The following is a 67,437-nucleotide window of genomic DNA, read 5'->3' as shown; positions in this document are numbered from 1 at the left end:
TTTCTTCAGGCAGGTAGAGTCAGAACTGAGTTACTTTGGTGGGACACCTGGCCAGTACAATAAAGGTTTCTTGGATAAACGAAAAACCCCTGGGTATCTATTAAACTCCTCACCAACATTTAGTAGCTGTGTAAGGTTGCATCAAGTAGATGTACCATTACTTAAGTATTAATTCATTATTGGGCATTTAAGTTAGTTTCTTAACAACTGTGGGCCTTTAAGACATTCCCGTATGTATATTCAATTTCTAGGCAATGAGGTAAAGGAAACCTGACTAACACGCGGTGGAGACCAACAGGAGGAGCTCTCACACGCACCCCTCACTCCCCCCACCCCCACCCCGTCACTCCCCGCAGCCCTTTGCATTCCCAATGGGGGAAAAAACCTGGGCTTCACAGCCCCGGGTGAGGAAGGAGGGTTTTCTCCCCTCCCTCTCCCCCAACAACCCAGCCAATGAGGGACCATCACAGCCCAGCCAATGAGAGGCCAGCCCAGCCCAGCCAATGAGAAGCGCTACACTCCAGCTCCCAGTTTATTTCGGAGGACTTTTTGCTTGTAACAGACTTCCCAAGCCCCATCCCCCTTCCTCTGTAAAACACCATTTCTCTCCTCTGTGCCTAGGACTTGCCTATGGTTTTGCCATAGCTTTCTAGTCTACATTTGGAGTTCTCTGCTATTCCTGAATAAATCCATTTTGCTGGCAATAACTAACATTTTATTTTTAAGGTTAACAGCAAAGATCCCAAAATGTACAATTACTGCATGGGGAACAATAAAAATGTATATATCTTTAGACCCAGGATTTCCACTACTAGGAGTTTATCCAAAAAGTGAGTACAAACAATGAACCTCGGCATTATTCCTAATAACTAAAGATTACAAACCGCTTAAATAAGAAAATTATTAAATACATTATGAAGCATCAATAGAATGGAATTCTACAGATCCCACCCCCAACCTAGGGCAGGGCGGTGCATCCTCAGTTTCCCCAGCAGGGACAGGCAGTGGGAGGAATCTGGTCACCAAGAAGCGGAGGCCAGATCTTGACCTCCCTCTGTGGGCACAGGAGCAACAGTTCCCTCCTCCTTGACCCTAAGCCCTTTCTTGTAAGGCGCGACAGGGCCTGGGGAGCTCTTCGTTGGGGCAGATCTGGTGGTTCCAATAAAAAGTCATACAAAAAAAAGAAACAAAAACAAATAAAAAAAAAAAAAAAAAGGAATTCTACAGATCAGTATAAAAGACTGAGAAAGCGTTTATTTTTGAGATGAAAGTAACTCCCAAGACATATTGCTAAATATAAAAGGCAAGGTACAAAGTGTCAACTATGAACACACAAGTGTTGCTTATACACATCAAAACTACGCAGGAGAAGGGGCGCCTGGGTGGCTTAGTTGGTTAAGCATCTGACTTTGGCTCAGGCCACGGTCTTGCCATTGGTGAGTTCGAGCCCGGCATCAGGCTCTGTGCTGACAGCTCCGAGCCTGGCGCCTGCTTGGGATTCTGTGTCTCTATCTCTGCCCCTCCCCTAATCGCACGCGCTCGCGCGCGCGCTCTCTCTCTCTCTCTCTCTCTCTCTCTCAAAAATAAATAAACATTAAAAAAGAATTTTTTTAATCCCGTGAGAAGAAACAAGAAACATGCCACGGCGGCCTCTGGAATATCCACTGAGCTGCGTGAACAGGAACTTGACATTTCAGGTTCTGCAGTGCCCCGCCGCGCACGCACAGAAAGCACGACGCCCGCGCTCGCCGGGCACTGAACCGCAGCCACTCGCCTGCGCGGAGGAGCTCGTCCCCACCCTGGGCCCCGCCCGCCGCGCCCTACCCCAGAGGCTGCCGGCCCGCGCCCACCGACCGAGGCCCACTCACCTGCCGGGCCCCAGAGCCTGAGGGCGCAAAGAGCAGGCCGAACCCACCGTGCCATGTCCCAGCTGCTCCGCCGCCCGCTCGCGACCTTGTCCCCGAGGGCCACGTGTCCGCCTCCGCCGCGCGCCCCTCCCCGCGAGCCCAGGTTGGGATGGACGCCAGGTGGGGGCGGCTTCCTAGCCTGCTGAGCTCCCGCCTCTGGCCCTGGACACCAAACCAGGAGCCTGCATTTCTCTAACCTGCTGTCCCGCCGTTTTCAATCAGGAGGGTGATGGTGACACTTGGCGAGCGCTTACTACCGCCAGGAGTTACATTTACACTTAGTCCAGGAAGTTACTGTTATTATGGTCCCCGTTTGAGACGAGAAACTGCTGGTCACAAAGGCCGAGGCCACAAAGCCTGTCGATGGCCCTCCATCACAGGGCCACCAGGCCCTCGTACTCAAGGGCACAGCCAGCTGCGCGGGAAATCCGGTACAAACCCTGCAGAGAATTTCTTCCAAAGCAAGGGCGCGGTTACCCTGACAACCAGCGGGCGCCGCAGGCCGCGGGGACGCTCCCGGCCTGCCTCGCGCGACGCGGCGCGCCGGAAGTGAGTGAGCATTTCCGGTGGCCATCCCCGCGGCGCTGACACCTCCGAAGTGCGGCTGTCCCAGGGTCTTCCTGCCGTCATGAAGGACGTACCTGGCTTTCTGCAGCAGAGCCAGAGCTCCGGGCCCGGCCAGGCCGCCGTGTGGCACCGTCTGGAGGAGCTCTACACGAAGAAGTGAGCGCCCAGCCGAGGGGCCCCGGGCCCCAGTGCTGGGAGAGCGAGGGGGCTGCCGGGGAGGGACGGGACCTTGTGGACTGAGGGTGCCCAGACCCGTGTGGGGAGAGTGGGGGCAGGCTAGGCCGGGGAGGTGCGCCGAGGAGCCCGGGGCGGCAAGGCTGTGGAGGAAGACGGGGTGACAGCCCCCGAGGACTGAGGAGCAGAGCCATAGGCACAGTGTTGGGGCCTAGGGTTCCCTGCCTTCCTGACTCAGGGGCTGGGACTTGGGTTTCTGAACTCCCTTCCCCTGCTCTTATGAAAAGGGTTCAGGGTTTTGAAGGCTTTCCGCTCTTGATTCCAGTCAAACAAGCAAACACCGTTTCAGGGTCAGGCTGCCATCCGTTCCGAGTAACAGATCCTGGTGTCTTGCACTTGCCCCGTATAGTCGACGGCGTCCGTGCCGTTTCTCAGCGGTCTGCAGCGGATAAACCAGGAACAAGTGCAGTTTTAGTGTTTTCCCCTTTTGATTCTGCAAGTGGTTGCACTCTGCTTTCAGCCGCTTCTCCCCACTCCCGGTTCCTACTTGCCATTGCACTTCATCTTGGGCTTTGTGCCCCTAAGAAGAGCTCTGAGTTTGAGTTTTATAACGAGATGAGTTTTATGACAAATTCTCCGTTGCTCAGCACTAACCTCTTAAGTGACTGGAATAATTTGCTAGCATTGTTCCACAGGAGAGCACACTTGCTGTGATAACTTCCCTGTTAAGAACCCTAGCGTTGAGCATAATGCCTTTTACGTAGAAAATGAATACATGTTTGCATGATGTTCGGTGGCCTTCTGCTATTAGCGTTTTTGAGAGAAAATTCTTAGTGTTTGGCAAATAATTGCACTTTGTATTTTTCAAAGCTTTTTTTTTTCTTTTTTTCTTTTTTTTTTGTGCATTCTTAAAAATTAGAGTTTGGTTTCGAATGTACTGTCGTGTTTCCAGAGGGTTTATTGATTTGCCCATTTGCTTTTTTAATTTTTTTAAGTTTATTTATTTTGAGAGAGAGAGAGAGAGAGAACACAAGCGGGGGAGGAACAGAGGGAGAAGGAAAGAGAGAGAATCCCAAGCAGGCTCTGCATTGTCAGCACAGAGCCCAATGTGATGCTTGAACTCACGAACCCTGAGATCATGACCTGAGCCGAAATCCAGAGTCGGATGCTGAATCAGCTGAGCCACCCAGGTGTCCTTCAGTTGCCCATTTAATCTTTCATTCATCCCATTTACAGGGGAGGAAACAATTTCACCTAAACTCCTTCCCTGAGATGCTCAACTACTAAGTAGAAGAGCCAGGATTTCAGCTTATATATGTGTGATCCCAAATTCTTGTTTTCAGTCAAAGCTCACAATAACTCTTTGAGGTAATCTAAGATATTCTCCAGGGTGACATCACCTTTGAACAGCAGAACCAAGAGAGGAACTCAGGGTTAGTAGCATCTGTGTTAGCTGTCTTCCTGTTACAAATAGAAACCAGTTAATATGTGTTATGTGATAGGACCATCAAGGCTGAAGGTGTCTGTGACTGGATATTGGTTCGTAGGTCTTAAGAGCCTTATGTTTTTCAGGTTGTGGCATCAGCTGACACTTCAGGTGCTTGATTTTGTGCAGGACCCGTGCTTTGCCCAAGGAGATGGCCTCATTAAGGTAAATGATCTGCCATGCTAGGTCAGACTATATAAACTTGCTCAAGGACTTTTAAAAATAATAGGTGGGCTTTGTGGTAGTAACACACTATAACTATTCAGCAGTCACTGTACGTCGGGTAGTCTCGTAAGGACTTTGTACGTTTACTCGTTTATTCCTCGTGACAGCTTGGGAGATAATCCTACTTACTTGATGTAGAAGCTAACACTAAGGGATTGAGTAATTTGCCAGATATCACAGCTAACAAGTGGTAGAAGAGACTTCAAACACAGTCTCGCTTCTTCTGAAATCCCAGCTTAAAATGCCGTCTTATAGCATAGCACGCCCTGTATCTTACTGGGCCTTTGGAAACTTATTCAGAAATAGAAAGTTCAGAATCATTTGGGGGGTAGGGTAGTCCGTAGTGGAAGATAACCGCAGGAATCTCACGGGTAACGGTTGATCGCACCTCTTCCTCCACTCCCACTGATTCTGCTTGCTTGCCCAGAGGCTTTCTCTTGGGTCGTGTGGAAGATCAAGCCCCTTTCCTGCTTCACTTGGAGGTGGGGAGGTTTGGGGGGATCCTCTGTAGTGTAGCACTTTTAGCATTTGACAACAGAAAAAGGAAAGAAAAATATTCTCTGCCCCAGCCTTCCCCACACTCCCTGACAAACCCCCACCAGTTGTTCACTGGTAGTTTCTTCCTCTTGGAAATCTTTCGCTGACATCTTTCTCTTTGATGCCTTTCTCTTGGATTCTGAAAGAATCCGAGATTTATGCCTGCATGGAAACCAAAAGGTAGTTCATGATAACTTGAGTTATTTGCCCTGGATACATTACTTTATATGTGTTTACAGTGAAGCTTACCACCTTCTGACTCCACGACTGGGGATCTAAAGATTTTCCTGTGTTTTATATCTGCCAATTGGACATTTTACTACTCAAAGGAACTTATATTCATCTGTAAACCTAAAGATTTTGCTGGGCATTCTGTCTTCTGGATTATGTGGAAAAAATGATAAATTAGAGCTATCTTACAATTTGTTTCCTAAGGTTCTATATCATAGCAATGGACATTCATGATTATTCCTCTCCAACCTTTGCTTTCTTGTCTTTAAATCACTTTCTACCCGGAGCAAAATATTTCCTCAACCCCATGGTAACGTAACACTTAGGTCAGCAGATTTGAGTTTACTATTTCAGTGGGCAAGTAAACCTTTAAAAATTGTTGGGACCCAGCCCAGCTAACTTTCAGAGAGATAGTATTCATGAATTTGCAGTCACCAGTAGTAATTTTGAGTTTCTTTTTTCTTTGGAGGGGTTTGTGGTTTAGGTAATTCCATAAATTAAAATGGGTATCAGAAAAGTAGAAAATACTCTCTTACTGGAGAAGATATCTTTAAAATAGTCCTCTGTAATGAAAAAGCCATTTTATTTAGATGGCTCTTTGCTGGGTGCCAGATTTAAATAACTCACTGGCTGCTTCAGGGACATTTCCCACCCACACACACATACCCCCCGCACCAGGTTTTATTGAGAAATAATTGGCATATTGCTCTTTATTATTAAGGTATACGACGTAATGATTTGGTATATGTTTATATGGAAAATAACCACAGTAAGTCTACTAAACATCCATCTCACACTTTTTTTCTTGTGATGACATTTTTTAAGTTTACTTTGAGAGTGAGAGAGCACAAGCAAGGAAGGGGCAGAAAGAGGGAGAGAACCCCACGCAGGCTGCACGCTATCAGCACACAGCCTGACACGGGGTCAATTCCACAAACTGTGAGATCAAGACCTAAGCCAAAATCGAGAGTTAGATGCTCAACCTGCTGAGCCACCCAGGCACCCCATGTGATGGCTACTGTTATGATCTGCTTTTCTTAGTAACTTTCAAACGTACAACACAGTGTTGTTAACTATAGTTACAATACTATAAGTTATATCCCCAGGAATTCTCTTATAACTGGAAGTTTGTACCTTTTGACCACCTTCACACCCATTTCTTGCACCCCCCAACCCCCTGCCTCTGTCAACCACCAATCTGTTCTCTGTATCTATGAGGTCAGTTTTTTAATATTCCACTTAGAAGTGGGTCATACAGTATTTGTCTCTGTCTAATTTATTTCACTAAGCAAAACACCCTCCAGTTTCATTCATGTTGTCACAAATGGCAGGGTTTCCTTCTTTTTATGGCTGAATAATATTCCACAGTGTGTGGGCATATACCCACATTTTCTTTCACGGGGACATTTCCATCTTTCTGTCTTCATAACCCAGAGGAACTGTGGACTCTACTTATCCAAGTTGACCTCATCTTGAGGCTCCCTCTTCCCACTTTGCCCACATGGGGTGCTCCGTTTGCCCAGTTACCCAGCCATAGCACAGAAGTCATTTAGCTCCCCTTCCCTGTGACCAGCAAACCTCTCAGACCCTCTGTCCACCCTAACTGCCGTTGCCCCCTCACTCTGTTCCCCCCTCCCCCCGCCTTCTCCCAGTCTTGTTATAAAGCAGAAGTGTGATCATGTGTTTCCACTGGTTCAGGTTTGACCTCAGGGCAAGGACAAGCCCCAGTGCCTTCCATTCTGTGTCCATCAGAGTGCTGCTAACACATGCGCAGTGTTTTCTTCAGTGCTTCTACACGTTTGTCCCTGCTGGAATGTTCTCCCAACTGCCTCCTCCCCCATACCAAATCTGTTCACCTCTCTAACTGCTCTTCCTTCCCTAAAACTCAGTTATCACCATTTCTGGAATAACTTTTGGAACCTCTCCTTTGGGTTGGTCCACCTGTGTGCTGTTTTTTTCCTCGCTTGTAAACTCACAATATTGCCAGTTCTTTGTTTACAAGTCTGCTCTCCTCAGCCAGAAATCCTTGAAAGCCTGTCTTTTATTTTACATATTCTGTGTCTGCAGTACCTGGCAAAAGGTCTGAGTAAGTGATCAAGTGTTTGCTGAATGGCTTGTAAATTTGGCAATATAGCCTAAAATCCTCTAAAATCTGAAAGTTAGTGAATCTTTTAAACAGATAGTTTGTTTTGCTTAGAGTACTTTGGAGAAAGAATATAGGAATTGGTCTTTATGAGATCCTTATAGGTCAGGTATCTAATTCCCAAAAAAAAAAAGCACAGCTGTCTTCAGTAATCCATTCGTGATTAATAAGCCCAAATATGGGTCTCCTATCAACTCGCAAACATTTCTGCGATGCCTGCTATATGGTGGGCATTTTGGTTGTTTGATTTTGCAGAATGAAAGACATCCTGTAATTACTCTGCATGTTTTGGTTCCACAGCTTTATGAAAACTTCATCAGTGAATTTGAACACAGGTAAAATACTTTTGTCAGTTTTTGACTTTGAACATGGAAACATTGATACTACTGACACTCAAAAACTGGTGGTTTTTATTTCAGGGTGAATCCTTTGTCCCTGGTAGAAATCATTCTTCATGTAGTTAGACAGATGACTGGTGAGTCTGACTTTATTTCATAAAGGAGCAGATCCAAGTGGTAATTCAAATTATTTTGAAATGTAAGTTAATTGAACTTTTACATTTCGATAGAAAATACCAGATTCTAAGTTAGGTTTTTATTATATTTGTGGTCTAACCCTAAAGGTTATCCTACCTAAGTGTCCTCACTGGTAGGAACCAGTCTCTAAAGATACTATGTTGGTGGTTCTTCTGACATTGTTCTGCCTTTTCTAGATCCCAATGTGGCTCTTACTTTTCTGGAAAAGACTCGTGAAAAGGTAAATGTGAAGCCTGGGCCAAGACTTTTAGAATACGTGTGACTTACAGCTTGTGTCTGTGGTCGCTGTGCACACCTTTTAGAGACTACTGTGTCTCTAATCATGTCAGTTAAGCCAGTGCGCAGATGGCCGTGCTTTGTTAGTCCCCTGCCCACACTTCTCAGGTTCTTTTGTTTCTGACGTCTTTAGGTGAAAAGTAGCGATGAGGCAGTGATCCTGTGTAAAACTGCAATCGGAGCTCTAAAATTAAACATCGGGGACCTACAGGTTACAAAGGTAAGGTTGCCATAAGACATTCTCTTTGGTTTAAAGAGTTGTTTAAAGGGCACCAGGGTGGCTCAGTCGGTTGAGCGTCCGACTTGGGCTCAGGTCTCATGGTTCGTGAGTCTGAGCCCCGCATCGGGCTGTCTGCTAAAAGCATGGAGCCTGCTTTGGATCCTCTGTCTCCCTCTCTTTCTGTCCCTGCTGTGCTCACCTTCTCTCAAAAATTAATAAACATTTAAAATAAATAAATAAAAAGTTGTTTGGGGCTATAGGAGAAAAGCCCCTTTTTTCCGTTTTAACTTTTAAAGTAACTTTAAATTCTAGAAAAGTTGCAAAAATAGCACAAAGAACTTTCCTATACCCCTCCCTCACACTCCCATTGTGGACATTTCACTTCTTTGCCCTATTACTCTGTGTGTGTAGTTTTTGGTTTTCACAACTATTGAGGGTAACTTGCTGGTACGAGGCCTGTTCCCCTTGAAAGAGCACTGTCCTGGGTGAGCACAGCCGTCAGCAGGACGCATCCAGACAGCCTCAGACTGTCCACGGCACCCAGGTTCTCACTCTCCGGGTGTCGGCCCACTTACCATGACGGGTCATATCGTATGCTGCTCCTCCACCCTCTCTGCCTCCTCATCGTTGTTAAGTTTCCCGTCTCTTTTTTTTTTTTTTTTTTTTTAATTTTTTTTAACGTTTATTTATTTTTGAGACAGAGAGAGACAGAGCATGAACGGGGGAGGGTCAGAGAGAGGGAGACACAGAATCTGAAACAGGCTCCAGGCTCTGAGCTGTCAGCACAGAGCCCAACGCGGGGCTCGAACTCACGGACCGCGAGATCATGACCTGAGCCGAAGTCGGCCGCCCAACCAACTGAGCCACCCAGGCACCCCACCCGTCTCTTTTTTATTTTAATTTTAGTGCAATTTGGGAGACAGATGTGATAGGAGTGGCAGTAAGACCAACTTATGTGGTCAGTCCTCTTTGTTGAACCAGAGACTACATGTGTTTATTTTGGTCTTGGTTTGGGGTTTTTTGGTAACCATAATATTAAAGAAAATATCAGGGTAAGTGTTAATGTTCTCATTGCCCTAAAATAATACTACTTATTGTTTCTTTTTTTTTTTTTTTAATTTTTTTTTCAATGTTTATTTATTATTGAGAGACAGAGAGTGAGCAGGGGAGGGGCAGAGAGAGAGGGAGACACAGAATCTGAAGCAGGTTCCAGGCTCTGAGCTGTCAGCACAGAGCCTGATGTGGGGCTCGAACCCACGAGCCGCAAGATCGTGACCTGAGCCGAAGTCAGAGGCTTAACTGACTGAGCCACCCAGGTGTCCCTGTACTTACTGTTTCTTATTCCTGCCCAGTCCTAGCCTGCATTCATACTTACTACATTTTGCTTTGAAATATTTAAGGCGTGTTGAAATCCATAAAGTACTATAAAGAATGCTGTCGTGGGCATCCACGTGCCCTGCCCAGCCAGGGAGTGAAGCAACCTGGGAATGGAGCTGCTGGGCCCCCGTGCACGCTCCTGCACCAGCAGTGCTCCCGCACACATGCTTGGTGTTACTCGTACTTGTGTGTTTCCTGATGCTCACTAGATGGGCACGTGCAGGTCTAAGTGATGTGTAGTATTGTTTTCAGTTGGTGGCTCAGTGTGAGGTTTGAGTCATCGTGTCGGTGCCTGGGACCAATTCGTTTTTACTGTTTGGTATCTCACTGTGTAACTGTCTCATAGCCTGCATATCCAGTCTCCTTCCTATGGAAGGGATTCAAGGTTCTCTTTTCTACTGCGAATAGTGATGTTAATTATCAGCATTTCTATGCCTGGTTCCTTGTGTACATGGGCAGAATCTCACCGGGACATATGCCTGGAGGTGAGGCTACAGGTGTAAGGTGTATACCCTCCACTTTTACTAGATGTTGCCAAACTTTTCTCCAAGATAGCTCGCACTCCCCTAGCACCGTACGAGCACTTGCAGAGCTCCGTATCTTCGACACTTGGTATTTTCAGACCACTTAATTCTTGGCGATCTGATGGAGGTGAAATGCCATCTCATTGGGGGTTTAATTTGCATTTCTTGATTGCTGGTAGTTTGTTGACCACTCCATTCATGTCTCCACTTCTGTAAATTGCCATTAACATCTTTTCTTTTGCTCATTTTTTCTGTGTTGCTTGCCACTTGTTTTGTAAGAGTTCTTTATATAGCTGTGGTCCTGTGCCCTCGTGGGTTTCGTGTGCAGTAAATATCTTTTCCCAGTCTATAGCTTGTCTTTGTTCTTTTTTCTGTGTTTTAGGTGAACTGAAGTTTTCCATTTTAATGTACTCAAATCTATCGATCTTTGTGGCTTATGCTTTTCATCTCGTCATACATTTCTTTAAAAATGTCTTAAGTTACAAAGAAAGGTGATCTTGTTTCCTGCACGTAGGAGACAATTGAAGACGTTGAAGAGATGCTCAACAACCTCCCTGGCGTGACATCAGTTCACAGTCGTTTCTACGATCTCTCTAGTAAATACTATCAAACAATCGGAAACCACGCATCCTACTACAAAGATGCTCTGCGGTTTCTAGGCTGTGTCGACATCAAGGATCTTCCAGGTAACATGGGGCCGTTAGAGTCCGTGTCGTGGGAGCTCACTCTCGGGGCGTGGTAGCAGGCCTCAGAAATTCCTCCAGTGTATCTGTCCCTTGTTGAGGAAAGCCCACGTGGTGATAGGCTGGAAAGAGCCATGAGAGCGTTAGTTTTTACAGGTGTCTGCCTTCAGCGTTGAGTTGAGATGAGCCTGCACCCTATAGCCCTTCACCGTCCCTTCCCCAGTCTTCCCAGCTCTCTGAGTCAGAGGCCTTGGTGAGAAGCGCAGCAATGCAAGTCCCTCGACCCCTACAGCACGAAGGGTGTGCCGCCACCCTGTACCTGAGAGTCGTGTTCCAAAAACCGCACAAGACCCAGGGGAATAACTTACTTACGAAAATCACTTGCAAAGCAAAATGAACAATGAGTTTTGGGGAAAGTGCGAGGAGTATGTGTTTAAAGAAGAAATTTGAGCCTCTTGGGTGTTTCTCACAGTACACCATTGAAGCTGTGGAGACCAGCGACGCCTAAAGATGTTAGTGCAGTTTTTAGATGCAGTTCCTGCAGCTCAAGAAAAATATATTGGAAAGCACAGCTAATGTGGTCAAGAGAATAGGGAGTTGTTGTATGGGAAAGGAAGATTGTAGTCTGAAAAGAGGCTGAATGAGGGGACTTTAAGATAAATGAGAGGTATCACTTCCATAGGAAACAAGAGGTATAAGGAACCTGCTACTCCAGGAAGTAGATGAGCTGAAAATGTAAATCGATTCACTTATTTAGGTAGAAATAAGTGAATGAATGTCTTTCCCACAAAACCTGTGTATGTGGTTCCAGGTATAACTTGAGTTGATATGGTACTTTAAAAGAGACGACTAACGTTAAGGCTTTGTGATATAACCATTACAGGGAATGGTTTCTTTACTTTTTTATGAGAGTTTTAAAGCCAAACAGGACTGATTCTTGTAACTGGGGTGTCACTGGAGATGTGTTGTTGCCGTAGTGTCTGAGCAGCAGGAGAGAGCTTTCACGCTGGGACTAGCAGGACTTCTTGGCGAGGGAGTTTTTAACTTTGGAGAACTCGTAAGTGGACCCTGGTCACAGATTTCTTAACAAGGGGGAGACTGATTTCTTTGCCAGCTAACTGTCTCGTTCTCACAGCTCATGCACCCCGTGCTGGAATCACTGAGGAACACCGACCGCCAGTGGCTGATTGACACCCTTTATGCCTTTAACAGTGGCAACGTAGAGAGATTCCAGACCCTGAAGACCTCCTGGGGCCAGCAGGTCAGCCATGGGAAGGACGGCTGAGCACTCCTACATGCTCCTGGCTCTCCTTCCTTGTGTCTGTTTATCTAACAGATGTTGACTTGCACCTTCTACACGCCAGCCGCTGGGGAGACAGGAGACTAAGACGAGCCAGTCTTGCTCTCATAGAGCAGATGGTTAAGTGGCTAATTAGAGTAGTAACTCAGCTACTCTGATAGAATAGCGGAGTGTCATCTGGGTGAAAGGGCTATCACAGAGGACTGCCCCAAAGAAGCCACGCTCTGTGTCTGACCTTAGGTGTGAGTGGAATTTAGCCAAGGGAAGAATATGAGAAGAGTATATTCAGCAGAGGAAAAGGAAGCTTTTAGCATGTTGCTGAATTGCAGTAGGGTATGTGAGGCTCAAGTGAGTGAATGATGAGAGTCGGGGAGAACCCAGGGTGAGGGAAGGCAGGACGGTCTGTGCAGGGCAGAAGCAGTTGATGGGAGGAAGGGGTCAGTGCAGGGGATGGCGGGGCAGTCAATGCAGAGGGAAAGAGGTAGCAGGGGAGAGGGCGCCGGGCAAGGAGTGGAGCCTCTGGGAGGTGTGAATTAGGGAGGAGAGGTGTTTAACAAGGACCTGAGCTTTAATAGTAAGTTTGTTCTTTTTCAAGTGAAACTGTGAGAAGCAAAATTACTAAAATGTTCATAGTGATAGGGATCATGGTTGTATTACTGTTTCGTACTTTTCTAAAGCTTCAGTTTTCTCAAAGTTCAAAATAAACTTGTAGAATTCACATAACAGAGCCGAGTAGATACAAACGGACTGTGAAGAGGCAGAAAGCAAGTCCAGTCGATCCTAACTGTAGTAGTCTGTATTTTGATCTCTGAAAGAAATTGGAAAGAAAGATGGCTAGCCGTAGAAAGTTAAGAAAACTAGAGCCGTGTGCCTGCGGCACCTGTCTAGGCAGCAAGAGCCCATCTGGGGTGAGTGGGCTCTTTCTGAAGAGCCTGACCTGTCCAGTTCCCTGCTGGCTCTGCCTGTGTTGGGGTGTGAGTTCCTAAATGTTTGAATCCGGTAACCCCTTCTCCTTTCTTGTCTCTGTGCTCAGCAGTGACCTGTGACCTACCTGTAGGGTGACTACAGGTCACGCAGAGGGCATGGTTCTCGTGATAAGGCCGGTTTTCATTATAAATTAATAACCTGCTCTTTCAGTTCAGAACAAGCCCCTGGAGCGTAAGGAGTGTGTTCCTCAGAGGCTCCCCTTACACAGAGCTGACGCAGCAGGCAGTACACTTGGACCTGCTCAGGCACAGGATGGGTCCTTCCCTGCCTTTCTTTGTGCCAAGTCACCTGGTGTCTGTAAACCAGGTGCCCCCTGGTGTCTGTAAACCTCGTAAATGCCTTGTGTGGGAGCATGACATTTCCGGGGTGCACCTTCTAATGGTTTCCTAAGAAAAGTGAGCCTCCGTGATCTTCAGCGTAAGGTGTTTGGACCTGCAAAGATTCCTTTTGTTCGCTCTGTTGTAGAATTTCAAAGCCCAGGTTGGGTAACTGATGCTTTCTGCTTTACAGCCTGACTTGGCTGCCAATGAAGCCCAGCTTCTGAGGAAAATTCAGCTGTTGTGCCTCATGGAGGTAAGCAGGCACCCAGGAACCGCTCGCTGTGTGAACGACTGCCGTAAGCTAAGTGTGGAAAGCGTGTTCTTAATGAGATACACGACTAACATAAAGGAAGAGTTTAGTGTTCACTAATAAGATCTAGGTTTTCAGAGCAAGTATTGACAAAAACGTTCCTATCAGTCAGTTCTCTGACAATTTCTATTTGGAAAAGTAGTTAACAAGCAAAAATTTTTTTTCAGATGACTTTCACACGACCTGCCAATCACAGACAACTCACTTTTGAAGAAATTGCCAAAAGTGCTAAAATCACCGTGAACGAGGTACAGGTTGTTGGACTCAGGATGGTCCAGTGGTACAGCTGCTACCTGGGCGGGTCAGGGCTCCTGTGAGCACGGCTCCCTAGACTCCAGACCACAAAAGACAGTGTCTTGTTCCCCCATATTTCAGGGCCGGCTGGTGTGTACTTGCAGGCCTCGGGGTGTCTTACACGAGCCCCTCTCTGCACAGGTGGAGTTGCTGGTGATGAAGGCGCTCTCAGTGGGGCTGGTGAAAGGCAGTATTGATGAAGTGGATAAGCGGGTTCACATGACCTGGGTGCAGCCCCGCGTGTTGGATTTGCAACAGGTAATGTGATTGGAATACCTAGTTCACCTTTGTGGGTGTTTTGGATTGTGTCTGTGCTGTCTTAGTTTCGCTTGGATGGCAGCCATTTAGGAAGAAAGCGGTATTGACAAAGGGATTTCAGAGAATATCTTACTGCTGTAGGGACTGAGGGTTTTTCAAAGAACCCAATTTAGTGCAAGCCTGGGGTTTGAACCCTGCACTTAAAAGCTTATCATAATAACAGGGCTGGTTGTGCTGATGCTGCCTTTTAATCTTCACATTGGTGCTCTGATCAAATGCGTTCCTAGTTCTGTGGTTTGAGCTCAGATCCATCTTGTTCGTATTTGCTTTAAATTTAATCCTGTGGATTTCCTCTATTCTTGCCTGTTTTCTTTCATGCAAGTTTTTTTTAATGTCCTGGTGATAAGAATTGACTGGGATAATCCCGTCTCACGTAGCCCACTCCCCCAGCTCCGATGCCCTGTTTATTAGTGCCGCCCTAAAGAATTGGCTGGAAACGTACAGCTGCCCCGTCAGGTGCTGTGACTCCCAAGTGTCCTAACACCGTGTGGTCCTGGTTTGCCTCAGATCGCGGGCATGAAGGACCGCCTGGAGTTCTGGTGCACCGACGTCAGGAGCATGGAGATGCTGGTAGAGCACCAGGCCCACGACATCCTCACCTAGCGCCCCCACCTGGCCCGTGGGTGGCAGCTGAGGCCATCTGCATTTAAAGGGGGTGGGGGTGGGGTTGTGTTTGTGGAATGGGAACTGTTCTTCCTGCTGTGAGAACAGGACTGTCACCGATGGGGTGCGTGGCCACAGATAGAAGCCTCCTTTGTGGAGGTCTCCTGTAGCCCGCAGTGGGGAGGGGTCACCAGTCTCTGGTGACCAGGCAGGCGCGAGCGTGCACGTGCCCCGAGGAGCGAGAAGGCGCCACCCTGAGTGCGTGGGGACACCACTCAGAAGTTCGTCTCCATCCCATCCACCTGTGTGAATATCTCTGGTGTCGTTTGAGAATGTTCCTGTAATAAACGCACTTGTTTTGTCCTTTTTGTGGTTCTCGTTTCCTCGGTCTTAGCTTTGATGTCAAGCCTGGGCCTGGAGAGATTAAAACACGGGAGATGGGAGATAGGGCTCGGTGGGGAGTGGGCCTCGGCCCCCCACTCCTGCCCCGGGCAAGGGGCGTCTCTGCACACACAGGGCACAGGGCAGAGCCAGGCGCAGAGGGTCGTGGGCCCCGTGGCCAAGAGAGCAAGTCCTGTCTGCTGTGGCTCAGACATGGTGTTCACCCGATGCCCACCCAGCCAGCCCTCAGCCCCGTGCTGAGTGTGCGGGGGGCGGGGGTGCTCGTACACAAAGAAGAATCACCAGTGACCACCAGGTGAAGGGAAGGGTTTAATGCGATCTTTCATCCTGTGCCTGGAGCTGGAACCACAGAGCCTTCATGCTGCCGAGCTTCTCTTGTAGCTCTCCAGGTGGTGTAAGACCCAGCCTGCAGGAATCAGGAAGCTGAGGAACATCACCGAGAGCCCAATGGCTTGCTCCTGGGTGAGGGAAGCACGGGTGAGTGCACTGGGTCGTTCCCAGGTCGTAGAGGAAGGCTGTTACCTGCCCCTCTGTGCCCGGGTCCTAACCAGAGCAGCAGGTCCAGAGTTACAGGCATCCTGCCCCGCCCCCTCTGCTCTGGTGGGACCCTTGGCCCAGCCCCAGACTTCCTGTGCGTCAGATGGAAAAAGCCTGCGGGGTGCCAGCAGTGACCACTGTAGTCATCAGTTTGGACAGCTGCTGTGGAGACCAGGCTAGCAGCCCTGGGCTCCAGTCTCTGTGGAGCAGGACCTCTCATCTTAGCCCCCTTCCCCCCCACCAAGAGCCTGCCTGGCCAGGCCATGTGTCCCTCGACCTTGAACTTCTGACCTTGCGTGACAAGCACCCTCACGTCTAGTTACCAGGAGACAAGAGCATGTCCGGTGCTGTGCAGGATGGAAGAGGTTCGGGTTGTGTAAACACGGCAGGGCCCTTTTCCCTAAATGGTGGTCCTGCTCAGAAGCCTGGATGGAGGAGAGGGGACCCCTTGCGCTCTGTGTGCAGGTGTGTGCACGCACACCTGGAGCCAGGTTCTGGAGAACCAGCCACGTGTCCCCTTCACTTGGTTTCCTCCGGAAGGAGAGCCTGGGCCCAGTCATCGCTCCCTGTTCCTAAAACAGAGTCAGATGCCAGGCTGGACTCTTCCTCTTGGCTTCACCTCCCAGCAGCCTCAGCGACGCTAGCCCAGAGCTGGGCCCTTAGGCTACACCCACAGTCTGACCTTGGGCAGATGACCTTCTAGACCTTGGTTTATTGACGCTGAAAACAGGTCTTTGTCTGCTCTCCTGCAGCCCCAGGGTGACTGGGGTGCATGTTTCCCCTGTGTGCTTCCTGACCCTCCAGGCAGCCCACTCTTCCCCTTCAGTAGTGGTGAAGCCAGAGTAGACACTGAGCGCCCTTCAAGCTCAGCGGTTAGCACCCCTCGTTTGACAGGAGGCGAGTCGGGGCCTGAGAACAAACCCTCCCCTAACTAACTCCGCTGACTGCTTTGGGAGCCTGGCCTTCAGGTAGTGACCACAAGGACCCTTCCTGGAGTGAGGACACTGTCCCGGACACAGACTGAGTTCTAGCATCAGGATCACCTCCAGAAGCTGCACCCCTGAGAGGACATTCCCCCTCTCCTCTACCAGCCTGGCCTTCTGTGCCCTGCCCCCAAACCTATCTCATCTTCACAACAGCGCAGGACTGCCCACTCCACCTGCTCGGGTCAGCCCCCCGGCTGCCCTGGAGGTTCTTACCATGGGAGAAGTGGGTGTTCTGGCTGGCTTGGCGGAGACGTGTGCCTTGGGAAGCACCCAGCCGCTCCGGGGGGCTGGCAGCAGCCTGCTGGCGGAGGCCAACCTCAGCATGGCCGTTGAGCCGAGCTCCTCGTGTCCAGCAAAGTTCTGCACGTCTGCTCGGCGTGTCCTCTGCTCACTTGGGTGTTGGGGCTTTTTATAGCTCCGGGGGAGGGGGCAGGGAGCACTGCAGCTGTCCCCTCCCGTCGTGGTGCTTTGGCAGAAAGCACGCCCGCTCAGAAGTGGGGAGAGCCAGCGCGCAGACCGGCAGCTGCCGGCACTGCCCCCGCCGTGGCCCCCGAGGTCTTCGGGCCCTGTGTAGCGCAGGCAGACATCACCTGGAGAAGGCCTTCATTCCTCTGAGAAAGGCGCTCGGAGAAGCAGGGCCAGGGAAGTCAGGGAATTTGGGAGCGCAAGAATGGAAAAGTGACATCATTTCAGAGTGAGCCTTAAATATCTGGGGTGTCAGCTGGCAGGACGGTGCATAGAGCTATTTTTAAGTTCTCTTAACTTGGGAGTTCCCGGCGGAGCTGCCCAGCCTCCTCGTCCGTGACCGATGCAGCCCCACTCCACCTGCGCGCGGCACTGGTGGGTCAGAGCAGCCTGGCTGCTGATTTCAGTGGCGTTGTCACTAATGCTGACAGCTTTGTTCCGAGACTAGACAGTCACCATTGCACCATCATTGCACTAGTCATGGCACACGGTAGATCAGCAGATACTTTGTGCACGCCAGTTCGGGGACGGGGAGGTGGCGTGGGGGCGGGGGGTGGGCAACACTCAGGCCCTTGCCTCCTGGCCCACATGCAGGTAAAGGCTCCCAGGGCCAAATGTCCTGGGTCCGCGCTGCCCACCAACCCTGGGGTAGTGGGCCTGTAACCCACCCACAAGCCCTGTGTGAGCTCAGAGCCTCCCTGCCTCTCTTCCCTTCTACAGAGAATGGGTCACTTGTTTCTTCCCACAGCAAACATCTCCTGGCAAATCTGTTCTACTGAGAGATTGTTTCACACCTTCTCTCTGTACAAACCCCCCCCCCCTCACTGGAGACCCTGCTGCTGATTCCGAGAGAACAGAAGTGACCAGATACGACCCGCTGCTCAACCCCACTTCCCATCGCCCAGGAGTGCCGTGGCCCTGAGCCCCAGGGGGTCACATGCCAAGGTCAAGTCCCCAGCGGCCTCTCCAGCCCTTCTCTCCTAGGTTGCTGGATGCTGAGCCTCTGCTCTTCCTTCCACCTTGTCCGGATCTTGCGTGACCCCTGACAGCCCCAGGACTTTCGCTGTCTCTCCACCCACCTTCACGCCTCATCTGGCCTTGTACCCTGGCGGCTTATCAGTCACCATATTTAGGATGTACCGACGCCAACCCTTACCCCCTCTTTGGTGGGGTTCCTGAGGCTCTGCAGTGAGTCCCCCACCCTGTCCCTTCCCAGCTGCTCAGCCCAAATGTCTGAGACCACCCTTGTTTCCCTCGGGTGCTCACGCTCCACACCAGGTCACCAACATCACCACACCCCACCCTCCCCCTGTACAACCTTGAATGTGTCCTCTGAGACTGTCCCACACAGTGGCCAGGACAGCCCTTCAGGAACAACCAGGGCCTGCCACTGCCACTGCTCAGCGCCCCCGCCCCCCAGAGACTCCACCTACTTCCTTCTCATGGCCTCCAAGGCCTAAAGGGTCTGACCACTGCCTGCCTGGTCCCAGCCACACCTCACTCCCACCCACACTGGTGCCTCAGCCTCACGTTTCCAAATTAGTCAGGCCCTGTTCAAACGACCTCTCCTCAGACACATCTTATTGGTTGGTGGTCTGCTTATGTAGCTGGAATACAAGCCCGATAAGGGCAAGGACTTTGTTGGGCTCATCACAGAACTGTTGGGGCCTGGCAGATTTTCAGTCAATGTTGGAAGGATAGGTTGGGGTGTGGAAAGGAGGGATGGGAGCGGGGCCTGGATGGATGGGGTCGGGAGGACAGGTGTAGTTCTCACGTCACAGCCGGCATCGGCTTGGATTGAGAGGGGAAACTGCAGGGCTTTACTCTACTGTCAGCAGGACCTTGATTACTGTGGACGGCAGCAAAGGTCACAGCCCAGACCTGATCAGTGTGGGCACAGGCCAGTCGCCGACAAGCAGCAGGCCATCTGACCACATCGGTCCCTCAGCCCCCAGACTCGGCTGCGGTCACCGTCCTCACCAGGTATGATCACACCCCAATCCGTTTGTCTACACACGGTGGGTTGATGATCTGAATACATCGCATGAGGATCCTAGTTTCGCTTTTGTCCTTCCCTGGAAACCACCCTCGTTCCAACTGTGGGGCTCTTTTCTGGGCGCCCCACCCCGCCTCCCACTGTCTCCCTGTGCCTTGGTTTCCAGTGAGGAGCCAAGTCCCTGGAGGCTGGAGGCGGGCGTGTGTCCTGAATGTTATCTCCAGCAGCTGGGTCCCGATGTCAGCCTTAGGCCGTGGGGGGCTCTGCCCCTCCTCTAGAGTAATCCCTTCCACCTAAACCTTTAATTATAGGTCCAGTCAGGAAAAAGGCTGCGGGTCAGATGATCAATCATCCAGCCTACGGGGTTTCTTTTTTCACAGAAAAGACCTGCTGTCCCCAACCATCCAGGCGTGGTTGTAAGGAAGGCCTTCTCCGTCCTTCCCAGTTCAGGAGGCAGGGGTGTAACGGCGGTGGCGGGGGGGGGGGGGGGGGGGGGGCGTGTGCTACTATGCTGCAGGACGGCAGCCCAGCACCAGATGAGAAAGGCCCTGGTGAGGGCTGGGACAGGGGAGCTGGGGCTGCCCTCCAAGGGAGAGAGATGTCCTCAAACTTTCATGCTACACCAGCTTTCGCCTTCAGCTCCTTTCCATCCATACCCTCCATGCCTAACCTTCCCAGCCTTTCCGAGCACAAACCTGTCTCCCTCGCTTCTGTGTTCACGCAGCTTCCGGGGATTCCACCACCTGTAGCGGTGGGCTTCAGGCCTCAACCTTACTGGGTTTTTAGTCCCAAGAACCACCTGTTCAAAACAAACCCTGCACAGATCCCTGCCGCCCCGACCCCACACAGATGCTACCAGAGGTGGGGAGCCTGGCATGGCCTCTGCCTTCATTGCTCTGGGGCCACAGTGCTTCTGCAGAGCACTGCCCTGTGTCCTGGGCTGCCTTCTTCCACCTGGAAGGAAATGAGACAACCCATGGAGAAGGGCGTGGTGGCCAAGTGGGGGGTCGTACTGAACAACAAAGTAAAAGGCTCTGAGGGCTGGAGGGTTGGATGAATCCCCTGTAACAGCAGGAGAAACCATGGCTTGAAGAGGGAGCGGGCCCAGGGTTCAGGACAAGCCAGGCCTGTCCCTGGCCTGTCCTGGACAGAAGTAGCATCAGGAAGAGCTCCCGAAGGCAACACAGAAGTACCTCTGTCTCCCGAATCCTCAGCCTCGTGTCCTTCATCCAGCCACATCCAGCATGTACTTATCTCTGCCCTCCACCTGTCCCTGCTGCCCCGGGGACACCCATGCACACCCTCCCTCTCAAAGCTGCCAGGCCACCTGCAAGGTCTGGGGTAGACACTGTGGGCACATGGCACCACCCTGTGTCCGTACTCGGAACCACAGCAGCTGCTGGAGAAACCAGAGAGGCACTGACAGCGAGACAAAGGTTCTTAGCCTCAGGGACCCAGAAAAAAATGCACATGCACGCAAACATTTGCATATTGTTTTTCTTGCATTGGAAATCTATTTCATCACATAAAACAGTGGTTCTCAAAGTAAGGTCCCTGGACCAGCAGCATCAGCATCACCTGGGAACTTGTTAGAAATTCTAGGGGCACCTGGGTGGCTCAGTTGGTTGAGCGTCCGACTTCGGCTCAGGTCATGATCTCACGATTCATGGGTTCAGGCCCCCTGTCAGACTCTGTGCTGACAGCTCAGAGCCTGGAGCCTTCTTCCGATTCGGTGTCCCCCTCTCTCTCTCTGCCTCTTCCCCACTTGCTCTCTCTCTCTCTCTCTCTCTGTGTCTCTTTCAAAAATAAACATAAAAAAAAAAATTCTGTGATGGTCCCAGTGGCCTGTTACAATAATCTTCCCAGGAAATTCTGATGCACAGACAAGTTTGAGAACCATTTTATGTTATATAAACACTGGACGCTTCATGCTATTCATTCGAAACTAAATGTACACCCCGCTGCCTGAGAGGGCTCAGTGGGGTAAGCATTCGACTTCAGCTCAGGTCATGATCTCACAGTCCGTGAGTTCCAGCCCCGCGTCGGGCTCTGTGCTGACAGCTCCGGGCCTGGAGCCTGCTTCAGATTCTGTGTCTCCCTCTCTCTCTGCCCCTCCCCTGCTCGTGCTCTGTCTCTCAAAAATAAATAAACATTAAAGATTTTTTTAAATAAATCTCACCCAGGCTGCAAAACTCAGCCCTTTCCTTTTATCTACAAAAACACACTTCCACTAAGTAAGTAGAACAGGATTTGCTGAAAACTTGTAGTTCAGGGGTAGAGAATCTTGCGGGGGGGGGGGGGGCAGCTGCCTCTTCCTACATCCCACTCTTGCACTCACTCCCCGGAAGCTCAGCTCTCAGGCCCACCCAATGCGGGATACACCCACAGAGACACTGGTGCTCAGCAGTGAGCAGCTCACACCCCCACAGTCCTTGGTGTGATCGCTCATTTTATGTGTCAGCTCAAGTGGGCCATGACACCCAGATACCTGGTCCAACATTATTCTGGATGTCCCTGTGAAGGTGATTTTTGGGCGAGATTAACATTTAAATGGGTGGACTTTACGTAAAGCAGTGAGCAGCTCACACCCCCACAGTCCTTGGTGTGATCGCTCATTTTATGTGTCAGCTCAAGTGGGCCATGACACCCAGATACCTGGTCCAACATTATTCTGGATGTCCCTGTGAAGGTGATTTTTGGGCGAGATTAACATTTAAATGGGTGGACTTTACGTAAAGCAGATTACTCTCGGTGGTGTGGGTGGGCCTCATCCAATCAATTTAAGGCCATAACAACAAAAACTGACCTTCCCAAGCAAGAAGGAACTGCCAGCAGATGGCCTTTGGACTCAAACTGCCAGCCCACCCTGCACCGTTTGGACTTACCAAGTCTCCACAATCACAGGAGCCAATTTCTTAAAGTAAATCCTCCCCACCCCATCTCTCCTCCCACACACACACAAACCCTGTTGGTCCTGATTCTCAGGTAGAACCCTGACTAACACAGTCAGCAAAACTGTGCCAGAAGAGAAGCCCTTTAGGTGTTTTGTCCTTTCACCTTTGGCAGTGAAAATAAAATTTTATTACACTTTCTTTTCTCTAATGCGCACCATATTAAGTGATGCCTAATGCAGCCCAGACACGTCATTGATGATAACAGCAGGAACATTTCATTCCATCGTTACCTGACATGTAAGTTTCTCTTGCCGTGTAACGAATCGTCGCCAACCTGGCAGCTCAGGACAGGGCGCTCACTGTCTCCGTGTGTGCGGGGCCAGCTGTCCAGGTGTGGGTTGCTGGTCCTTCGCGCAGGTCTCACCAGCTGACATCAAGGGGTCACAGGGCCACGATTCCCGTCTGAGGCTCAGGGTCCTCCGCCGGGGTCACTGCTTGTTGGCAGGATCCGGATCCTTGCGGGGGTAGGGCTGAGGTCCTGACTGCTGGAGACTGTCCTCACCACCTAGAGGCCTCCCTCAGATCCTTGCCACATGACTCCCTCTGTAAGTACTTCACAACATCCTGTTTGCTACTTCAAGGTCAGCAAGAGAATCTCTCATTTCAAAATTTTCTGGCATTTTATTTATTTTTTAAAAATATTTATTTACTTTTGAGAAAGAGAGAACAAGTGGATGAGAGGCAGAGAGAGAGAGAGAGAGAGAGAGAGAGAGAGATTGAGTCCCAAGCAGGCTCCACACTGTCAGCACAGAGCGCAAGCGGGGCTCAAACTCAAGAACCGCGAGATCATGACCTGGGCCGAAATCAAGAGTCAGATGCTTACCTGGCTGAGCCACCCAGGAACCCCTCAAATTGTTCTGGTATTTTAAAAGTAATTTTTTAAGAACAGTTTTAGATTTACAGAAAAATTCTGAAGATAGTACAGAGTCCCCATATAACCCACATCCAAGTCCCCCTATTATTAACATCTTACATGATGGTTACTTTTATGTCTCAACTTGAATGAGCAGTACAGTGACCAGACATTCAATCAAAGGTTTTTCCAAATGTGTCTCTGAGGGTGTTTCTAGATGAGATTGACATGTGAATCAGTGGACTGAATGAAGCTAACTCTTCCCAGTGTGGGTGGGCCTCATTCAATCAGTTGAAGCCTTGTTTTGCTGTTTGTTTTATTTTTTGAGAGACAGAGAGAGAGAGCTCGAGCAGGTGAGCAGCGGAAGAAGCCGAGAGAAAGGGAGACACAGAATCCAAAGCAGGCTCCAGGCTCTGAGCTGTCAGCACAGAGCCCAGAACGCTTCACCGACTGAGCCACCCAGGACCCCCTGTGGGTTTCTTATTAATGCTGTCCCTTCCCTCCTCCTGCCTGACTGTTTGATCTGGGACATGGGTCTTTTCTTGCCTTCAGATACAAACCGAAACATCAGCTCTCTTAGGGTTACAAGCCTGCCGCTTTCAGAATGGAACTTCACCACCAGGTCTCCTGGGTCTTCCACTTGTCGGCTACAGATCTTGGGGATTCTGTTTCCACAATCATGTGAGCCGGTTCTTTATAATAAATCTATATCTATAACCATCTATATCCTGTTAATTCTGTTTCCCTGGAGAACCCTGACACGATTGGTGCATCATCAGAAACTAAGTAAAGTCCACACTTTATTCAGATTTACTCAGTTTCCCTCTAATGTCCTTTTCCTATTCCAGGACTTCACCCTGGACCCTACCCAGGACCCCCATGACATTCAGTCGTCATGTCTCCTGTGGCCCCTCGGGGCTGTGACATCTTCTCAGACTTTCTTTGTTTTTGATGACCTTGACAGATTGGAGGACGACTGCTCAGGCATATTGTAGGACGCCTGTTTTCCTCGTGGTTAGGCTGTTTTCCTGTTTTCCTCGTGGTTAGGCTGGGGCTACGGGGTCTGGGAGGATGACCACAGAGGCAAAGTTCCATTTTCATCACATCATGTCAGAGGTACACAAGATCCACCTGACTTGCCACCGTGATGCTGCCCCGGATTGCTGGGCTGCAGTGTGCTGGTCGGTTTCTGTACCGCGGTTTGCTCAGTGTCCCCCTCCCATCCTGTGCTTCCTTTGGAAGGAGGTCCCTCAGCACAGCCTGCGCGTGAAGAGCGCCACCTCCTGAGGGTGGAGTATCTGCAGGAGTTATTTTTAATTCTTTTGCCTGGGATATTGTCTCCCACTTATTATTACTTTTTATTTTTATTCACGTGTTATTGTTTATTCGGTTATTTATATCAGTATGAACTCATGGGCTTTGTTTTATGTGTTGGATTATAATCAATACTACTTTATTATGTTGCTCAAATTTTTCCAGGTTTGGCATTGAGAGTTCCTTCTTCTGGCTCCTGTGTCCTGTTAGCATACATAGCCTTATCAGTATGGAGCTTGCTCGTTTTTTTTTTTAATTTGTTTGTTCTGGATACTTCCTTACTTGCTCGCATGATAAAATGCTCCAGGCTCATCTCGCATATTTTCTGCCCCAGTCCTGAAATAAGCCAAGAGCCCTGATCCCTTTTATTGGTTGACTAGCACTAGAAACCAAGACCTGGGCAGTCGTGGACACATGACATGTACTTGTCAAAATTCATAGAACTTCACAGTACAGAGTGAACATTAATGTATGTAAATTTTATTTTTTTAAGCTTCTTTATTTATTTATTTTCAGGGAGAGAGCATGAGTAGGGTAGAGGCAGAGAGAGAGGGAGAGAGAATTCTACGCAGGTCTGTGCAGAGCCTGACGCAGGGCTCAAACTCACGAACCATGAGATCATGACCTGAGCCGAGATTAAGGGTCGGATGCTTAACTAACTGAGCCACCCAGGTGCCCCTAACGTATGCAAATTTTAAAGTATCATTAGGATGTCAGGGACTCCCAGGACGGAATGCAGTATGTGACAGAAGAATCTAATCATATTCTACATATATGAAACAATCTCACTGAAGGGAGTGGGGAAAAGGCACTGACCCCAATAGAGTCTGTAAGAATAAAGGCAAAGAAACTGCAAACAGCATGGTGCTCTAGCTGGAAAAGTAGTTCCTCAGAGGGGTGCATGGGAGACAGATGTGTATCCCCAAAGTATATAGTAATAGAAAGCCAACTCAACAGAAAATTCTAATGAGTAATGTAGCAAACTGTCTTCCTGGGTACACCGCTGGACTGCATTTCTGCCGGAGTCCAGCCCCAGCAGGTCCAGGGGTTCCCGAAGGATGAACGGCATCGGCGAAAATAACAAATGGACACGACAGCAGTGTGTCCGACTGGCCGCTTTACTGTGGCAAACCTGGCGTTATATTTGTTAGCAATTTCCTTGTAGCGTGCGTCACCTACGCTTCTCGGCTTTACCTAATTCTAAAAACTTGTTCCTTTGTGTAATCGCCCATCAAGGAACCTCAGGGTTATTTTCTTGTAACGTTCCCTCCTGGCCTTTGCTTATCGATTAATTTCTTCATATTATTTTCATTATGTATCTACGTTTATTTATAGTCTATAAAGCCTTTGCTTTGCTATTTTCATGAAAGGTCATCTAGCTCTCAACACCTCGAGTGGAACGTTTACAGGGACATGACTTCTTAATTGTTCCTTTGAACTGTTTGCGGTAGAAGGAACAAAAGTATTCGCTTTGGTCTGGGGTGCCTGGAGGGAGCCAAGAGGGCTGGGAACCCACGCCTTATGCGCTCCCAGAGAGACAATGTATACCTGGGAACTAATGAACCATTCTGTACCTCAACCCACCAGGTCCAGTTACCATCTGGAATGCCTCCTGGGGGCCAAGTGGGCCTAGGGGTTGGAGTAACTCGTACCCATACAGACATTGCTTTGTTGCCGGAGTGGGGCTTTCGAACCCGTGTGCCCCCCTCCCTGGCTGGGAAACATATGGGGCTATCCTTCCTTTAGGTAGGGGACGGGCAGGCGGGGGTGGCACCGGCTGGGTATAAGGTTTCTTTTTTGTCCTGGGGGTCATCCCCAGAAAATATCCCCGAGTTTGCCCCCATGGGTTTCTTTTGAATCATCAGTGCCAATTGGACCACGGGGATGGCCACGATGAGTAAGAGGAGGGATACCAGTAGCTTCCCATTCGCAGGGTCGCTGTGCGTTGCCCTTCTGCCGGCCGCCCGGGCTGTGCCATCAGGAAGGCTGGATGGATCGGCTCCCGGCACATTTCCCACCCCTTCCTGCTGTTAGGGTTGGCCACATGATTCTGAGTGGAAGTGACATGAATAAGCTCTTGATCTGACTGTACACATTTTCATGCATCGGGTTGTTTCATAGAGCAATGTCATAGTAGGGGAAGATGGGAATAATCCAGTTTTCATTAGCAGGGCACTGGTTAGATAACTTGTGGTACATCTCTACAATGATGACAGTGAAAAGAATGAACTATATTTACGTACACCAGCATGGAAAGATGTCCAAAACACATTGGTTACTAAATGAACAAAGCAAGTTAAAAAGCATACACCATATCACATCACAATGGGATACTAGTCAGCAATAGAAAAGGAACAAACTACCAAGCCACATTACCGCATGGACGAGTCTCACACACTGAGGAAAGGAGCCCAGCTGGGCGCAAGAAACTGCATGCCATCTCAAGGGCTGACAAACTATGTACAGCCTGAGAAAACTCAGCCCACGTCTTATTCTGGTATCTCCTGTGAGTAAAGAATGTTTATTTACATTTTTAAATGGTTGAAGAAAGGAAAGGGAAAAGGGAAAAGGGAAAGGGAAAAGGGAGGGGAGGGGAGGGGAGGAGAGGGGAGGGGAGGGGAGGGGAGGGGAGGGGAGGGGAGGGGAGGGGAAAGGAAAAGAGGGACACCTTGGTGGCTCAGTTAGTTAAGCCTCTGGCTTTAGCTCAGGTCATGATCTCATGGTCCGTGAGTTCGAGTCCTGCGTCGGGCTCTGTGCTGACAGCTTGGAGCCTGGAGCTTGCTTTGGATTCTGGGTCTCCCTCTCTCTCTCTCTCTCTCTCTCTCTCTGCCCCTCCCACACTCATGCTCTATCTCTCTCTCTGTCAAAAATAAAAAAGTAAACATAAAGAAAAGAAAAAGGATATATGAAAAACACATTTAAAAATAAAAAATAATGAAAAATAAAATATAATGAAAATACAGTATATGAAAACTTGTGAGATGTAGCTAACTCATGCCTCGAAGGAAATTTATGGTTTTAAATATATACATTAGAAAGGGAGAAAAACTGGGGCGCCTGGGTGGCTCAGCTGGTTGAGTGTCCAACTTCGGCTCAGGTCACGATGTCATGGTTCGTGGGTTCGAGCCCCACGTCAGGCTCTGTGCTGAAAATTCAGAGCCTGCAGCCTGCTTCCAGTTCTGTCTCCGGCTCTCTCTGCCCCTCCCCCACTTGTGCTCTGTCTCACTGTCTCTAAGATAAGTAAACATTAAAAAAAACTTTTAAATAAAAAAAGAAAAGGAGAAAAACTGAAAACCAATGATCTAAGAATTCCTCTCAACAATTTAGGTGGAAAAATAGCAAATTAAGCTCCAAGAAAGTAAAAGGAATAAAGAAATATATAAGACTAAAAAAATAAATGGACAAGAGAGGGTTAACAAAGCCAAAAACCATTCAGGTATAACTATTCAAGACAAAAGAAGACACAAATAATCAATTTCCATAATGAAAAATGATGAACACAGAAGCCTAAATCCTTCAAAACATAAATGCTAAGAAAGTATTAGCAAACCAAAGTCAACAATACGTTAAAAGGGCCGAACACCACGACCAAGTGGGATTTATTCCAGGGCTGCCATGGTGGTTCACCATCCAAAATAAGCAGTATGGTGCACCACTTTAACAAAATGAAAGATAAAAATTATATGATTATCTCAACAAATGCAGAAGAAGCACTTGACAAAATTTAACACCCACTTGAGATAAAAATTCTCAACACAGTGAGTAGCGAGGAAACATACCAACAGAAGAAAAATAAGAACAATTTTAAGGTTCCAATGGCTTCACCAGTGAATTCTACCTAAACCTTAGCGCAAGGAAAACTCAAGCCCCAGTCCAATTCACTGGTGAATTTTGCCAAACTTCTGGGAAAGAAATAGTACTAACCTTGCACAAACTTTCCCAGAGAATGCAAAAACCATTGTTTTTAGTGAAGCAAACACATCCTTGTTCATCCAACTTGACAAGGACATTGATTTAAAAACTTAAAAAGCACAGGCAAATCTCTCCCATGAACATAGACACGAAAATTCTCCGGAAAATACCAGCAAGTCACACCCAGCAATGGAGGACTAATCAGCTCTGAGAAGGACCGAGCTGCAGGTCACAGACACACGGGGACGAGCCGCGAAAGCGAAAGCGACAGCCGCCAACTCGGTAGACCGCGGCCTCCGCCTGCCGGAAGCCGCGGCGTGCGCGCTCCCGCGCTCGGACACGCGGCGTGCGCGCCTACTGCGTGTCGGGCCCTGTTCCAGGCGCTCAGCACGCGTGCGCGGGACGCACCGTCCCGACGCGGGGCGACGAGCGGGAGTGATTGCAGCAGTACTGAGGGATGCGGCGTGCTAGAGGGGGGTGCGCTCTGTGGGGGACACGTGGGGGACAGCGCCAGTGACCAGGGCCGGCCCGCAGGCAGGGTTTGGTCACTGAGAACGGGCGCGTGAGCCAAGGCGGAAGGAAGCGGAGGCGGGGGGGGGGGGGGGGGGGGGGGCGAGCGCGCGTCCCCGTCTGAGAGGCCCGCTCGGGTGGGACTGCAGCGCGCAGGTCCGCGGAGGCGCCCGTAGATTCCATTCTGGGGCACGTGGGGGACCACGCCGAAGGGTGTGACCTCACGTGGGCTTTCACGAGCCCACTGTGGCTGGTGTGCGGGGGCTCCGGCAACAGGCCGCTGGAGTTAGGAAGGGCAGCGTGGGGGTCGGGCGGGGGGGGGGGGGGGGTCCTGGAACCGACAGAACGTCACGATGGGTTGGACACTGAGAGGGGTCCAGGGCGAAGCCGGGGCTCTGGCCCAGCGACCGGAACATCTGAGATGGCGAGGGTTACAGGTGAAGCACACTTTGGGAGGAAGACTCCGAATTCGCTTTGGGACACGACTGAAATTGCGGGACGCGGGGGTGGGCTGAGGTTGGAGTTTAGGAGAGAGGGTGGAGTTTGGGCGGAAACTCACCTGGGGGGGTGGTTTAAAGGCACGAATCTGGGTGGGGGTCTGAGGAGTGAAAGTGGGGAGGGGCAGCCAGGGGAGAGGGCACAAAGCGGAAGGGGGGCGAGCCTGGGGAGGTGGCGGGGAGGTACACAGAAGCTCCGCCTAGAGACTGGGGTGCAGGGGGGGTGCGGGGGGGAGGGGGTGTTTGCAGCAGGGGGAGGAGCGAATCAGCAGAGCATCTGCCTGCTAGCGGGTGACCCAGAAGAGCAAGGGGGTCAGAAAGGCTGCGGGAGCCCAGCCCTGGGGCAGGTGGGGATGTGACCACCACAGCAGGTGAGGGTCGCAGGTGCACAGGGTCAGCACAGGTGAGGAGCCAGGGGCCAGTGAGCCACGAAGTGAGCTTTGTGACCCTCAAGGCTCCTGGTCACTACGGTGAGTGGGTCTATCAGAGCTTTAAACTAGATTACTTTTCAATAATTGCCGGGTGCTCAGTGGCACTGGCCAGACGTGGGGTCAGTTACAGTTTTGCCGAATGAGAACCATGGGAGAAGAGGTCCAGGACTGTCGTGGGGTGTGAGCGTGGGGGGCAGGGAACACGAGGGGCAAGGGACAGTGGCATAGGATTCATGGCACGGAGGTCCTGGTAGGTGAAGTAGTCCATGGGGAGTGAACTGGCAGTGGGGACAGGGCTGGGAGGAGCCACCTGGGGATGGGGGGAGGGCAGGGGGAGGGCCGTGGGGATGGGGGGTATTGTGAGGGTTGTGAAAAGGTGGGGGGGTGAGGGGTGCATTGTGAGGGTTGTGGGGACCGGGTTGGGGGGTGGGGGAGGGGCTGTGGGAGCAGCTGTGGGTTCAGTCTGAAGGTTGCCAGGGGCCTGAGGGCTGAGGGCCAGAGATGGGACCGTGGGAAGAGAGGCCAAAATGGTGGAGGAAAAGGCACTGGAAGGATGGTGTGCATTGACTTTGAAATAACAAAAGCTACACAGGAGTGAATTTGAGAAGACAGTGATCCAGCAGTTAAAATGTCAAAGAAACAAAGGAGAAGGGCCTGAGATTAGTGGACCCTGGAAATAGGGTGGCAGGTGATGTGCTGTGATGCACAAGTTCAGAGCTGGGCTATTTGGGAGAAGAGAGAAGCAAGGAGGTGGGTGTGGGACAGCAGACAGGCCCAGCTGTGCTATAGGGTGGCTGCTGAGGGTTCGGGGAGGGCTTCTGGGGACTGTCCCCCACCTCCACCAAGCTCCTGAGGAGAAGACATGCCCCTGTCATGCCCCTGTCATGCCCCTGTCATGGCAGGTGTCAACTGGGAGCAGTGACAGCTTCTAGGGGAGTGTTTTCCTGCCATTCGCCCCCACAAGCCACAAGCGTTATGTCAAGCTTCACTTTCTGGGGTTTGCCACATGGGTGGTTTTCCCCTGTTATGAATAGCATGGTGAAATGTTGACATAGCTTCTTCAAACTGCACATGTCCCCTTTCCCTGAGATTCTGACCCCGACTTGGGAGAGCCAGACCCTCCTGGCAGGAGGGGCCTGTGGCCTCTGGGGAGTGTCATTTGAGCAGAGGAGGCAGAGAGTGCTGTACCTCTATCCGCTGTCTGTGTGCTTGCGCGAGTCACATAGTGGGTCTTGTCGTGGGAGAGGAGGGGGTGAGCCATCCGCCCTTCACCGCAGGCAGCATGTAATCCTTAGGTGGGGGCAGGGGCCCCTCACGGGTCTGCGATAGGAGGAGGCCTTGGGTGGGCTCCCCACGTGCAGCAGCTAAGCCCCAGGAACTTCCCTGTGTCTACCCCCTCCATGGCCTCAGCAGCCATGAAAGCTCTCAAGGAAGGGGTTCTTGCCTCTATGTTTCAGGGGTCACCCAGCTCTTTGCTTCTGCCAGGCTTCCTGTTCTCTTGGCAAAGGTGGGCACCCCCTCTCATCCCTCTGGTGAGGCAACGAAGTGGGGTCTGTCCCCTAGAACTGTGGGTCCAGGCCACCTTTCATAAGAAAGCTGTACCCCATCCATAACCCTCCACTCGCCACCAAACCCTGCCCACAGAAGGCCCACAGAGGGCAAGACCTCTCCGCCAGCAGAGAGCAGCAGGAAACTGGGAGCCAGGCAAGAGTAGAAAGCTGCCTTTCCCTCCCCGAGGGGGGTGCTGTGGCCAAAGGTTGGGAGCCCCCAGGCTGGTGGAAGGCGCCCCACTAGCTGTCAGCAAGGCAATGATTAATTAGGCCTGGGGAGGATTCCAGGGTTCTGACCAGCCCAGGCTCTGATGGGGGGGAGGGGGGTTGTGGGCGCGGGGCGGGTCTGGGGCAGGCACCTGGCAGACACCTGCTCTCTGAAGGTGGTAAGGGTCAGTGGGTGAAAAACCTGATAACATTTTATGGGCCCCATTCTGCCAAGGAGAGATAACATTGCTATTCTCAAGGACCTGCTAACAGCCCTTCCCAGATCAACAGAGACCATGTTTCCTGACCCATCTGGGAGAATGTGCTAATAATTAATCGGATGATAGATACATTCACTTTCTTTGTCTCACTAAACTGTGATAAAATACACACAACGTAAAAAGTACCGTCTTCACCCAGCTCAGTGGCACTAAGCACATTCACACTGTCGTGACTCGCCCACATAAAGTGGGGCTCTGTTGGTGGGGAAGAAGGGCAGAATGGGTCTTGAGCCAGCAGCTGGCAGGGCCTGCCACATCTGACTCCCTTTGGGGCTCCAGGAGGTCAATTGTGTGGGAAAGGTTGCTGGGAGGGGCGTCTGGAGGTGTGGTGATGCTGGGGCTTCTGTGCCGCCCCTCAAGAGAAATGTAGTCGAAGGACAGAGAGACCTAGCAGGGAAGGAGTGTGGGTGTCAGCATGCAGGGGAGGGGGCAGTGAGAGGAGGGAGGGAGGGGCTGCAGAAGTGAACGGGACAGAACGGGTTCTGGGGGCCTCGGACAGGAGAGTGGAGGAGAGAGGACCAGAGGGGAATTTTCAGCTACTGCCCTGAGCTTAGAACTTCAGGCAGAGAGAGAAATTACCCAAAGAGTTTCTTCAAGAAAAAGGTTGCTCAGTGATGGGCATAAACCCTTGTGTTGCTCCTCCGGAGAAGCCGAAACATGGAACAACACTGTTTCTTGGAGGCTTCCAGGCTGAACTGATGGTTTCTGGACTGGGTGTGAGCCCTGAATCATGAGGCTATTCAGATGAATGTGGGTCTTGTTAGGAGATTCTTGGAGAATTGAACCTAACTTAGATAACCCGAGGCACCTCGACCTGAAATCGTCCTGCACCTGAGCCAGGGAACACCAGCACCAGCACGACCAGCTGCTGGTTCTGGAGGCAGTTCACCCAGGGTGGGCCATAGCAGTCCCTGGATTACACGAGGGGAATAGTGGGTTGGAATCATAACTTTTTGGGAGAACAAACTCAGGCTGGAGTGTCTTCAGTCATGAGATTTAGGCCGGGCGCATGGCGCAAACTCCCCTATAGCTGAGTGTGGCCCCGCGAGAAAGTGGCCCAGAGAGTGAGTGGCAGTGACACGTGCAAACCCTGGCCTCCCCCTTGGAGGGAGGGGACGTGCCCTCATGTTTCTCTCACTTCCCACGGGCTTGTGGTGACATGGTCCTTTAAGGTGGCTGTGGGAGGGGGCAGCCCTGCCACTCACTGCTCAGGCCTTGTTGGGATCCATCACCCTGAGCTGACGGGGTGCAGAGCCAGGCTCACCCACACCACATGTGCTCACCAAACGAAGGCTGCTTAGAAGACCCCTTATGAGGTTGCAAACTGGAATTAATGTTTTTAAAACTTCTTCAGTGACATAGAATTTATATACCATAAAATTCACCCATTTAACGTGTATATAATCCAGTGGTCTTTAGTATATTCATAGAGTTGTGCAAGCATCACCACAGTCCATTCTAGAACATTCCATTGCTCCAAAAAGAAGCCCCTTACCCATTAGCAGTCACTCCCAGTCTCCCCTAGCCCCTGGCCACCTCTAATCTACTTCTTATCTCTGTGGGTTTGCCTGTTCTGGACACTTCGTACAAGTAGAATCATACAATACTTGTCATTCTGTGTCTGGATTCTTTCACTGAGCAACATGTTTTCAAGGCACCTCCATGTTGTAACATGAGATCATGACCTGAGCCAAAATCAAGAGTCGGATGCTTAACTGACTGAGCCACCCAGGTGCCCCTATGGTTCACTCTTGGCTGAAGATTCTGTGGGTTTGGATAAATGCATAATGTCATGTGTCTACCACGATAGTGTCACGCACCATAAAAATCTGTTCCCTCCTATTCATCCCTCCCTCCCCCCAACTCCTGGCAACCACTGGTCTTTTTACTGTCTCCATAGCTCTGCCTTTCCTAGAATGTCACAGAGTTGAAGTCATAATATGTAGCCTTTTCAGACTGACTTTTTTCACTTAGAAATACCCTTGAAGGTTCCCCCATGTCTTTTTATGGCTTGATATCTTGTTTCTTTTTATCACTGATCAACACTCGATTGTGTGGATGTCCCAGTGTTTGTTTATTCATTAACCTGTTGAAGAACAAATACTTCCGAGTTTGGGCAATTATGAACAAAGATGCTATAAACATCTGTGTGCAGCTTTTGTGTGCACGTAATCTTTCAACTCCTACAGATCTTGTACATATTTTGTTAGATTTATACCTAAGTAGTTTACCTTTTTTGGTACTAATGTAAATGTTATGTTTTAATTTCGAATTCCAATTGTTCATTGCCGGTGTATAGGAAAGCAAGTGCCTCATATATATTAACCTTGCATCCTGAAACCTCACAATAATTGCTTACAAGGTCCAGGAGTTTTTTTAATCTTTGGAATTTTCTACATAATAATGTCATGTGTGGGGGAAAAAAAGAGTATATTTCTTCCTTCCCAATCTGTATACCCTTATTTTCTTTTGTGGTCTTATTGCATAAGCTAAGACTTCCTTGGTTGATCAGGAGTGGTGAAAGAGAGTTTCCTTGTCTCATTCCCAGTCTTAGAGGGAAAGCATCTGCTTTCTTACCATTAAGTATGATATCAGTGGTAGGGTTTTTGGCAGATCTTTTTTTATTAAGTGAGGAAGTTCCCCTGTATTCCTAGTTTGCTGAAACTTTTTCTCATGAATTGGTGTTGGGTTTTATCAGATATTTTTTCCGTATTTGATGATGTGACATGATGATGTGATTTTTCTTTCTTAGCCTGTTGATGTAATAGATTACACTAATTGATTTTTTAATACTAAATCAGCCTTGCGTATGTGGGTAAATCTTACTTGCTTGTGGTGTATAATTAATTTTACACATGTTGGATTAAATTTGATAATATTTAGTTGAAGATTTTTGCATCTATGTCCATGAGAGATTTGTTCAAAAAAATATTTTTTGTAATGTCTTTGTCTGGTCTTGGTATTAAAACAATGCTGGCTTCATAGTATGAGCTAGGAAGTATTCCCTCTGCTTGTATTATCTGGAAGAGATTGTAGACCTGTTATCATTTCCTCTTTAAATGTTTAATAGATCACCAGTGAACACATCTGGGCCTTGCACTTTCTGTTTTGGAACATTATTAATTTGTGATTCAACTTTTTTAGTAGATACACACATAGTCATACTATCTACTTCTCCTTGTGTGAGTTCTGGTATATTGTGTCTTTCAAGGAATTGATCCATTTTATCTAAAATGGCAAATTTGTGAGCATAGAGCTGTTCATAATATTCCTTTATTATCCTTTTAATGTCCATAGGATCTGTAGTGATGGCGCTTTTTTATTTCTGATATTAATAATTTGTACATTATCTCTCTTTTTCTTCCTGGTTAGTCTTACTAGAGGCTTATGAGTTTTATTGACCTTTTCTAAGAAATAGCTTTTCATTCTTTGATTTTTTTTCCTACTAACTTCCTACTTTCAGTTTCATTGATTTCTGCTCTAATTTTTACTATTTCTTTTTTTTTTTCTGCTTACCTGGCATCTAATTTGCTTTTCTTTTTCTATTTTCTCGGGTAGCAGCTTATATTATTGATTTTGGAACATTTTTCTTTTCTTTTCTTTTCTTTTTTTAATTTTTTTTCAACGTTTTTTTTATTTATTTTTGGGACAGAGAGACACAGAGCATGAACGGGGGAGGGGCAGAGAGAGAGGGAGACACAGAATCGGAAACAGGCTCCAGGCTCCGAGCCATCAGCCCAGAGCCTGACGCGGGGCTCGAACTCACAGACCGCAAGATCGTGACCTGGCTGAAGTCGGACGCTTAACCAACTGCGCCACCCAGGCGCCCCACATTTTTCTTTTCTAACATATGCATGCAATGCTATAAATTTTCCTCTAAGCATGGATTTAGATGAATCTTGCAAATTTTAATAAGTTTTTTTTTTTTCATTTTCATTTAGGCAGCAATATTTTAAACACTCTCTTAAGACTTCTTGTTTGACCACTGTGTTATTGGGCAGTGTGTTGTTTAATTTCCAAATATTTGGAGATTTTATGGATAACCTTCTGTTATTGATTGCTATTTTCATTCCGTTAAGGCATGTTTTATGGCCCAGAATGTGGTCTATCTTGATGAATGTTTCACATGAGCTTGAGGAGAATGTGTGTTCTGTTGGTGGTGGTGGAAGTAGTCAATAGATGTCTACTATATCCAGTTGATTGATGGTGTTGAGTCCAACTATGGGTCTGTCCGTTTCTGAGAGAGGGGTGTTGAAGTTTCCAAATGTAAAACCGGATTCATCTATTTCTCCTGAAATTCATTAGTTTCTTCCTCAGGTATCTGACACTCTTGTTAGGTGCCTACCCATCAAGGATTGCTATGTTTACTTGGAGAATTAACCCTTTTATCATTATGTATGTCCCTCTTTATCTCTGATGATTTTCCTTGTCCTAAAATCTGCTTTGTCTTAAGTTGATAAAACTACTCCAGTTTTCTCTCAGTTTTATTGAGATGTAATTGACACACTTACAAACTGTATGTTTAAGGTGTACAGCATAATCATTTGATTTACACATATTGTGAAATGATCACCACATAAGTTTAGTTAAGATCCATCATCTCACGTACATACAAAATAAGGGGGAAAAAAGGAAAGAAAGAAAAGAGAAAAGAAAAGAAAAAAGGAAAAGAAAAGAAAGTAAAAGAAAAGAAAAGAAGAAAAGAAAAAAGAAAAGAAAAGAAACCTTTTTCTTTGTGATGAGATCTCTTAGGGATTTATTCTCACCATTTTTTATATATGCCATCCAGAAGTGTTCGTGGCAGTCACCGTGTTGTACATTATACCCCTAGTGCTTGTTTATCTCATAACTGGAAATTTGTACCTTTGGCCACCTTCACCCACCCAGTTTTCTTTTGATTAGTGTTAGCCTGGTGTGTCTTTCTCTTTCCCTTTACTTTTAACCTATCTGTGTCTTTATATTTAATGTGGTTTTTTTGTGGACAACACAGGGTTGGGTCATGTTTTTTGTCTACTCTGATAGTCTCTCTTTTAATAGGCATTTAGGTCATTTACATTTAAACTGATTATTGATATAGTTGAATTCGTATTTACCATTTTTGTGACTGTCTGCTATTTTGATGCCTTTGTCTCTCTTTCTTGTTCTTTTTTCCTTCCACTCTCTTTCTGGCTTCTCAGGTTTTGAGTATTTTTATATTATTCTGATTTTTCTCTTCCTTTAGCATATCAATTATACTCTTTTAAAATGCTTTTGTGGTGGCCCTAGATTTTGCAATTTACCTTTACAATTAATCTAAATCTGCTTTCATATATTTTCACGATACCACTTCACCAGTAGTGCAAGTATCTTACAACAGGGTATCCCTAATTCCGGCCCACCCCCATCCCTTATAACATTGCCATCACACATTTCCCTTACTCAAGAGCTATATTCATCCAATATATTGCTATTGGTATCTTGAATAAACTGATAGATCAGTTAAGTATAAGAAAAATAAAATATTTTATTTTACCTTCATTTGTCCCTTCACCAATCGTCTTCATTTCTTTATGTAGAGCTGAATTGTGACCCACGTCCTTTTTCTTCTCTCTAAAGAACTTCTATTAACATTTCTTTCAAGGCTGGTCTTCTGGTGACAAATTTCCACAATTTTTGTTTATATGAGAAAGTCTTTATTTCTCCCTCACTTTTGAGATATAATGTCACTGGATACAGAATTCTAGGTAGGTGGATTTTTTTTTCTTTCAACAATTTAAATATTTCATTCCACTCTCCTCTTGCTTGCATGATTTCTAAGAGAGATCTGATGTAATTCATATCTTTGTTCTTCTCTTGGTAAGGTGAGTGTTTTCTTCCCCTCTGCCTTCTTTCAAAATTCTTCTTTGAGTGAGACAGGAAGGCCAGAGAGGGCTGGGGCTGGATATCTTCCTTCCCTCAGTAGGTGAGGATGTATTAAAATCTGTATTGGATTTTGCACATGGGAGACCCTGTGAACACCCTAGAAGAAGACCACCACCTACAACCACCTACAAGTCTGAGAGAAATGCCTTAGAAGAAACCAGCCCTGCTGACTCCTTGGTCTTGAGCTCGTAGCCACCAGACCTTCTGAAGGCTAAGAGACAGGACATCCACCGCCAGAACCCCCAGCATCCAAGGGTATAAAAGGAACAGACTCACTGCAATGAGAACCCTCATCAGACAAAAGGGGAGTGAGAACCATCCAGGCTACCTGGCCAGCTCCTATTGGGTGGGTACAGAGAGGACTCCCCTGTTACGCTAATTGACTTTGGAATGTCAAGACAACCTTACACTACTGGGGTAAGTTCCACTTGGCCACGGTTCATAATTATTTTTATACATTGATGGTTCTATTTGCTAGGAGTTTGTTGGAGATTTTTTTGTGTCTATATTTATCAGGGATATTGGTCTTTTAGTTTTCTTGCGATGTGTTTGCCTGGTTTGGTATCAGAGTAGTATGGCCTCACAGGATGGATTGGGAGGTATTCTTTTCTTTTCCTTATTTTACTTATTGGGGGGGGAGGGATAGTCTTTTCATTTACATGTTCTGCTAGGGCTTGTGAAGGAGTGTTAGTAATGCTTTAAATATTTGACAGAATCGTTAGCGATGCCATCTGGGCCTGGCCTTCTCTTCATGGGAATTTTTCTATATTATTAATTCAATCTCTTTACTTCTTGTAGATCTATTCAGATTGTTTCTTTTGAGTCAGTGTGTTTGTGACTTTCTAAGAATCTGTCCATTTCATCCAAGTTATCGAATTTGTTGGCACAAGAGGAGGGGGTCAGCTATAGGTTCATTTTTTCCTCATCTTACCCATTCCTCCAGAAATGGTTCTTTCTCTGAGGTCAAGATATGAAGGGGAATGCTGAGAACAGGGAAGGAGGAAGCATTCTGCTGAGGGCACCAGTGCTCTAGAGCGAGGCTTTTCAAAGGCAGGAGAACTAAGGGGACAGGAGGCCCCGAAGGAGTGGGCAGTGTGGACAACTCCTGAGAGACCTCGTTCACAGCTGCCGTGAGGACAAAATGTGGGAGTGAGGAAGAAATGATCAAAGGTTTCCTGGGTGGCAAAATCCCTGTGCGAGAGACCTTTGAGGAATTTCACAATGCAGTCTTAATTACTTGTTCAAGATTTCAAAACTTGTGCCCTTGGGAGTGGCCCTGCTCAGCAGCTGAAGCTGGGGTGACATAAGTCCAGTATCACTGCTGGCCACGCTGCCACCTGTATCTCCTTTTCTCACCTGCTTCTCCCTTTCTCTCTTGGCCTTCTCCACCCCCCACCTGCACCCGTACACCTGCTCCCAATGTCCCCTCCTCATCCCCATACTTCCGTGGCTTAGTTCGTGGCAAGGCTCCCTGATACTGGCTCCCATCATCAAAGCTTTTTCCAGGGCTGTTATCAGCAGCGGCTGAGAGTTTATGGGGTACAGAGTGCACTCACGGAGGGTCCATCTTAGGGTATGGGGATGACCTTGACATCCCCAAATCAGCGGCCTCAGGGCCCCTCCCATGCTGGTTATGGCAGATGCACACCCTCCCTCTGTCTGACATGCCCCCTCAGTTCCTCTGACAAAAGGAAAAGAGCATGCCTTTCAAGGAAGAGTTCACGGTCAGACCTGGAGTGGATTTAGAAATTGGGATGTTCTTGGTGACACAGAAAACTGTGAGCGGCCTTCCACAGAACTTGAGAGGTGGTGATAGCCAGTGCCTAGAATGGGCTAGGCACCTGCCTTACAGCTTTCTCCTCTCTGCCCTCAGCACTGACGTGCCTTTACCATGCCATTCTACAGATGAGGAAACGGAAGCACAGAGAGGTTAAGTAGTGTCCAAGGTCACCCAGCTATTGGACGGTGGAAGCAGGATTTGATCCCGACAGCCTGGCTAGGAGATTGTGCTCTTGATGGTGACACTTTCTGTCTGAAGTAATAATGAAAAGGAGATAGTGCAGTTGTAGAGAACTTGCTTTTGAGAAATTATACTGTGGAGAGGGACAGTGAATGTGCATTTAGGGGAAACACAGCATGGGCCGATGTGGGACATCTCTCTCTGCCTGGAGGAACGTGTATGCAGTGCCTCAGGGTTGGAGTGGGGCTCAGTGAGGCGTCCACGAGGGGCACACTGGGGTCTTTGCCCGTGAGGCTGCAACCCAGGGCCCTGCAATGCCCACCGAGCTGTGCAGGGCCCACAGTCTGTCCACAGGCAAGCCTGGACACGCCCACATCTGCTGTTGTTTTGCCTGTGCAGAATCCCAGCACGCTGCAGAAGCTAAGTCAGGAGCCAGCAGGTCAAGGGAGCTGGGACCCCATACAGAACTCACGACAGTCACACACGCACACCCCAACCTCTCCCAGAGCTGAGGCCGAACTCTGCTAAGGGCTTGTTCCCAGGACCCTGACCCCCAGGAGACCCAGTCCACTCCTCTGCTTTGCTGGGTGTTACCCACACCATGGTCCGGAGTGAGGGTCTTGTCCCTGCTTTGGGCTGGACCCGGTTGAGGCTGCTTCAACACAGAAAGCCTGGACACTGGCCCCACCTCTCTGGCTCTGTGGGAACAGTGAGATGTATTCATGTTCACAAACATCCTTTAAAAGCACAAAGTGCCACCGTCGTGTGCTGGCGGCAGCCCCTCCAGCCTCTCTGCTGCCAACCTTGCCCTGTCCAGGCAGCTGCCTGGTGTGGAGGGCAGTCAAGGGGGGAATTCAGGGAGTAGAAGAGAGGGAGGGGGTTACCTGGGGAAGGTGTGAGTGTGGCTAAACAGATCCATACCTCTGAAAGCCTGAGCCCTCCTCATGGAGACGTGGGATCTATTTGTCTTAAATAGACAACAACAACAAAAAAAAGTTAGGGCTAAATGGGCGCCTCTGTGGGTCCCCTCCTGGTGGAGGGGGCAGGGCAATAGAGGCTCCCAGGACTCTGGGCTCTCTCCCCAGGGAGCAGCTCTCAAGGCTCCTGTGGAAGCAGGACTGAACACAGGGATGGCTTACGGCAAATAAACATTAAAAAAAAAAATTTTAAGGCGTGGCTTGGTTGGTTACGTGTCTGACTTCGACTCAGGTCATGATCTTGTGGTTCTTGAGTTCGAGCCCTGCGTCAGGCTCTGTGCTGACAGCTCAGAGCCTGGAGCCTGTTTCAGATTCTGTCTCTCTCTCTACCCTCCTCCACTTGCCCTCTGCCTCTCTCTCTCCCCCCCCCCACCAGAAATAAACATTAAACATTTTTTTTAATTAAAAACAATGGGTGGAAGGCAGTGAATATTCCAGAACACCTGTTCTTGCAGACAGTTTCACAGAAATGCTCAGAGAGATACTGTGTTCATTTTCTATGACTGCTCTAACAAGATACCACAAAGTTGGTGGCTTAAAACAACACACATTTATTCTCTCACAGCTCCAGAGTTCAGAAGTCCAAAATCAGTGTCACTGGGCTGAGTTCCCTGTGTTGGTTCAGCCACACTCCCTGTGGAGGCTCTAGAGGGTGTGTCCTCACCTCGCATTTCCAGCCTCCAGTGCTCTGTTCCTGGCGCTCCTAGGCTCATGGCGTCTTCCTCCAACGTCCAAGCCAGCAGTCTAGCATCTTGCTTCACAGTCACGTTGCCTTCTCCTGGGCCAAATCTCCCTCCGCCTCTATCGTGTGACACCTGAGATGACATTTACAGCCCACCTGGGTAACCCAGGACGATCGTCCCATCTCTAGCCCCCGAGTTCAATCTGCAAAGCTGCTTTTGGCACGTGAGGGGACCCTCACAGATTCCGGGGGTTACGGCCTGATATCTTTGGGGCCTATTATTCAGCTGACCACAGATACATTCACTCAAACACAGTATAAAGTGGCCACATAGACAGACCCAGACACACACACACACACACACTCCTCACCTCCAAACCTCTTCCCATCAGCCTGCTCAAGCCAGGTTTGGGAAGCCACACAACTCTTCCCTTTCCCCCATGACAGCTTCCTTTCCGATAACATTGTGCAAGTCCCTCCCTCGTTCCCAGTGTCCCTTCTATCTAAGAAGCCCTTCCTCACTCCTGCCTTCAGAATTTAACCTACCTTGAGGCCTTCAAGCTGAAGGCCTAGTTCTGAGCCAGCCCCTTTCTTCACACCATCCACCCTACTCTGCAGGCACCTGCTCACAGCTGTGCCTCACTGCCACGCCCTATGGGTTCTCAGAGAACACCAACTGAAACAAGGATTAGAGGAAAATCAAAGGTCAGCACGCAGAACTCTTAAAGGGGGAGTGCGTCCAGTGCCGAGTCTGGGAGCTTGGTGACTGGTGGACTGACATCTGGGCGCTGGCTGAGCTAGGCCACTCGGGTCTGGGGCATGGGTGGGGCTGGACAGGTCCCCTAGAACACGGCTCTAATCAACCTAGGGAGAGATAAATAACCTCTCTGATCCCCACACCTGCCCCTAAGTGCCAGTCCTAAGGACCAGACTCCATGGACCAGCCAGAGGACTTCCAGTCCGGGTGAGTGCTGGCTTTCAGGGTGGTCACAGGGGAAGCGGCTGGCCCCAGCCTGTGGGGGCCTCACCTCATTCTGCCCACTCCCTGGGGCTTCACACAGCTGATCCACAGCTTTCCCCCAGTATCTCCCAGGCTCAGGATTCTAGGGACTCTATTCACACAGAAGGCACCCTTGGTGTCTGTTCCCCACCAGGGACTCAGACTCGGCCCCTGGTGCAAGGTGCCCAGCCTGGGCCACCAAAGGGTGCAGTGAGATGGGTGTGATGGGGAACTCAGGCTCGCAGAGTGGGCGGTGTGGGTGGTGAGTGTGGCTCTCCGCCCAGGCTCCCAAGGAAGGGAAGGGAAAGAAGGGAGGAAAGGGCAGAGCACAGGCCCTTGTAGGCACCCTCATCTTAGGCTTTTGAGCCGGCCTGGCCAGGTGTGTGGAAGAACACAGGAAGGAGGGTGCAGGGCGGGCAGGCGGTCCCCCAGCGCTTGGGTCAGCGGTGGCCAGCGCCTGCCCCCAGTGACCTCTATCACAACCAGGGGCAGCGCCGTCAGAGGCAAAGCCTTGGGGCAGAGCACCGCCCGCCCCCACACTGCCCCCCCCCCCCGCCCCCGCCCCCGCCCCCGACCGAGGTCCTGGGAGGGAAGAACTTCTCTCCCGGCTGGGTGCTACCAAACGTTGGCCTGGAGTCAGCTGGGGAGATGGGGGCTCATCTGAGCCTTTGCCCGTCGTGGGTGCCCCGACGCCCGGGCCGAGGCTGTGGGGGGCGGCGGGGCAAGGCCGGGATCACCGTCGCCGCAGACGTGCTGACCCCGCCCGACCGCGCCCAGCGCGGAGTTCCGTGCAGCCACAGCCCGAGAGCTGCTCCACGGCGCGCTCGAGAACCTGAGCCAGGAGCACCTGAAGCGCTTCCGCCACAAGCTGCGGGACACGCCGCAGGACGGCCGCAGCATCCCGTGGGGGCGGCTGGAGGGCGCGGACGCGCTGAACCTCGCGGAGGAGCTGATCCAATTCTACGGGCCGGAGCCTGCGCTGGACGTGACCCGAAAGACTCTGAAGAGGGCTGACATCCGCGACGTGGCGGAGCAGCTCAAGGAGGACCGGCTGAAGCGTGAGCGCGGGGTGGAGGGTCGCCAGGGTCCCCGCGCCTCCGTTCGCTCCCGCCGGAGGCAGAGTCTGGGCCTCGGCCGCCATCCTTCCCGCTTCCCCAGAAAAGTCCCGGCGCGCCCCCCTCCCCCGCGCCCGAGAGCACGCCACCCACACATCCAGGGGCCCCAGGGCTCGGATCCGGGGCGCTCTTGAGGGGTAGCCCCAACTCCCTACTGCGCCCCCCTCCCCAGCCCCCTGCACATTCGGCAGGGCCTCACCACAGCTCTCCCTTCCAGGGCTCGGCCCCAGCTCCTCCTCGCTGCTCTCCGTGTCCGGTAGGTCTCTGTCGGCGGGCGGGGGCGGGGGTGGGGGGTGACCCCCAGGTTTGCAGCACGAGGGTCCTTTACACCGCTCAGAGATTCCCGACGGCCGGTCCCGGGGGAGAGTTGTGTGGCAAGGCTGGCTGGGGGGAGGAGGGGGGGGGGCGCTGAGACCTGAGCCCAGGGGGTTGGGGCGGCGGGCGAGGGTCAGCTGACACGCCCCCCCCCCCCCCCCCCCGCCGCCAGAGTACAAGAAGAAGTACAGAGAGCACGTCCTGCAGCAGCATGCCAAGGTGAAGGAGAGGAACGCGCGCTCCGTGAAGATCAACAAGCGCTTCACCAAACTGCTCATCGCGCGCGAAGGCGCCGCGTCGGTGGACGGGGCGCTGGGGCCCGCGGACGAGCGGGAGACACAGCGCGCGCGGCGCTCCGACACGCACACCTTCAACCGCCTGTTCGGCCGCGACGGAGAGGGCCAGCGGCCTCTGACGGTGCTGCTGCAGGGCCCGGCGGGCATCGGCAAGACCATGGCGGCCAAGAAAATCCTGTACGACTGGGCGGCGGGCAAGCTGTACCACGGCCAGGTGGACTTCGCCTTCTTCCTGCCCTGCCGCGAGCTGCTGGAGCGCCCGGGCACGTGCAGCCTGGCCGGCCTGATCCTCGACCAGTGCCCGGGACGCAGCGCCCCCGTGCGGCTCATGCTCGCCCGCGCCGAGCGCCTGCTCTTCATCCTGGACGGCGCGGACGAGCTGCCCCCGCCCGCGCCCGCCGACGCGGCGCCCTGCACCGACCCCTTCGAGGAGGCGGAGGGCGCGCGGGTGCTGAGCGGGCTGATGGGCAAGACGCTGCTGCCCGGGGCCCGCCTGCTGGTGACCGCCCGCGCCACGGCCCCCGGGAGGCTGCAGAGCCGCCTGTGCTCGCCGCAGTGCGCCGAGGTGTGCGGCTTCTCCGACAAAGACAAGAAGAAGTACTTCCACAAGTTCTTCCGGGAGGAGTGGCTGGCGGAGCAGGCCTACCGCTCGGTGAAGGAGAACGAGACGCTGTTCGCGCTGTGCTTCGTGCCCTTCGTGTGCTGGATCGTGTGCACGGTTCTGCGCCAGCAGCTCGACCTCGGCCAGGACCTGTCGCGCACCTCCAAGACCACCACGTCCGTGTACCTGTTCTTCGTCGCCAGCTTCCTGAGCTCGGCGCCCGCCGCCGACGGGCCCCAGGTGCAGGGCGAGCTGCGGAAGCTGTGCCGCCTGGCCCGCGAAGGCCTCCTCGGGCACAGGGCGCAGTTCGCCGAGAAGGACCTGGAAAGACTGCAACTTCGCGGCTCTAAAATCCAGAGGCTGTTTCTCAGCAAGAAAGAGCTGCCGGGCGTGCTGGAGACCGAGGTCACCTACCAGTTCATGGACCAGAGCTTCCAGGAATTCTTCGCCGCGCTGTCCTACCTGCTGGATGACAAGGGAGACCGGGCACCGGCTGACAGCGTCGGGGCGCTTCTGCGGGGCAACGCCGAGCTGCGCGGCCACCTCGCGCTCACCACGCGCTTCCTCTTCGGGCTGCTGAACACAGAGCGGATGCGCGACATCGAGCGCCACTTCGGCTGCGTGGTTTCAGAGCGCGTGAAGCAGGACGTCCTGCGGTGGGTGCAGGACCAGGGCCACCAGAGGGCGGCACCGGAGGGGACCCAAGAGACGGAAGCGCCGGAGGGCAGGGAGGAGCTGGAAGAGGAGGAGGGCGAGCTCAACTACGCGCTGGAGCTGCTGTACTGCCTGTACGAGACTCAGGAGGGCGCCTTTGTGAGCCAGGCCCTGCGTGGCCTCCCTGAGCTGGCGCTGGAGCGGGTGTGCTTGAGCCGCATGGATGTGGTGGTCCTGAGCTACTGCATAAGGTGCTGCCCCGAGGGGCAGGCCCTGCGGCTGGTTAGCTGTGGACTGGCCCCCACACACGAGAAGAAAAAGAAGAAGAACCTGATGAAACGACTGCACGGCAGCCTGGGCGGCAGCTCGTGAGTCTACAGGGCAAGACTGTCCTGGTTCCCAGGCCCGGGGGGAGGGGGCGGGGCGGGGGCAGGGGGGCGCGTGTGCCGGTGCACCCGCGAGTCTCCGTCTGAGCAGGGGAAGCCTGTCCCCCCAGAGGAGAGCAGGACTTCAGGGCTGGTCATGCCCACCCCCTTGCAAGGCGGCTCCCTATGGTCCATCTTCCCCCCCCTGTCCTGCCATGCCAACCCCCAGCCATCCACATCCAGGGCAAACCTCCTAGCATGGAATACTCCACTCCGGCTGTGCCCTGAGCTTTTGCACCTGCTGTGTCGTGCACCCAGAACACTCTGTTGGCTGCCTATCCTCAATGCTTTCCCAGCCTCCCTCAGCTGGCCTGGGACCCCTTTGGCCCCAGAAGTGCCCCACCGACCACCGTATGCCATGATGTCTACCCTTCGCCAGACCCTGAGCTCCTTCAGGGCTAAGTCTTCTGTGTGCTTAACTCCAACCCAGCACTTGACCCAGAGCTCCGCATCTGTTGAAATAATGAATGTCAGGACGTTGATGGGCTGGGGCTGGGGATGCCCACTGCAGGTGCAATACAGACCCACAGGGGATGTGGGTGACATGCCCCCCACTGGACTCAGGCAGACTGCTTCAGCGGGAGCTGCACGGGGCCACAGATGAGTGGTTTCACTCTGGGTTTGGAGCAAAGAGGGCGGAGGGGTCCCGGCTCAGCTTGAGGTGGAGAGCGGAGGCAGCTCTGACACTCAGGGCCACAGGAAAGAGGTGGGGACTGGAAGGGGACAAGTGGGCTTCACCTTGCTCTCTCTCCTGGCAGTTCACAAGCCACCGTGAAAAAAACCCAGGCCTCTCCACTGCGTTCGCTCTTTGAGGCCATGACTGACCAACACTGCGGTCTGAGCAGCCTGACGTGAGTGACCAGGCCCCCACGGCCCCCCTGGAGGGATGCAGAGCAGGGTACTCTGGGCAGGGGCAGAGGGGTAGCCCTGTCTGGACATGGCAGAGGGGACAGGCTGAGAGCCTGTGGCCTCTGGAGTTCTGTGCTGGGGCCAATGGGCTCTGCCCACGTAGCGCAGAGGAGCGAGGAGGCGGTGTGGCCCGGGGCTAGGAAGGAGGGTTTGGCCCCGTTAGAGTGCGAAGCATGGTGCTGCTGAGTGTTCTGGGGGTGGGAAGGTAAAGAAGACCAGAATAAATTTTCCTTCTGAAGGAAGGCTACTAGTTGCTACTGGGAAATGATGGGCAGTTCCTCTGGGCTCTTACAAGCAGTGGAGGGAGGTGTTGAGGGCACAGGCTCTGAAGTCCAGGCTGCCTGCCTCCGAGCCCTTGGGCAAGTCAGTCTGTCTGAACTTGTTTCCTCCTCTATGGAACGGAAGGTTCCGCATCAGAGGGTTGGTATGAGAGTTAATGTAGCAGTGGGTGCACAACACTGAGTATGTGACCTTATCACCAAGTAAGCAGAAGGTAAGAGAAATTGTAGGAGTCCGTACTGGTGGGGCACAGTGAGAGGGGCACAGCCTATGGCCACGGTGACACGGTCACCTCGCTTGGTGTGATGTTCCAGCAACCTGAAGATAAACATTGGGAGCCAAGAAGGTGATCGGTGCGTTTGGCCCATCAGTGCTGCCGCTAAACTGAATGCGTGGTGTTCATCACAGCAGTATTTATAATGGCAGCAAAGGTGGAAACAACACCCACTTCCCCATTGTTAGGGACCAGCTGGATGAATAAACCATGGCCACCTTAACCCGATGCTCAGCTGCGTGCAGTTAAACACGCTGACAGTAAGATCCGCATTGGCTCATCCAACAGCTGGTAGAGAATAGTGCCCTGAGGAAAAGTGGAGTGCAGTCCAGCATGCACAGGCACATGTGGCCGAGGCTCCCCAGGGACACGTGTGGTGGGTAACAAAGGACAGGGGAAACTTCCTGTCGAGCCAGCGCCTCTCCAGACAGAGCCTCAGCCGCCCAAGGAGCGGGCAGTTTGCAGAGGTGGGGACAGTAAAGCGGCCGAGGGGACTGAAGACAGACACATGTGCTCTTGACCACAGGCTGTGCCGCTGCAAACTGTCTGACTCTGTCTGCCGAGACCTCTCTGAGGCCCTGCGGGCGGCCCCCGCCCTGACTGAGCTGGGCCTCCTGCAAAACGGGCTCAGCGAGGCCGGCCTGCGGGTGCTGAGTGAGGGCCTGGCCTGGCCCCAGTGCCGGGTGCGGAAGCTCAGGTGAGGGCCTGGCCTGGTGGGGGCGAGGGGGAGGGACACGGTACGGTAGGGGAGCGGTTGGCAGTAGCCTCTGAGGGTGGCCGTCCCCCCCCAGGGTGCAGCAGCCCACCCTCCAGGAGGCGCTTCATTACCTCATCGGCGCGCTCAGCCAGAGCTCCGCGTTGACCACCCTGGATCTAAGTGACTGCCAGCTGCCGGAACCCATGGTAACCTACCTGTGTAGAGTCCTACAGCAGTCAGGATGCCGCCTACAGACCCTCAGGTAGACACAGGGGCAGAAAGGGGGATGGGGACTCAGCCTCTCAACGATTGGGCTGGGTGCCTGGGGATGTCCCCTAGACCCTGAAGAGTAACTCCTCCCGGGGCTCCCCGAGTGACCACACTCCAACCCAGCCCCTGGAGACCCATGCTCCAAAAAGTCCCAGCCCCAGCCCTCGGCTTCAACCATTTTGCCAGACCAAATGTCCATCTGTCATCTGGGGCCCATGGCAAGTCTGGGCCAACGATCCCAACACCTTTTTACTCCCCCAAGGGCTCTGGCCCCCACCGCCTAACCTCTTTCCCCAACCTCTGACACCCCCGACTAACCACCTCTGTCACTGCGTGCCTTTGGCACAGCCCAGGCTAACAGCCCCGTCGCTGCCCCCACACTGCTCTCCTGTCACTGTCCCCCCAGCCCTGACCTCAGCTTCCCCAACCGACTCCCACTTCTGTCCTGTACACATGGCTGCAGTCTGACCTCTGTGAAGCTGAGCGCACAGTCACTGCAGGAGCTGCGGGAGGTGAAGAAGGCAAAGCCAGGTCTGGTCATCACACACCCACTGCTGGAAAGTCACCCCTAAGCCTCCCACGGGATTCACCTGTGTCCTCTGAGGCCCTGAATGCCAGGGGGAGGACTCTAGTCAGCCCTGTGGAGTAGATGTCCTCATCCCAAGGGCAGGAGGATGCTGCTCTCTGCTCTGGGCAGCCCTTTTGAATCTGAGGGGCCCTGGGCAGGCAGGTGAGAGGCAAGGACACACATGGTCCCTTACCTGGTCAGGGACAGGTGTCCCAGGACATGCCTCTCCCCCCGTACCCTGGGCACGGGTTCTGTCTCTGTTCTCTACCCCCAGGGAGCCCTCTTACCCCAACCCCCCCACCAGCTGCTCCACCCACCTACCTCTCCTGGGGCCCCCTAGCCATCACCCTGCAGATACCCCCAGCAACAATAACGCTGACAGCTCCCAGTCATCAAGTCTCTGCCACGTATTGGCCTTGACCTGGTGTGCTCAGTGCAGAGCAACTCCTTCACCGACCCCATCCCCATCTGCACTGTGGGCCTCACAGCCCCACGACTCTGCCCTTGGCCACAAGGGATCAAGCAGAGGCTGACCCCTGACCAAAGGCAGGCAGGTCACTATTCCTCCCCAGGAACTTGGGTCTTGGCATCGGAAGTGAAGCCATCCCCGAGGCTGTGTGGTGCCAGCCCAGTGGTGTCCATTTACTGCCCAGGTCTTCAGAGATGGAGACCAGGGGAGGGGGGAGACCACAGCAGACTGGACTCCAGGTAGGAGCTGTGGTGGAAGGGGCAGCAAGCAGCCTGTCCCCACGTCCATGTGCTGATAATACATTCTCCTTTGGATTCTTTGGTGTTGATTTGTGTTGCATGCGGCCAAGCATCCTAACAGGTGCTCACAATCTTTCCTTTGGTCCCCAATCCATCTGTGTGGGGTGGGGTTGTGTTCCCCATTTCCCAGATGAGGAAACTGAGACTCAGGGCTACAGCCTACTACAGGGAGCTCTGAGGTGAGGCCTGTCTTTGATGGACAGGGCGAGAAGCAGACAGGCCCTGAATCTTCAGGTCTTCTCTGCTCAACGGTGCGGGGCTAAGCCAGCTCCTGGGACCCCAGTCCAGGTGGGAAAGAAGCATGGGAGTCAGCCCCTTCACTTCTAGGGGGAAATTTCCTTCCATAATCATAGTTCAAGTCCAGTCATTCATTCCACAAAACAGACAAAAATCCCTGCCTTCCTGAAACTGGCGGGAAGACAGATAGTAAACAGGTATAGACGGCCACCAACAAATGCTTGGAGGAAAGCAAAGCAGGGCAAAGTGGGAGGAGACCGTGGAGCCAAGGGTTTCCCGTTACAAGGGAGGGATCTCTTACGGACAGGACAGGACAGGACAGGACGGAAGTGAGGCATCAAGCCCTGAGGGTACCTCGAAGGAAAGTGTTCCCGGCAAAGGAACAGTACGAAAGCCATGAAGAGGAGTGTCTTGGCCAACTCAGGCTGCTGGAAGAGAACACCACAAACCGGGGGGCCTCCCAAACACAGAAATTCATTTCTCCGGAGGCTGGGATGTCCAAGGCCAAGGTGCCAGTCAACCCAGTGTCTGACGAGGACCCTCCTCCCCTCTGCAGAGCGCTCTCCTCTTGCTGTGTCCCCACATGGTGGAAAGAGCGGGCTAGGTCTCAGGCCTTTGCCCATAAGGGCTCTAATCCCACTCTTGACAGCTCTTGATCTAATAACCTCCCCGAGGCCCCACTTCCAAAATGGTCGCACTGGGAATTAGATTTCAATGGATGATCTGGGGGCACACAAACATTCAGTCCATAACAGGGCACATGCTTGGACTGTTGCAGAGGCAGCAAGGAAGCCACAGTGGCAGCAGTGGCCTAGCAGAGGTGTGAGGGGGGCCGGTGGGGAGCAGGTGGTCAGGGATGCTAGCTGGCCTGCCCTCTGGGTGGGGGCGGGCACCATTGCAGGCTTCTGAGCAGAAGGCACTCTCAGGGTGGCCGTGGCTGTGTTAACAAGGGCTATATGGGGCGGAGCATAAGTAGGGCGTGTGCACTGTCCATCCAAGAGGAGGGCTTGCTCTCAGAGGTGGCCGGGTGGCAGTGGGGATGATGGAGCTGACAAGCCGTGAAAGTGGAGGACAATAGGATTTGTGGGCAGAAGTGGAGAGGGTGGACCACGGGGGCCTGAGCACCTGGACAGGTGGAGTCCCCGTCGCCGACACTGGGGGAGGCCACAGGAAGAGCAGACTTCCAGGCACACGTTGGCTCTGAGTATCTCCTGCTGGGCCCAGGGGTCGAGCACAGACATCTGGGTCAGGCGCGGGGCCAGAGAGGCTAGGAGACAAACCCGTGGCCTAGCCGCCTTAGAGGGCCCGGGCGGGGGATGCAGACTGGGGGTACGACGGGCTGGGCAGGGCATGAGGTAGCGCCGGAGCGAGCGAAGAGAAGGACTTCTGCGGGAGGAGGACCACCCGCGCCACTCCCCGGAAGGGGAGACCCGGGAGGGAGGAAGCCGCGGCCGGCGAGGGGCGATCGCACACCAGAGGCCCCTGCCCCTCTCACAGCCGTCCCTCCACGCGTCCTTGAGGTCAGGGTTCAAACTGTGCGGGCCCGCGCGGCTTCCCCGGGAGGCCCGCCGGCGGGCCAGGGGCACCGGGTCGGCACACCGGCTGCTCCGCCCTGGGGCCCCGGGGGCGGGGACCGCGGGGCCTTCCGGCCGAGACGGCGGCGCCTGCGACTTCTCCCTCCGGCCTGGAAGGGGCGGCGCCGAGCGAGCTGGGGCCTGGGGACACGCCGGCTGCGGCGTGGCCCGGAGACCCTCCTCCCCAGCCCGCTCCGCGGAGCTCGGGCCGCTTCCCTGCCCGGCGACGGCGCCCCTCCCCCAGGTCCGGAAGACTGAGGCCTCCGAGCTCCCCACTAACAGGTCTGGGCTTGTGGGGGCGCGGCTTGGAGAGAGCTGGAAGGGTTCGAACTGAGGTCTGAAGGTGGGAATCTGGGGACTCACTGGGTCTCTGGAGATCAGCATCAGGGGTTTGAGCGTCTCTCAGGGTTGGAGGTGTTTCCAGGGGTGGCTCAAAAGTAAGGGCTATGGAAAAGCAGGGCTGAGTGCGGGTGGCCCACACCCCTCCCACCAGCTCTGGGAGGCATCTGCCAAGTTCCAGCGGGTGCCTGGGGGTTTACAGTCAGAAGAGGGAACAAGGCCGGCCAATTGTGGGGGCCCCTGACTCCCCCTTTTCCAGGCCAATCTGCTGAGCAAGCCTTTCCATGGAGGATGCCAGCGAGGACCCCACCATATTCAGTGCCCATTCTCTGCCCGGTGACCCCCGGCTCTTGGCCACCGTGACCAACACATACTTGGGCACGCGTGTGTATCATGACACGCTGCATGTGAGCGGCGTGTACAATGGGGCTTGTGGGGACACGCACCGGGCCATTCTGCCTAGTCCCCTCAACGTCCAGCTGGAGGCCCCTGCAGAGACCGGAAATCAGCTGACCGAGACCTTTGCCCTGGACACTAATACAGGTAGCCACCACTGTCCCGCTCCCCCACACCCGAGGTGAGTGCGGCAACCAACAGCAGTCCCATCCCAGCACCTCCTAACTCAGGATGCTGGCTCACAGAGAAGTCAGCCCTGGCGGCCTCCCGACCTGGCTGGCACTGGCGCGTGGGGCCCTCTGTGCACCTGTAGCTTCCCAGATGGGGCAGCTGGGGCTCAGAGGGCGGATCCACCTTGCCGAGGGGCTGGTAGCTTGGTAACTGTCCTCGGGGGTCCTAAGTGGGGCGTGTGAGTTGCCCTGATCCCCTCTGCCCCTCCCCAGGCTCCTTTCTGCACACTCTAGAGGGCCCCAGCTTCCGGGCCTCCCAGCGCCTCTACGCCCATCGCACGCTGCCTCACGTCCTGGCTTTCAGTGTGTCCATCACCCGCGTGGCCGGGGAGAGCCGGCCCATTACGGTGCTGCTGCAGTCGACCTTCTCCCCAGAAAGCCCGGACCTTCACCTGCATCTGGGTCCTGACTTCCAGGGAGCCCGGTGAGGAGGCCGTCAGGGCTGGCCAGGTAGACCGAGGAGGGAGCTGGTCCCTTAGACGTGGCCGCACTCTTGCAGGTACCTTTGTGGCCACACACTCACCCCAGAGCAACCTGGGGGGCCGCAGCAGGAGGTACACATGCTATGGACACCAGTGCCCCCAGCCCTGACCCTCGGGGAAAGCGAAGAAGACCGGACCTGGGAGTTCCTGACCGTGGTGGGCGGCAGCCAGGCGGAGGCCCAAGCCTGCCTCACGGAGGCCCTGCAGCTGCAGGCGGGGGCCGCTCTGTACCCTGCCCACGCCCAGGCCTGGGCCCAGCTCTGGGCTGGCTGTGGCCTGGACGTGGTGGGGCCCCTACCTCTGCGCCAGGCCCTGCGTGCTGCCCTCTATTACCTGCTCAGTGCGCTGCCCCAGCCGGGGGCCCCAGGGTACGCCAGCCATGGCCTCAGCCCTGGGGGCCTGTCCAATGGGAGCCGAGAGGAATGCTACTGGGGCCATGTCTTCTGGGACCAGGTATGTACTGTTCTACCTCCCAACACACAGCATGCACAGGTGGGGCAGCACATGGGTGCGGGGGATCCCGTGGCTGCGGGCACAGGCGTGGCTGCTGTCTCTGCCCTACCTGGGATGGGGGCTGTGACTGGAGAGGCACAGAGGCCAGGGCAGAAGGGGAGCCTTCCTGGAGGAGGTGGGACGTACAGGACTTTGGTGGAAAAGAGTGATTCGGGCAGAGGGACCAGAAGGTACAAACACCAGAGCTCAGAGGGTGTGTGCCATCTGGCCAGGGCAACAGGGGCTCTCACCACGGCAAGAGGAGCAGTTGCAGGGCGGGGGGCGGGGGGGGGGGGGGTGGCGGTGCTGCAGGAGCCATGGAGACTTTAACTTGGGAGTGACACTGACAGAGGTGTAGTCTAGCTGCCGAGTGGAGCATGGGTAGAAGAGGGTGAGGCCTCAGACAGGAGTGGGAGCCAGGAGAGGCTGGGACTTGGCGGACGTTGGGCACGGGAGGGACCCAGGGTGCTAACCCCTCAGCAGCCAATGCTGTGGCCCACTCTGGTGAGGCTTAGAGAAGCTGAGTCACTCACTAGGTCAGGCAGCTAGTGAGCCACAGAGCAGGCTCCCATCCAGGCTGCCCCTGCCCAGATTCTGGCCTGAGCTCCGGGGCAGACCCAGAGGCCTGCTGGGGAGGGGAAGTGCTGCGCCGGGGACCGGGCCCGGGGAGCGTTCGGCCTGGAGACTGGGCCGTGGGATGGGCAGGTGTGGATGGCCCAGGATGGAGCCAGGGTGGGCAGCAGAGGAAGAAGCCGGAAGGAGACAGAGGGGCTGCTGGGGAGGCGGCATGGAGCAGTGCTGACTCTGGCCAGGGCAGAGTGTGGGCAGACGGGAGAGAGAAGGGAGCGAGAGCTCCTGAACCAGGGGCCCTTGGCTGTGCTCATAGGATCTCTGGATGTTCCCAAATATCCTGATGTTCCACCCAGAGGCCGCCAGGGCCCTCCTGGAGTACCGCATCCGGACGCTGGGTGGGGCCCTAGACAATGCCCGGAGGCTGGGCTACCAGGTGAGGGGGACCTGGGTGCCCACCCTACAGGGCCCCCTGAAGGGCCTGAGGTCCCCACATCCCTCCTAGGCCTGCACCCCTCACCTCAGGTTCCTCTCTGGGTGGGGCTGGGTTTCCCAGATTCTTACACAGGCTCACAGCACCCCTCAGCCTGTGCCGTAGAGGCAGCAAGAACAGCCTGGCCGGGGCTCACCTAGAGTCCCCTTACTGCCCTGGCCCAGGGTCAGCACAAAGGGAAACTGGGCAAAGCCACCTGGCCTATGATAGGGGCACACACTGGGCACTCAGAGCCTGCAGGCCCCCGTGAGGGCACCCGGACAGTCAGTGCCCCCTCTGTTCTCCTTGGCTGAAGGCCGAGTATTGGGAATGGTGGACTACCCCTGTGTCCCCACGCCCAGAACAGTCAAGTCTGTTCCATCCCCCCAACTCCTCAGGGAGCCAAGTTTGCCTGGGAGAGTGCGGGCTCTGGTCTGGAGGTGTGTCCGGAGGACATTTATGGGACCCAGGAAATTCATATAAACGGAGCTGTGGTGTTGGCTTTCCAGCTTTACTACCACGCCACCCAGGTGAGGCGTCAGCATGTATGACCAGCCCCCTGACGTGGCCATGACCTCCTGCCTGGAGCCAGGCCTTCGCTGCTGGGCACTCAGAAGGGTGGGCACTGACAAGACATGCAGGGACCAGCGAGGACCACAGTCGTGGGTGGCGTGGCCTCTGTCCCACCCTCTCCCGCTCTCCCAGGACTTGCAGCTCTTCCGAGAGGCTGGTGGCTGGGACGTCGTCAGGGCCGTGGCCGAGTTTTGGTGTAGCCGTGTGGAGTGGAGCCCTGAGGAGGAGAAGTACCACCTGAAGGGTGAGGGCACGGCGGGGGTGGGGGGGGACGGTCACGGGGAGGGGTTGCTTATGGGGGAGGGGAGGCGTGGATGTCCACGGCAGGGAGGGTGGGTGGCCACAGACTGGTGGGCCAGGGGGATGCTCTTCAGTTCAGCGTGTGATCTCTGGCCGCCGATGGTGCCAACCGCACCCTGGCCGCCGGCATCGGGGGCAGATCCCCGAGACCCTGCGCTGAGCACCTCCTTGCACTTGTGTGCCCAGGAGTCATGCCCCCCGACGAGTACCATCCGGGGGTCGACAACTCGGCGTACACCAACGTCCTGGTCCAGAACAGGTCAGACCCAAGACCCCTGCCCAAGTTCCACGTGCAGGGAGCCAGCCTGGAGGGCTAAGGCTAGAGCCCCCCTTCCTACGTCCACCCCTAGCCTGCGCTTTGCGGCTGCCCTGGCCCAGGACCTGGCTCAGCCTGTCCCCAGTGAATGGCTGGCGGTGGCCGATAAGATCAAGGTGCCCTTCGACCCGAGGCGGAACTTCCACCCTGAGTTTGACGGGTACCAGCCTGGTGAGTGTACTTGGAGCTCCCTTGGGGCCCCTTCCCCACCCCCTCCACGGGACTGGATGCCCCCAACCTGACTGAGCAGCCCCCACCAGCTTGTCTCCCCGTGAGCAGCACCTGTCCCTCCACAGGAGAGGAGGTGAAGCAGGCAGATGTCGTGCTCCTGGGATACCCCATCCCTTTCCACTTGAGTCCTCATACCCGCAGGAAAAACCTAGAGATTTATGAGGCCGTGACGTCCCCAAAGGGCCCTGCCATGACCTGGGTAAGGAGCCTGCAGGGTGTGGGGGAGGGGCGGTCCTCACTAGCTTCTGTCTTCCCTCCCCACGCAGTGGGCTTCAGCCCAGCGTGTTCTCTGACCTCTGACCTCTGGCCCCAGAGCATGTTTGCGGTGGGCTGGATGGAGCTGAAGGAGCCACGGCGGGCGCAGGACCTCCTGGAGAGGAGCTTTGCCAACATCGCGGAGCCCTTCAAGGTCAATTCACAAGCTGACCCCACTTGCCTCCCACCCGGGCCCCTTGGCGGTAGGAGTGGGAGCCCAGCCTTGGGACGGGGGAGTCACCGCAGGGTCAGGACCCTTCTGGAACAGGGGCAGCAGCCTCGTGGCGCCCGTGTCCTGGGAGTCAGTGCACCAACTGCCTTCCACGGGCAGGTGTGGACAGAGAATGCAGATGGGTCCGGCGCTGTGAACTTCCTGACGGGCATGGGGGGCTTCCTGCAGGCAGCACTCTTCGGATTCACGGGGTTCAGGTGAGTGCGGCTCTGACAGAACATTCGAAGCCCCCTACCTTCCCGCTCCTCATGAAACTCTTCCCTCCCCCCAGGATCACAGGGGCTGGCATGACCTTCGACCCCATGTGTCTGGCAGAGGTCTCTGGGGTTCGCATCTACGGCATCTCTTACCAAGGGAACAAGCTTGACTTCTCCTTCTCCGAGGACTCAGTGACGATCGAGGTTAAAACCCGGGCAGGGCCCTGGGCCCCCCTGCTGGAGGCTGAGCTGTGGCCATCACACACTCGACTCCCCCTGCTCCCAGGTAGGCCGCCACCCCCAGACTCACCCAAGGGTGCAGAGCACGTCACCTCCCCAGGGCAACCCCCCATTCAAAATGCCCTCCTCCCCCTGCAGGGTACAAAGTCTCCTTTCCCTCCTCAGCTGGACGGATACAGAGGTCACTCTCGTAGGAAGCAGAGGCAGCAAGTTGTTCTCCAAGAGTTTCCTAGGAGAATTTTTGGAAGACGTTAGACACCTGCCCCAGAACCCACAGGACCCCCTGTGGGACACCATTGGGTCCTCCAACCCCCACCAGTTCCCTTGCCCTGGCGCTGTCTTGGCCACTGCACCTGACTGATCAGGGCTTCAGGGACGTCTCGGGTCCTCCCATCTGCCCACTCCCTCTGTGGGCGCCCCCAGCTGGCTGCACCCTCATCAACACCCTCCTGGTCGGCTGAGTCCCTCCCTCCTGCCCATTCTCCAACCAGCAGTCAGGCTCACAGGCTCCAGGGAAAGTCTGAATTCGTTGGCCCAAAGTTTAAGAAGGTCTGCCTCCAGCCTGAGCCCCTCCCCCAATGGCCCCCTCAGCCACTACTGTGCCTGCCTTTGTGGCTGACACCTGCCGCACCTGTCCCTTCCCCAGGATGCCTCAGGGTGGGTTGGGGGTGTGGCTTCCTCTCTGCCGAGGAGGCAGAGACAAGTGCAGGCCTCAGTGTGAGGGATGGCAGGGGTGGGGCATGAGGCAGAATTGCTCAGTCCCCTTCAGAATCCCTCAGGATTCTCATTTGCAGACCAAAAAGGAACCTGGTGTGTCCGACAGATGGGGTCGGGCACCGTGGGGTCGAGGTGCTCTCAGGCTGTCGTGGACCCTCCGCATCCTCAGTCCTTGGCTGCTCCAGCCCCTGGGCCACTTCGGTGAGGTTGGATGGTCTCTATCACAGGCCTTTCCTCAGCCAAGAAGAGAGGGGGATGGGCTGCAGAGCGAGACCTCACATCTTCCCTCTGACCAGCCAGAAGAACTGGGGCCAAGTGTGCATGGCTTCAAGGCCACAGGCCTGGGCCCATCTGTCCTGACGGGCTGCCCATCGCCCGAGGCTCTGTTCAGCCTCTCCCCCTGGGGCCTCAGCCCCCCAGCTGGCACTCCCACGTTGGGTCCTTGGGAATTTCTCAAGAGTGAGATGAGATCTGCCACCACAGTCTTGGTGAGAGCCCGAGGAATTAAAGTTGCGTGCTGAGAAATTTTGCCCTCAGAAGCTGGTACGCTCCTTCCTTCTGGAAGCAAGGGCTGCATGATGGATGGGTCGGATCGAGAGGCGCAGGGACCTGCTCACTTAGAGCAAGCAGTTGGGCCAGCCACTCCCCTTCACGCTCACTTCGCTCTGGCAAACCCCTGTGCGCTCTCTGTTCTCGGTGGAGAGTTAGTGCAGGTTCTCCAAGAAGCAGACACAGGGCAGACAAGCTGTGAGGGACAGAGCCACGTGAGGGAGGGGGGGGAAGGCGGGTGGCTGGAGGCGTCGGGGATCCCGAGGCTCATCTCTGGGTTACTGCAGGGAGCAGCACATGGGAAGAAGCGTGGCCTCCAGGCTGTAGAGCTGCACGCACGGCAGTGCTGATTCCCAAGGGTACGTGACCTCAGAGAACAGAGCCAGCACCTTGGTGGGGCTCGCTTGGCTGCCCACAGCCTCTCCCTCAACTGCTGGCTGTGTGGCAAAGGCCAGAGTGGATCTGCTGATGTCGGGTGGCTGGGGACTGTCCCAGCAGAGCAGATGCTTATCTTTGCGGCCCTGGAGCCAGATGTGGGCGCAGACATCAGGTGGGGCGGTAGGTGGCCCTGTGTGTGTAAGCCATGTATGTATGCAGTCCCCTGTACACATAGTGAGGTGACCCTCTGAGGGGGCCGTGGCAGGGTGACAGTACCCATGTGCTGGCATGGCTGGTCAAGGCCCCGGGGCAGCCAACTGCCTAAACTCGGTCAGGGTCCCTCAGCCTCGCCAGGAGACAGTCTGGGGATAGGGAGGGCTGCTGGTGACCTTCCCCCATGACCAAAGGGGACAGCAGACCATCCCATGCTTAGGGACGTCAACCTGGCCACGTGCAAGCTGATGCCAACTCCCAACCTGTGCACCCAGCACAGGTTACTCCCTTCTTGGGCCAAACCTGGAACTCAGGGTCGGCACGCTCTCTCCTTCCTGGTCCAATCACTGGCACGCTGCCCTTGTCCTTGGCACAATCTGGGACCGGCACCCAGCAGGGGCCAGGCCCCAGGCTGCTCACACCCCTACTGCAGGGGCCGGCTCGGAGCCGCACATGCCCAGCTTATAGCTGGGCTGCTGTTGGCATGCCGCCAGGACACCATCCCTACGGGCACACTGTGGAGACAGCTAGGTGAGTTGTCGGCTATCACGGGAGAAGAGGGGACTCTGAGGCTCCAAGTACAGCAGCTAGACAGACCCCACACCCAGCCCAGGCAGATGGGTAGGCAAAGGGGGCTCCCTGGGTGGGGAAGGAACCCTGGGTGGGGTGCTCAAAACCCTGAGCCGCCCGGCAGTTAAGGCCCCTGCAATTAGCCTGCCCTGTCATTGGACTGGCCACAGTGAGGCCTAAGGGACTTCATCCCCAGCCACACAGGGTGTGTGCATGTGCTTAGCAACCTCCTCTTGCCAGGCTCCGCTGGTTTCCAGGAAGGGGGGAACACCAAGGATGCCCAGAAAGTGTCCTCACTCCCAGTTTCCTCCCTTCACGCAAGTGTGTGTCTGTGTGATAAGTGTGTGCATGGGTGACAAGGACATGCCTGTGTGCTCGTGTGTCTTTGTGTCCAGCCCCACTGACCCAGGAGGGAGGAAACCCACCGTGGGGACTAAGCTTTCTCAGAGTGCGAGGAGTGCAGGGGCCACAGGGACAGACAGAGTGACTCCCCCCAACCCACTGACAGAAACATGCAGGGCGAGGACCCAAGATGTCCTCCCAGGGACTCCCACTTAACACACGTGCACACACATGGGTAAGGGCACACGTGTTCTGGAAGGGGGGCCGCTAAACCACAGTGCCCGGCAGGGCAGCAGAGATCAAAAGCCTGAGTTCCCAAACTTCATTCTAAAATACTCTGGGGCCTCCACCCCAGAAGCCACAAGCCACCCAGTGCCTGAGTGAAGGGGACAGTTGGGGCCCAGCAGACAGAACAGGTCACCCTGCCATCGTGCTGGGGTCAGTCCAGGGGGGAGCGTGGCTTGGGTGGTCCCTGGGGTAGCTCCCCTCAGGAAGAAACCCTCTCTCACCCCGGCAAGAAACCCGGGAGGCACTGTCCAGAACCAGGCGCTTTAATTGTGAAATCCAGGCTGAGTCTGGTGAGTGGGGCAGGAGGTTCCCGCCTGGGGGCAAGGAGTCAGGGGGACGGGGACCACTGGGGTTAGAGTGAGGCCACTGGGGTCCAAATGAGGGCTCTTCAGGGTCAGCATTAGGTGCCCAGGCTGGGGTGGGAGGAGTGGACATCAGGCCCTGTGGCGGAGTCAGGTTTCCAGGGGGTCAGGGTGGAGCCCCTGGGGCAGCCCCTGGGGGGGTGGTCCTGGCGTCAGGATCCGTGGGTCAGCAGGAGGACAAGGCCCAGCCTGTCAGTCATAGTCCGAGTCGTCGAACTTGGTGCTAAAGAAGGCAGCAGAGTCCTTGGCCAGCCGGGACAGGTGCAGGGCACCGGTCACCACCAGCGCCAGGAGCAGGAGAGGCGGTACCAACGCCCACATCGTGGCCAGGATGTTGTAGCACTTGGCCTTGGAGCCAAAACGCCGGGCTGCCTCCAGGTCTCCAGCCACCTTCTGGTCTCGGGCCTGCGGACCAGTGAGTGGCAGGGCCGGGTCTCTACACGCGCTGGGGGCCCTGCCTCCTGCCCCTCCCACCGCAGCTGTGGACCCAGAAGCCATCCCAGGCCCGCGTGGGGCTCCAAGGACCCTCTGTGGGTGGGGAGTCCCTGGACGCCGAGAACCCCCCCCCCCCCCCCCCCCCCCCCGCCCCGCGGGAGCGAAGCCGGGGGGTGGGCTTTGCTCACAGGAGCCCTCGGCGTGGGGAAAGCACTGATGAAAGAGAAGCCCTTGGGAAGCCCCCACCAACTCTGTTCTTTTGCGTGGACTAGACCCTCCCCCCCCGCAGGACAGACTCTTACTGAGGGACCTCAAAAGAGAAGCCCTCACGAGGTGGAGAGCTTGTCCAGCGCCTCGCTCATGGAGTGGCCCTTTGACAAGCGGCTCCCCCTCCGCCAACCCCCTCCCCCCACGAGCCCCTCAGGTCCTCCGGAGAGCGCCCCCCCAGCCCCACCCCTCCCCGACAGCCCACCTTGATGGAGTAGGCCAGCGCCAGGAAGCCGAGGCAGCACAGGTTCAGGTAGAGGGTGCTGAACACCGACCAGATCAGGTGGTCTCGAGGTGGGGGTCGCGGCGCCCCCACAGTGAGGGCCGTGTGGGCGGCGCCGTCCTTGCGGGGCGTCGGGGCCCGGGGGTCCTCGCGGGGGTACGACGTGTCCATGGGTTCCAGCGCCGTCTCCTCCTCGCTCGGGCTCCCGCTTCGAGGGTGGGCGCCCAGGGCCGCTTATAGCCCCGCCGCCGCCCTCCCGCGGCCCGGCCCGGCGCCGCCCGCTAAATATAACGACAAATTACAGCCCGGCGCCGCCGGGAGCGCGGCCCCGCCCCGCCCCCCGCCCCCCCACCCCGGCAGCCCCCCACCCCCTGCCGTCCCCGCCCCCCGCGCGAGCCCCGTCCCCCCGCCCCCCCCCCGCCCCCGGGAGCCCCCCGGAGCTACGGAAAGGAAGGGGCGAGCGCCGGCTGCAGACCGCCCCCCCCACCCCGCCCCTCGGAACTGCTGCCACCTCGGGGCTGTGGGTGGGCGCGATGCCGCCTCAGCTGCAGAGCCGGGCTGGAGACCCCCGGGCTTGGACTCTATCCCCAGAACCCAGAGCTCAGGCGCTGCCCTCTCACCTCGGGCCGCCAGCGTCCAGCGGCGCGGGGGGGGGGGGGGGGGGGGGGGGGTGGGATACAGAAGTCGCTGCCCATGTACCCGCGGGAGGAGACGAGCCACAAGGGGACGGAAGAGGGGCTGTGGCATGCTAGGGGGTCAGGCATGCAGGAGGCCCCAGCACCGGCCCTATGGTTGCCTCACGTGCCGCAGTGAACCCTCTCCCCTGGTGGGCACACAGCTGCTTCTCAGCCTCCAAGGCTCCTGTCCTCACAAGTCCTCAGAAGTTTGGAGGTATGAGCTCAGGGTCTGTTTTGCTCTCCCTCTGGAGGGTCCAGCAACCCCCCGAATGCCACCTGTGTACCAATGACCTGCATTTTCATCACAGGACCAGACTTCACTGCTGAAACCCACCCCCCCCCCCCACTCCAATGCTTAAGTGCCGACCCTGGGAACAGGGCTTTCAGAAAGGTCTCCAAGCTAACTTTTCCTCAAGAGACCAGAGGTTCCTGTCCCCCAACCTCCTGTCTTCATCAGTGGGAGTCCTTACAACAAAGTACCACCAACTGAGTGGCTCATAAACACCAGATTTGTTCCTCATGCTTCTGGAGGCTGGAGGTCAGATCAGGGTGCCGGTGTGGACAGATTCTGGGGAGACCACCCTCCGGGTTGCAATATGGCCAACTTCTCACGGTGTGCTCCTGTGTTAGAAGGGGCTAGGGACTCTGTGGGGTCCTTTTATAACAACATCAATCCCATCATGAGGCCCCACCCTCGTGACCCAATTACCTCCCAAAGCCCCGGCTTCGTGATATCATCACTTTGGGCACTGGGATTTCAGCAAATAAATTGTGGGGGACACATTCAGTCCATTGCTCTCCCTCTGCCCAGTCTCCCAGCACAGGTGACGGGGGCTCTGCTTAGCCAGCTGTTCAGGCAAAAAGCATTGGCTTACCCCCCTTCTCCCTCTGTCACCCATACCAAGTCCATGTGGCCCGTCTCCCAGGGCAGGCCGAGTGTCATCACCCTGTGATGAATGACCTCTGAGACCAGGTCACACTCGCCCCCCCCCCCCCTTCTCAGTACTGAAACCAGACTGATCCTGTTACAACAGAAGACAGGTCCCATCCTCCCTCTGCTCAGAACACTGCGGTGGCTCCCACCTCACTCCCAGTGAGATCCGAAGTCATTGCAATGGCTAATGGCCATTGGCTGATTAATAGCTAATGGCTAAGGCCCTGCGAGGTTGTTCCAGGCAGACCCCAAGGAGATCTGTGTGTAGGATGCTTCATAGGAACGTTGTTGGGGTCGAGCCCTTGGAAGGGAGGGGCTGAAGCAGGGTAGGGCAGAAGGAGAAGGGGAAGCCAAGCCACAGTGAAGCCCGGAGCTAACCCTCAGGCTCTCTGGAGCTCGGGTGGCCCTTGCGAGATGTCCGGAGCAGGGCAGAGGGCCCCGTGTGTACACCACTGTGTTGATTGGACACGGGAAGCAGGATACCTCTCAGAGGAGGTGTGACCCCCCCAGAAGCCGGGGCAGTGAGCCCTTCCTTCCCCATAGTGGGTCTGAATGTGTATCATGGTGTTGGTACAGGCTCTGGGGCGGTCTTTCCAGGGTCTCAGTAGTCCCCTCATCCTAGGGGGGGACTCAGAAGGAGGTGAGTGGAAAGGGCTGTCTTCTGCTGCCGCCGCTGGTCTCAGGGCCACACAAAAGCCATCGTCTCTCTCCGCTGGAATCCGTCCCACGTTCACCTCACCCTCGGCCACCACCTCTGCTAGGCCCAGCAGATGACTGTGTGATGTGAGCCCTTCTCTGGCAGACCTGGGGCCTGGTCACCACACTCTTCCTGGGGCAGGAGTGCTGCACATGCCCATTTACCATCAAAACTGGGCAAGAGGGGGCGTGCTCCCTACCCCCATGTGGAGCAGCAGCCCTCCCTCATCTCCGGGACCTTGTCTGTGGCCCTGCTGGGAGAAAACCGGTGTCCATGTGGCATCTAGAGCCAGTAGGTCAACAGTAGCTGGTTGGGTCACGTGATGGAAGCTTTCCCACTTTGGGAAACGGAACCTCTGAACTCACAGAACCCACGGTAGCAGGATGCAGGCTGTGTATGTGTGGAAAGGCAGAACCACCAGGCCTGCCCTTGGGCCCTGTATCCTACCCCGTGTAGTCTACCCACGGCGACACAGCACTTCATACACTTCTTTGATCTGGTGGCTACCTTCTGGATCTCGCCTCTGCTCTGCTTGCTCAAGTGGGCAGCTTGGGGAGAGGTGTGTTACTGGTAGACCTGAGCCTGCATACCCAACATGGAGTATGATACACATTATGGGACCGTGTATCGGGGTCAACACTCTGAGACCTCGGGAGGTGCCGGCTGAAGACTGAGAACAGGGAAGGAAACCACACCGGGAATGCGTTGAACCCTCTGAGCGAAGGGCCCAGAGAAAGTAACTGGCTTGCAGCTGTGCTCCCAGGAACGATTCCCTTCCCATGGATCCTCAGGACACCCTTGAGCGAGGGGATATGTAGAGCATTAGACCGCAGGACACCCTGGATGGGTGTGGGTACAAGCCCCAGCTCTGTCCAGATCTCTGCTCACACTGAGCTGACCCCTGGAGCACCAGGCTGGGAAATCGTCCTTTTCCATCGTCTGGTTCGCAGGGGCTCTCCCCGCAGCCCTAGTGGGAGCAGAGGGACAGGCGTGCACAGCAGTGGTGGGTGACACGGTGGTGCAAACTGCCCGTTTGATCTGGAACGTTCCACCTCCACCCTCTCACGCATCCCTGCTGACTTGGCGGGGCCGAGACAGCCCTGCTCTGCTCGTGGTAGGCAGGTCTGCCACCTGGTGGCCCGTGTCCGTCTTTAGAGATCTGGGCAGGTCACTGTCCACACACCCCAGCCCTGAGGACGACTGGGTCTACATCTGGCACAGCAGCTGACGCGGGGCTCCCGCCGGGCCGGTCTGCAGCACTCCACTGTCTCTGCCAAGGTCCTGGGTCTGGGGGTCAGACTGGTGAATGAAATGGGGCTCTGGTGGGGGCCAGCACCGCTGCACCCGTTAGGTTCGAGGGTGGCACTGACTTCTGCTGCCCTTCGGGATGAGACACTGTTCTTTATTTGTCTCCCGGTGGGGGGGGGGGTGCAATTGCAGACGTCTCCACCTGGCTGGCCCCACCACCACGGCTCTGACCCTGAGGGCCACTGATCCAATGTGAGGATGAGCCAACCACCCTTTCTTTCTTTTCCGGTAACTCGTCTGAGGAGTGGAAACTGCCTCCCTCCTGGGGAGTTCCAGGGGCCCCCCTGAGAGTTTGATTTGGGCCTGGAGCCCCTGATTCTTTGGACCCGATGTGCCCAACCTGAAAAAGAAGCCAGGATGAGGCCTCGTTCTGGATCTTAGGGGAAAAGCTTTCAGTCTTTCACCATGGGGTGTAACGTCAGCTGTGAGTTGTCCATAGACGTTCTTTATCAGGTTGACGAATTTCCTTTCTATTTCTAGTTTTGTGTGTGTGTGTGTGTGTGTGTTATCAGGAAAGGTTGTTGGATTTTGTCAAATACTTTTTCTGCAGGAACTGAGATGATCACATGGTGTTTTTTCTTCATTCTTTTAATATGGAGTATTATACTGATTGATTTTTTTAAATTGAAGGAGAGTTGACACACAATGTTAACTGGTTTCAGGTGTGCAACATAGTGATTCCACAAGCCTGTCCATTATGCTGGGCTCAGCACAAGTGTAGCTGCCATCTGTTACCACACAACATATGACAACATCATTGACTGTATCCCCTATCCTGTGCTTTTCATCCTCGTGACTCATTCATTCCATAAGTGGAAGCCTGTACCCCCCACCTCCCTTCCCTCTTCTTGCTCACCCCCACCTCCCTTCCCTCTGACAATCATCAGTTTGTTCTCTGTATTTATGAGTCTGTTTCTGCTTTTTGCTTATTTGTTCATTTGTATGTTATCTTATTTTATTATTTTATTTCTTTAAAGATTTTCTTTTATTTGGGTGCCTGGGTCGCTCAGTCAAGTGTCCCACTTTGGCTCAGGTCATGATCTGGTGGTTCATGAGTTGGAGTCTGGGGTTGGGCTGTGTGCTGACGGCTCAGAGCCTGGAGCCTGCTTCGTATTCTGTGTCTCCCTCTCTCTCTGCCTCTCTCACGCTCTATCTCTCAAAAAATGAATTAAAAAAATATTTTCTTTTATTTATATTTTAAAATGTTTATTTATTTTGAGAGAGAGAGCAGGGGAGGGGCAGAGAGAGAGGGAAAGAGAGAATCCCAAGCAGGCTCTGCTCTGTCAGTACAGGGCTTGACACAAACTCTCACAGACTGTGAGATAATGATCTGAGCTGAAATCGAGAGTCAGAGGCTTAACCAGCTGAGCCACCCAGGTGCCCCTCCTTTGTTTTTCAGCTGCTACATGTAAGTGAAATTGAAATCAGATGCTATTTGTCTTTCTCTGTCTGGCTTATTTCATTTGTATAATGCCCTCTAGATCACCCATGTTCACAGATGGCAAGATTTCTTTTTTCTTATGGCTGTGGAATGTTCCATCATCTATACACACCACATCTTCCTTATCCATTCACCTACAGATGGACACTTGGGCTGCTTCCGTAACTTGGCTACTGTAAATAATGCTGCAATGAACGTAGGGGTGCATGTATCTTTTTGAATTAGTGTTTTCATTTTCTTTGGGTTAGTACCCAGTGGGATCCCAGGGGACTTACTGGATCACATGCTATTACTGTTTTAATTTTTTGAGGAATATAATAATTGCTTTTTACTTCTTAAACTATCATTACATTTCTGGGAGAAATCCCATTTGGTCTCAGTGTATACTCTTTCTGATATGTTGCTGGATTCGGAGTGCTAGAAATTCATTGAGTATTTTCCGTGTATAGTCATAAGGGATATATCAGTTATATCTTAGTGCAGAGCCTGCTTCAGATCCCCTGTCTCCCTCTCTCTCTGCCTCTACCCCACTTGTGCTTTATCTCTCTCTCTTGCTCTCTCAAAAGTGAATAAAAACATTTAAAAATTAAAAAAAAAAAAACTGAGCAGCTAAGACTTGTGCATGTCAGTGTAAACACCAGCCAAAACACGTAAAAGCAACAAAATGGGGGCTAAGAGGGACAAAAAAAATGACAAAAAGAATGACAGATGACAAACTGGCAGAATGTTACTGCATGAGGGCACATGGAAGCCAAGTTCTAAAGGGGTCTTGACCCAAATCAAAACTCTCAGTGGGCCCCAGGCCGTCCCAACTGGCTTCTTCCACTCCTCATGCCAGGAAAGGGAATAGAAATAAACGGTGGTTGGCTCATCCTTGCACTGGATCAGTGGCCTTCTGGGTAAGAGCCATCGAGTGGTGGGGCCAGCCAGGTGGGGACGTGGGCCACCAGGTCACCTGGCAGCAGAGTTGCCCATGTGAGCAGGGTTGTACAAGACCTGCCAAGTCAGAGCTCTGAGTGGGCCCAGCACCAATGCATTAGAGGATGGAGCGGAACATTCCAGATCAAACAGTTTACACTACCCCATGTCATCTACCACCGATGCCCGACACCCATCCTTCTGCTCCTGCCCGGGATCTAGAGGCAAGCACAAAGATGTCAATGTGTTGGTCCCTGATTATGAGTCTTCTATGGCCTGATGAATGTCCTGTAGTGAAGTGTGTTGCATTTAGCTCCTACCAACTTGTAAGAGCTGATTGTTAAATATCAAGGGATTTTTTTGTCCCAATTGTGAAAC

At 53.6% G+C, this 67,437-nt stretch overlaps 5 protein-coding genes and 2 long non-coding RNA genes across 20 annotated transcripts in view; 3 read left to right on the top strand and 4 right to left on the bottom strand.

Annotated features, from left to right (window-relative positions):
* The window catches only part of SIRT3 (sirtuin 3), a 19,608-nt gene extending 17,211 nt beyond the window's left edge, over positions 1-2,397 (bottom strand). Inside the window, exon 1 of one of the 8 annotated variants that reach the window (XM_042904187.1) lies at positions 1,869-2,397. In XM_042904187.1, coding sequence (XP_042760121.1) covers positions 1,869-1,923 — 55 coding nt within the window. In that variant the 5' untranslated portion in view covers positions 1,924-2,397. The remainder of the gene's footprint in view (positions 1-1,868) is intronic. The other 7 variants (XM_042904188.1, XM_042904193.1, XM_042904190.1 and 4 more) reach the window with 7 other exon arrangements.
* Positions 2,398-2,461: 64 nt separating this feature from the next.
* PSMD13 (proteasome 26S subunit, non-ATPase 13) lies at positions 2,462-15,381 on the top strand. Of its 4 annotated transcripts, none has more exons than XM_042904183.1 (13): positions 2,462-2,630; positions 4,221-4,299; positions 7,526-7,605; positions 7,690-7,745; positions 7,983-8,026; positions 8,216-8,302; positions 10,718-10,889; positions 11,864-11,943; positions 12,022-12,147; positions 13,684-13,746; positions 13,971-14,057; positions 14,239-14,355; positions 14,923-15,381. In XM_042904183.1, the coding sequence occupies exons 1-13, from the start codon at positions 2,536-2,538 to the stop codon at positions 15,016-15,018; spliced, it is 1,182 nt and encodes a 393-aa protein (XP_042760117.1). In that variant the 5' UTR covers positions 2,462-2,535; the 3' UTR covers positions 15,019-15,381. The 4 variants fall into 4 exon arrangements, with proteins under 4 accessions (XP_042760117.1, XP_042760119.1, XP_042760118.1 ...); XM_042904185.1 differs by having other exon boundaries at positions 2,463-2,630; positions 7,571-7,605; XM_042904184.1 differs by having other exon boundaries at positions 2,463-2,630; positions 13,971-14,051.
* A 335-nt stretch (positions 15,382-15,716) lies between these two features.
* Positions 15,717-17,759, bottom strand: LOC122200836. The gene is made up of 2 exons (XR_006193950.1): positions 17,157-17,759; positions 15,717-15,878 (listed from the first exon to the last, which is right to left on the bottom strand). It is a non-coding gene; the product is annotated as an uncharacterized LOC122200836 (long non-coding RNA).
* Positions 17,760-41,310: 23,551 nt separating this feature from the next.
* On the bottom strand, positions 41,311-43,183 carry LOC122200984. The gene is made up of 3 exons (XR_006194029.1): positions 43,053-43,183; positions 41,980-42,109; positions 41,311-41,566 (listed from the first exon to the last, which is right to left on the bottom strand). It is a non-coding gene; the product is annotated as an uncharacterized LOC122200984 (long non-coding RNA).
* Positions 43,184-43,202: 19 nt separating this feature from the next.
* Positions 43,203-49,619, top strand: NLRP6 (NLR family pyrin domain containing 6; the record flags this gene model as incomplete). Its single annotated transcript, XM_042907240.1, has 7 exons — positions 43,203-43,491; positions 43,766-43,804; positions 44,036-45,782; positions 46,598-46,690; positions 47,828-47,998; positions 48,093-48,260; positions 48,732-49,619. Coding segments are annotated over 7 exons (2,616 nt in total), but the record flags the coding sequence as incomplete, so codon positions are not given.
* A 1,560-nt stretch (positions 49,620-51,179) lies between these two features.
* On the top strand, positions 51,180-57,982 carry PGGHG (protein-glucosylgalactosylhydroxylysine glucosidase). Of its 4 annotated transcripts, none has more exons than XM_042906572.1 (14): positions 51,180-51,361; positions 52,014-52,297; positions 52,594-52,804; positions 52,880-53,315; positions 54,241-54,360; positions 54,795-54,926; positions 55,102-55,213; positions 55,456-55,528; positions 55,620-55,756; positions 55,882-56,015; positions 56,130-56,225; positions 56,403-56,500; positions 56,575-56,786; positions 56,879-57,982. In XM_042906572.1, exons 2-14 carry the CDS (start codon positions 52,039-52,041, stop codon positions 56,932-56,934), a joined length of 2,076 nt encoding a protein of 691 aa, XP_042762506.1. In that variant the 5' UTR covers positions 51,180-51,361; positions 52,014-52,038; the 3' UTR covers positions 56,935-57,982. The 4 variants fall into 4 exon arrangements, with proteins under 4 accessions (XP_042762506.1, XP_042762504.1, XP_042762507.1 ...); XM_042906570.1 differs by lacking the exon at positions 51,180-51,361 and adding an exon at positions 51,494-51,697; XM_042906573.1 differs by lacking the exons at positions 51,180-51,361; positions 52,594-52,804 and adding an exon at positions 51,494-51,697 and having other exon boundaries at positions 52,014-52,331.
* A 2,062-nt stretch (positions 57,983-60,044) lies between these two features.
* Positions 60,045-61,405, bottom strand: IFITM5 (interferon induced transmembrane protein 5). The gene is made up of 2 exons (XM_042906243.1): positions 61,067-61,405; positions 60,045-60,564 (listed from the first exon to the last, which is right to left on the bottom strand). The coding sequence occupies exons 1-2, from the start codon at positions 61,253-61,255 to the stop codon at positions 60,352-60,354; spliced, it is 402 nt and encodes a 133-aa protein (XP_042762177.1). The 5' UTR covers positions 61,256-61,405; the 3' UTR covers positions 60,045-60,351.
* Between the last annotated feature and the right edge of the window lie 6,032 nt (positions 61,406-67,437).

The sequence above is a fragment of the Panthera leo genome, chromosome D1 (assembly GCF_018350215.1).
Source record: "Panthera leo isolate Ple1 chromosome D1, P.leo_Ple1_pat1.1, whole genome shotgun sequence".
NCBI classification, from domain to species: Eukaryota; Metazoa; Chordata; class Mammalia; order Carnivora; family Felidae; genus Panthera; species Panthera leo.
The sequence above is the reverse complement of the archived record's forward strand: the minus strand, read 5'-3'. Positions and strand labels throughout refer to the sequence as shown.

What these genes read in the sequence shown, in the direction of transcription:
- PSMD13 (XM_042904183.1), top strand. Translation starts at nt 2,536, where the DNA reads ATGAAGGACGTACCTGGCTTTCTGCAGCAGAGCCAGAGCTCCGGGCCC. An exon ending in GGGACCTACAGGTTACAAAG is followed by an intron (nt 8,303 to 10,717) that starts GTAAGGTTGCCA and finishes TCCTGCACGTAG; the next exon opens with GAGACAATTGAAGACGTTGA. An exon ending in CGACATCAAGGATCTTCCAG is followed by an intron (nt 10,890 to 11,863) that starts GTAACATGGGGC and finishes TTGTTGCCGTAG; the next exon opens with TGTCTGAGCAGCAGGAGAGA.
- PGGHG (XM_042906572.1), top strand. Translation starts at nt 52,039, where the DNA reads ATGGAGGATGCCAGCGAGGACCCCACCATATTCAGTGCCCATTCTCTG. An exon ending in AACGTCCTGGTCCAGAACAG is followed by an intron (nt 55,529 to 55,619) that starts GTCAGACCCAAG and finishes GTCCACCCCTAG; the next exon opens with CCTGCGCTTTGCGGCTGCCC. An exon ending in TTCGGATTCACGGGGTTCAG is followed by an intron (nt 56,501 to 56,574) that starts GTGAGTGCGGCT and finishes CCCTCCCCCCAG; the next exon opens with GATCACAGGGGCTGGCATGA.
- IFITM5 (XM_042906243.1), bottom strand. Translation starts at nt 61,255, where the DNA reads ATGGACACGTCGTACCCCCGCGAGGACCCCCGGGCCCCGACGCCCCGC. An exon ending in CGCTGGCCTACTCCATCAAG is followed by an intron (nt 60,565 to 61,066) that starts GTGGGCTGTCGG and finishes ACTGGTCCGCAG; the next exon opens with GCCCGAGACCAGAAGGTGGC.